This window comes from Stomoxys calcitrans, chromosome 4 (genome assembly GCF_963082655.1).
Source record: "Stomoxys calcitrans chromosome 4, idStoCalc2.1, whole genome shotgun sequence".
Classification (NCBI taxonomy): Eukaryota; Metazoa; Arthropoda; class Insecta; order Diptera; family Muscidae; genus Stomoxys; species Stomoxys calcitrans.
In genome coordinates, this window is record NC_081555.1 from 133275567 (window position 1) to 133336514 (window position 60948).

A 60948-nucleotide genomic window follows, 5' to 3' on the forward strand; every position below is an offset into this window, starting at 1 on the left:
CCAAATTGGACACATTGTAATAAATGGAAGGCATTCTTCCAGCGTGTTAGATTTACTGTCGATCTTGGGAGCAAATACAGATTCGGAAAATTTCATTGTTGCAGCCGTTTAAGATTGAGGAGAAAAGTACGATCTGATACTGCACAGAAGCTGGACATTGAAAAGCTGCAAAATTCACAAAGCCTCATGACTGTGCCCCGATCGAAACCAAATTGATCACATTAGAAGGCTCGGATTATCATTATTTTGTTGCATCAAATACTTGCACCCGCTTGAGATGGCGAGAAAGTACGATCTCACACTGCACGGAAGCTCCAAACACAACAGGTGGAACGCCATACTGCACTCGATTGACACAACTGCCTGATGAAAGTACTCCTTGTCCCAATGATATAGCGCCGCTGTGGCAAACCATTGCCCTCTCCATGGAAAATGGCGCAAAATCCGTACTGGGTTACCAGAAGCCTCCTCCTAGAAACCCTTGGTACTGAAGCCAGGAATGTGGCATACCGAGCAAGCTTGCAATCAGTAGCAATGCGTCAGAGCTTTTGGGAAAATAAGAGAGAGGAGAAACGTCTTTTCTGCAGAAAGAAAATGGAAATGGAAAGACCTAAATGTGATCGAATCCAGTTGTACAGAAGTCAGAATGAAAACCGGAAAATCTACCAAAGAATCAAACATCAAACCGATAACTTTGGTGAAGGCACTCTCCTGCAAAGACAAAAAAGAAAGAATCTGGAAACCGATACAGAAAGTGCGCATGAGATATGAAATTTCATTTTTCCCAGACAATTGCGGCGAAGAGGATACCGCAGAGAGAAAGTTTCTTCGTAAAATATATGGACCATTTTGCATTGGTGGAGAATATCGGTGCCGTATGAACCACGAACTGTATGAGATGTATGACGACGTTAGCATAGTTAGGATAGGTTAGGTTTAAATGGCAGTCTGCCATCAGACTCACTTAGACGTTTTCGTCCATTGTGATATCACAGAAACAGAAGAAGGAAGATGTCTTCTAGTTCCTACCGTTGAACCATGCAGGTCGCTTTAAAAATCCCAATAACTTGCGAATGTTCACATCCGCTAACCCCGGCAAGTTTCTGAAAGTTTGTCAGCATGTTATCCGATTGGACAGTGACCTGTCATGACGGACACAATGACTGAGTCGTCTGTTCTAGCCAATGACAGTAAGGCAGTAGACCTCTTCAAATCTAGATTAAACCACATAGTTTTGGAATGCTCACAGCCCCCTCTTTATGACCATCTATCTTTGTCACCATCTATCAGATTCCAGTATCCCTGGTATGTGTAGGGTAGTTCCCAGACCCGCAAGCTCGTCCGCCTTACAATTCCTTAGGATATCTCTGTGGCCCGGCACCCAGAACAGGTGAATTTTGAACCGTTCAGCCATCTCGTTATGTTCAGAAATACGTTCTCCAGGGATTTAATGGCTGCCTGGCTGTCTGAGAAGATATTTATGTCAATCGTCGTAATGACATTATATCTTAGCCATTTCACTACTTCCTTAATGGCAAGGATCTCTGCTTGATACACACTGCAGTGGTCGGGTAACCTTTTCGATATGACCATTTCTAGATCTTTAGAGTACACCCCAAAGCCCACCTGATCGTTTAGTTTGGAACCATCCGTATAGAAATCTATGTAACTTCTGTTACCAGGGATATCGTAGTTAAAATCGGTTCTATCAGGAATCGTGGAACAGTACTTTTTTTCTAAAAGCGGCTTAGGTAGAGTGTAATCCACACTGCCTGGAACATCGGAACCACATTGTCCGTAGCCGCCACATGACCAAGGAGAAAGCTCCCTTAACCGCACGGCAGTGGTAGCTGCAATTTGTCTTGCCACAATGTCCAAAGGCATACGATATAGGATTAAATTCCGTGCATCAGATGGTGTCGTCCTCAGTGCGGCTGTGATGCACAAACAAGCCATCCCTTGGATCCGATTAAGTATTGAGCAGTAGGTGGAATTTTGAAGCGCCGTCCACCAGACCACAACACCATATAGCATTATAGGTCTGACAACTGCAGCATATAAACTATGCATGACACGCGGTCTAAACCCCCAACTTTTGCCAATGGCTCTCTTGCAGGTGTATAGTGCAAGATTTGCCATTCTTGCCCTTTCCAAAATGCTGGATTTGAAGTTAAATTTCCTGTCCCGAAAAAACACCCAGGTATTTTGCGCTTTCCGTAAATGGAACATTCTCTCCTCCCAAGAAGACAGGTAGGCAACTTGTATCTCCTGCTGAAAAGAGCTACTTCTATCTTGCGCGTATTTATACCTAGGACACTTTCGGTAGCTTTTGCTGTTGCACTTAGAGCTTCCCGAAGTGTATCTCTTATAGTGCTGTGAAACTTTCCCCTAACCGCAATTGCCACGTCATCAGCATACGCGACCACTTTTACACCTTTTTCATTCAGAGACAATAATATATTGTTAATGGCTATATTCCAAAGTAGAGGAGACATCTTGAAACTAAGTGTCAGAGAAGGAACGCAGACGAAGGCCCTTAAAAATCTATTCTTAGTTCGGTTAAAGTGACAAATGATTTGTCATAGTCAATTAAGTTCCCAAACGGCCTTCATCAATGCTAAGTATCTGTGCAAAATTTCAAGCGGCTAGCTTTACGCGTTCGACCACTATCGTGATTTCGACATACGGACGGACTTGGCTAGATCGACTCAGAATGTCGAGAAGATCCAGAATATATATATACTTTATGGGGTCCTAGATCAATATATCGAGGTGTTTCAAACGGAATGACTAGATTGCGGTGTTCAAAATGGTACTTTCTTACAGAGTAAGCTAATGCTTTCAAAATTGGGATACAGGTTCACCTTGACAGTATATATTGGGCGTCCAGAAGATTTTTTCAAAATCGTACAAAAATATATTTTTAATTCGTGCATTTAGGTACAAAATGGTACTTTCTCTACAGAGTGATCTTACGCTCTCAAAATTGGGATACAGCTACACCTTCACGATATATTTTGGCGCGACAACAAGATTTTGTTTCAAAAATCTAAAAAAAAACATACAAAATTGTACTTTTTTTACAGATTGAACTACAGCGCTCATAATTCGGATTCATATATATCGGACAATATATATTGGACGACTTGAAGGGGACAGATTTCTGAAATTATATACGCAGTTATTACAAAACTTCATAATCTTATGAACTAGTTGTCAGAAGTCCTACACTAAAAAGGGGTAGCAAAAACGGGCTAGCGAAGCAGACCACCGGGATTCTAGTTTGATATAAAACTTTGGGGTCAAATAAACATGGGGTCAAATAAACCTACCCAAAACCCACCCAAACGGACATGTTTACCGATTGCGATAATATGGATATCAAATTAAAGGTAGTTAAGAGTAGAGTACAAATTTGGTATAACAATTTGACCCCCTATTTTTGGGGGACTTCCCCACCAACCCAAACCGCCCAAAAATTACATGTTTACCGATTGAGGCAATATGGGAAATAAACAAAACTTATATACAAATTTGGGGTCAAATCCCAGGGTGGGCCCAACCAGTCCAAAAAACCACCCCCAAAACGGACATGTAGGCCGATCGGGACAATATGGGTACTAGAGAGTAGAATACGAAACCTATGTAAAACATTGAGTCACCCCACCCCAAAAATATTCCCCAAATGGACATGTACACCGAACGGGACAATATGGGACTCAAAAGAAAGGTATTTGAGAAACGAATACGAAACTTCTTATACAAAAATTTGGACCAATTCCCAATGTAGGGGATAGGGGAATATGAGGCGAAAATCTATACCAAACATTTATACCAATATTGGGATTCTTGTGAAATGTATATGCGACTTAAATACGAATACACATTATTTTAAAATTTGGACCATTTCTACCAACTCTATTTCCCTTTAACATCTTCGAAATGTGGGTTGCATGACTCTGTCCTATCGATTCTTCCACGGTGTGTGTTCTTCGGAAAACAGTCTTCTGATTCCTGACTTGAGGTTGTTTGCCAGAAATACAAGATTTTCTAGAAGCGCACACCGGTTTGTAATTGATTGACCAGCAGATCGGACCATGCGCTAACCAGAGATTTCTTTTTTCGCTAGGACGGTTCGTATGTGGAATGGACTTCCGGCAGATTACTTTCCCGCTTCTTACGAACTCTCCCTCCCTCGTTCCTCCTACGATCCTTAACTATCCTTTCCAACGCAATGCATTGGATATATAGGGGACATCCCTTGCGTATTGGCTTCCGAATGCACTTCTGGAGCCCCTAGAAGGCGCAGTTCTGGTCTAATTTTACTGAAACTTTGCTTCGCTTATGATCTTGAACATACATGTCAAATATGGTTTGAACCGGTCCATATCCTGATATAGCTCCAATATAAACCGACCTCCCGATTTTACTTCTTGAGCCTTTAGAGAGCGCAATTCTTATCCGATTTTGCTGAAATTTTGTACTATGACATTCTTTATGACCTTCAACATTCGTGCCAAATATGATCCGAAACGGTCCCAAACCTGATATAGCTCCCATGCAAACCGATCTACAGATTATACTTCTTGAGCCTCTAGAGGGCGTAATTCTTATCCGGTTTTGGCTGAAATTTTGCTTTTTCTATTACCTCTAATATACGTGCCAAATATAGTCTGAATCGGTCTATAACCTGCTATAGCTCCCATATAAACCGATCTCCCGAATGCACTTCTTGAGCCCCTAGAGGGCGCAGTTCTTGTCTGATTAAGCTCAAATTTTGCACAACTACTTCCATTATAAGCTTCAACATACGTGCCAAATATGGTCTGAATCGGTCTATAACCTGATATAGCTCCAATAGAAGGCAATCTCCCGATTTCACTTCTTGAGCCTCTAGAGAGCGCAATTCTTATCCAAAACCTGATATAGCTCCCTCTAGAGGGTGTAATTCTCATCCAATTTGGCTGAAATTATGCACAGTGACTTTAAGTATGACCTTTAATATAAGTGCCAAATAAGATCTGAATTGATCTATCCCATCCCAAGTAAACCAATTTCCAGATTTTACTTCTTGAGCCTATAGAGAGCGCAATTCTTATCCAATTTGGCTGACATTGTGCACAGTGACTTTTACTATGACCTTTAATATACTTGCAAAATATGGTCTGATTCGGTTCAAAAAGCTGTTATAAATAGCTCCAATAGCATAGCAATACTTATCCATTTACCTTGTTTGCCTATAAAGAGATACCAGGCGAAGAACTTGACAAATGCGATTCATGGTGAAGGGTATATGAAATTCGGGGCTGCCGAACTTAGCACGCTTTTACTTGTTTATCAATTGAAATCATCACGTCCTGATGAAGAGATGCGATGTTTCTCGAAATATTGATAGAAATAAAGATTAATTAAATAAAAAGCAAAACATTAGTTGATTTTTTTCCAAATTACCTAAAGCCTAGGTTAGGTTAGGTAAGAGTGGCAGTGGCAGTCACTAAGACAATTTTTTCCATCGTGATACCACAACAGCGACAGACCAAGGCCTCTGGGGAACGAACCCACGACCCCCGCACTGGTAGTCCGATCCCGCTATCAACTCTGCTACCGGGATGCCTTACCTAAACTAAAAAAGCCCTACTAAATGTACAAAATTTATGTACTACATATCGTTTATAGTTTCACCAATGTTTATTTTTTTCATTTTTTTGGAGGGTTTTTTCTATGGATTCCCATAACAACATATTCGAATTTGTTAAATAAGATTTTGCCATGCACAGCATTTAAGCCAATGTTCAGTAGACAGAAAAATAAAACAAACACACTTACACTCACATATCCACAAAATCCAAAATTCCCAATTAAAATCCACTTTGAAATATTTACAAAATATTTATACAGCTTCATCATGATTATTTATGAATTTTAACACCCTACCAACAAAACGACAAAAGTAGAAGAATCCTGAAGAAAAAAAAACTATGAAAATCCAACCTGTGAATATACAACAACAATTGCAATAGAAAGCATAAAAATCCAAAATAAACTACCTCCTAAATACACAGAAATAAAATTGTATCACTGCAAATTTGTTAACAAAATGTCACAGTTTATGAATATGAAACACCCATAGAGCAGCAGCATAGCAAAGCAAACACACACACACCCACATACATAGTATAACCACTTTGCTCCCATGTTTCACTCCCACTCTCTAAATCAAATAAACAATCATGTTTGTAAGGACAGACAGCCTTAGACACACATGTGCCTACATACACATGTATGAATACGAACAGCATTCGTTTTAAACACATACATACGTACAGATTTTCGGTATGTACGTATACATGTGTGGTTGCCTGTATAAATGCCAGCATCCTCGCAAACATACGTTCATGTTTGTTAGCACGTATCCATAGACATACAAGTAAAACACACACTGTTACACAACTACAGGAGATACAGTGATATTCCCATGAAGCCAGAATGTTCGTACTCAAACATTTGATAGCCAAGGGTTGCCACTATGATTTATTCGCTGGAAAGAAGCTTACACCCTGCATCATATCACAGTAATGGTAAGCGATTTAGGATTTACACTCTTTTGATTGATTAAATCAAACAGTTATATGCGGATATCAATCTAAATAAGAGATATAGAGACATAGACCATATTGCAGCTCAGTTCGCTAATGGGTACATAACTGATCTGTATCAAGTTTCGGTCTATAACTTCACATTGAAAGTCTGTAGTGAGATCACGGTGTCAAAATGAACACCTAATTCAAATCGTGGCGTCAACATAAATAACAAGTAAAAGCGTACCAAGTTCGGCCGACCCGAGTCTACACAGAAAAAATAACTCTTAGATATATTGTTGTTGTTGTTATACGTTCGCTTGCAAAGAGTGCGTTTCAACAACAAATTTGTGCTTTGGGTAGTTGATATTCAAAATAAATTGTTGCAGGAAAATTAACAATTTTCGTGGTTGTTTTTCAACCAAAGTTGTTTTTTTTCACCAAAGTTATTGTTTTTCAAAATTATTTTTATCTGTGTATTATACCCTCCATCTCTTTATAGGACAACAAAGGATAATGTATAAAAATTATCGTTTATATCAGTTTATGGACGGATACGGACTATACTTAGTTTGGATGTTGGTGACCATAGAAAAAGTCGTTGTACAAAATTTGGGATCGGATAAGAATTGCGCTTTTAGGGGCTCGAGAAGTAAAATCGGGAGATCGGTTTATATGGAAGTTATATTAGGTTATAAACCGATTGTGACCATATTTGGAACGAATGTTGAAGGACTTAGGACAAGTCGTTGGGTAAAATCAGACAAGAACTGCACCCTCTACGAGTTCAAGAAATATAATCGGGAAATCGGTTTATCTGGGAGCTATATCAGCTTTTAAACCAATTTGAGCCATATTTGGCACGTATTTTAGAGGTCATTGTGCAAAATTTTGGGCAAAATCAGATAATATTTACAACATCTACAGTGTCAAGAACTAAAATCGTGTGATGGGTGCATATGAGAGCTATATCTAAATAAGGACCGATATGGCCCATTTACAATCCCAACCGACCTACCCTAATAGAAAGTATTTGTGAAACATTTCAAGCGTCTAGCTTAACTCCTTCGAAAATTAGCGTACTTATCACAGACAGACGGACGGAAAGCACGCTTACTTCCGAAAGAGTAAAGCTAGCCGCTTGAAATTTTGCACAAATACTTCTTATTAGTGTAGATCGGTTGGTATTGTAAATGGGCCATATCGGTCCATGTTTTGACATAGCTGCCATATAAACCGATCTTGGGTCTTGACTTTTTGAGCCTCTAGAGTGCACAATTCTTATCCGATTGAAATGAAATTTTGCAAGACATGTTTTGTTATGATATCCAACAATTGTGCAAAGTATGGTTCAAATCGGTCCATAACCTGATATAGCTGTCATATAAACCGATCTTGGGTCTTGACTTCTTGAGCCTCTAGAGTGCGCAATTCTTATCCGATTGGAATAAAATTTTGCACGACGTGTTTTGTTATGATATCCAATAACTGTGCCAAGTATGGTTCAAATCGGTCCATAACCTGATATAGCTGTCATATAAACCGATCTTGGGTCTTGACTTTTTGAGCCTGTCATCCAATATGACTGAAATTTTGCACATAGTGTTTTGATATCACTTCCAACAACTGTGCTAAGTATGGTTCATATCGGTTCATAACCTGGTATAGCTGCCATATAAACCGATCTTGGGTCTTGACTTCGTGAGCTTTTAGAAGGCGGAATTCTTATCCGATTTGACTGAAGTTTTGCACAATGTGTTTTAATCTTACTTAAAACAACTGTGCGAAGTATGGTCTGGATCATATTTGATTGAGATCCCGAGAACTCTTATACAAGTCACAGTTTCAGCGAAATCGGGCAACAAATCTGCTTTTTATGGGATTAAGACCCTAAATTGGAAGATCAGTCAATATGACAGCTATATCTAAATATAGTCTGATCTGGACTATATGCTGGTCGGATGGCGGCAGGTGCAATACAAGTCACTGTGTCAAATTCCAGCGAAATCGGGTAATAAATGTAGATTTTATGGGCTTAAGACCCTTAATCGGCAGATCGGTCTATATGGCAGCTATATCTTAATATAGTCCGATCTGAACCATATTTGAGTCGAATGACGGAAGGCTTAAAACAACTCTCTATTTCATATTTTATCGAAATCGGATAATAATTGTGGCTTTTATGGGCTTAAGACCCGCAATCGCCAAATCGGTCTATACAGCAGCAATATCTAAATAAAGTCCGAACTGAACCATATTTGGGTCGGATGTCCGGAGGCTTAAATCAACTCACAGTTTAAAATTTTATCGAAATCGGATAATAATTACGGCTTTCATGGGCTTAAGACCCTCAATCGCCAAATCGGTCTATATAGCAACAATATCTAAATAAAGTCCGAACTGAACCATATTTGAGTCGGATGTCCGGAGGCTGCAAACAACTGACTGTTTAAAATTTTATCGAAATCGGATAATAATTACGGCTTTCATGAGCTTAAGACCCTCAATCGGCATATCGGTCTATATCTATCTATCCTATCCGATTTTGGTATAAAAATCCAACAACTAACGACAACTTTTCCAAATCCTAGCACGGGATAGCAGTGGGTACCACACAAGCTGGAACTTTGAGGCCCGATCTGTATGGTGTTCATCGCTGTCACGAGAAGCTTAGCTGCGAGCTACCGGGTGCGTCCACTGGTTACGGATAGTGGAATGCTCCATACGGAGTAGCTGCAACGGCAGTCGCGGACAACCAGCGGTATCAACCGGAGAATCTCAGTTAGAAGCCGGGTGGCACCGGCTCTTTCATGAAGATATAGAGTCCCTATGATGTTCGATATGATAAGGCGAGATATTGACGCCTTTAAACGCCATGTCCCCGCGACAATCGGTCCTTTGGACAGGAACGAGCTTGCCGAGGATTTCTAAATACAGAATTGCTACCTAGGTCCTAATAACAGTGTTAAGTGTGGTTAAAATCGGGTCATAATATGATACAGCTGCCATATAAGCGAATCTCGGATCTTTACTTCTTGAGCCTCTAATAAGCGCAATTATTATCCGATTTGACCTAAATTTGGCATGAAGTCTTTTGTTTCGCCTTCCAACAACTATGCCAAGTATGACCTATGTCAGTTCATAACCAGATATAGCTCCCATATGAAATTATCTCCCGATTTTATATCTTCCGCCTATAGAGGGCGCACTTTTTATCCGATTTTGTTGAAATATTGTACAACATCTTCTCCTATGACCGTCAAAGTGCGTGCCAAGTATTGTCTGAATCATTCTATAATCTGGTATAGCTCCCATATAAACCGTTCTCCGGATATTACTTCTTGAACCCCTATAGGGTGCATAACCTGATATGGCTTCAATAGCATGTCAATTTTTATCCATTATTCTTTGTTTGCCTAGAAAGTGGTATTGGGCAAATAACTACTATCCATATTGAAGGTTATATAAGATTCAGCCCGGCCGAACGTAGCTCGCTTTTACTTGTTGATGATCACCAAGTTCAAAAATTGACTTCTTACCTCTGAAACTGACTTTTGGGCCCATCGTGCACCTACCGAAATCGGCAATAAGATCCCTTCTCTCATAGTTATAAGAGAAATTCTTTATATTATGTAATGCTAACGGGCAAATTTGCAATTTTTGTAAGGTTTTTTTTTTTTTGCTTTGGCAACCCTATTTAACACATATCTCTATATATCCTTACACATTCATACAAGTAAGCACTTTACGTTATATATTCTATACACATAGATACATATATGTTTGCAATACAGCCCGTCCAAGTCTCAGTAAAAAACTTTTTTTTTATGAAAACATTCGTTCATTACTTGTTTACATATTTGTACTCTGCACTAGCTCTAAATCTATGAATTTTAAGGTAATTTGTGCAAAAAAAAAATTAAACTTTTGCCCCTTAATTTTCAGGGAAGAGGGAACTCATTGATTGACAAATAGCCGCAAATTAAAAGAATCTTAAAAGACTAATGAGAAAGCAATAAATATTAAAACTATTGAAGTATGAATTAAAAAAAAACGAAACTCTACGCCTTGCGTCAAATTATTGACGTTTTTACACCCACCACCATGGGATAGAGGGTGTATTCATTTAGTCATTCCGTTGGCAACACATCGAAATATCCATTTCCGACCCTACAAAGTATATATATCGGATCATCGTAAAATTTTAAGGCTATTTAACGATGTCCATGTGTCTGTCCGTCCGTCTGTTGAAATCACGCTACAGTCTATACCTTCATATAGCCCCCATATAGCTTGATGTAGCCCCCTTGTAGACCGATCTGCCGATTTATGGTCTTAGGCCCATAAAAGCCAAATTTATTATCCGATTCTGCTGAAATTTGGGACAATGAGTTGTGTTAGGCCCTTCGACATTCTTCTTCAATTTGACCCAGATCAGTCCATATTTGGATATAGCTGCCATAAAGACAGATCTCTCCATTTAAGGTTTTGGACCCATAAAAGGTGCATTTACTATCCGATTTCACCGAAATTTGGGACAATGAGTTGTGTTAGGCTCCTTGACATATTTCTGCAATTTGGCCCAGATCAGTTCAGATTTAGATATAGCTGTAATATAGACTGATCTCATGATTTAAGGTTTTGGACCCATAAAAGGCGCATTTATTGTCCGATGTCGCCGAAATTTGGTACAATGAGTTAAGTTGGGCCCCTCGATATCTTTCTGCAATATGGTCCAGATCAGTTCAGATTTAGACCGATCTTTCGATTTAAGGTTTTGGGCCCATAAAAGGCGCAATTATTGTCCGATGTTGCTGAAATTTCGGACAGTGAGTTGTGTTAGGCCCTTCGACATCCCTCTTCAATTTGGCCTAGATCGGTTCAGATTTCGATAAAGCTGCCATATTGATCGATCTCTCGATTTTAGGTTTTGGGCCCATTAAAGACGCATTTATTGTCCTATTTTGCCTAAAATTTAGGACAGTGAGTTGTGTTAGACCTTTCAATATTCTTCTCCAATTTGGCTCAGATCGGTCCAGATTTGGATATAGCTGCCATTCAGACCGACCTCTCGATTTAGGGTTTTGGGCCCATAAAAGACGCATTTATTATCCCATTTCGCCTAAATTTGGGACAGTGAGTTGTGTTAGACCTTTCAATATTCTTCTCCAATTTGGCTTAGATCGGTCCGGATTTGAATAAAGCTGCCATATACACCGATCTCTCGATTTTAGGTTTTGGGCCCATTAAAGACGCATTTATTGTCCTGATGTTGCTGAAATTTGGAACAGTGAGTTGCGTTAGGTTCTTCGAAATCCTTCTTCAATTTGGCCCAGATCGGTTCAGATTTGGATATAGGTGCCATATAGACCGATCTCTCGATTTAAGGTTTTAGGCCTATAAAAGGCGCATTTATTGTCCGATTTAGCCGAAATTTGGGACAGTGAGTCGAGTTAGGCCCTTCGACATCCTTCTTTATTTTGACCCAGATCGGTCCAAATTTGGATGTAGCTGCTATATGGACCGATCTCTCGATTTAAGGTTTTGGGCCCAAAATGGGGGTATACTAATTTAGTCATTCCGTTTGTAACACCTCGAAATATTCTTCTAAGGCCCAAACACATTCTTGATCGTCTCGTCATTCTGAATCGATCTAGCCATGCCCGTCCGTCCGTCTATCGAAACCATGATAGAGGCCGAACGCGTAAAGCTAGCCGCTTGAAATTTTGAAAGATACATAGTATCGGTATAGATCGTTGAGGATTGCAAATGGGCCATATTGATGCAGATTTAGATATAGCTCTCATATAAACCGATCGCCCGATTTGACTTCCTGAGCCTTTACAAGCCGCAATTTTTGTCCGATTTAGCTGAAATTTGGCATGTAGTGTTCCGTTATGACTTCCAGAAACTGTGCCAAGTACGGTTTAAATCGGTCTATAACCTGATATAGCTCCCATATAAACCGATCTCCCGATGTGACTTCTTGAGCCACTTTAAACCGCACTTTTTGTGCAATTTGGCTGAAATTTTGCACTTAGTTTTCTTTTATGACTTCCAACAACTTTGCTAAGTACGGTCCAAATCGGTCTATAACCTGGTATAGCTCTCATATAAACCGATCGCCCGATTTGTCTTCCGGAGCCATTACAAGCAACATTTTTTTGTCCGATCTGGCTGAAATTTTGCATGTAGTGTTCTGTTACGGCTTCCAACAATTGTGTCAAGTACTTCCTAAATCGGTATGTAACCTGATATAAGTCCCATATAAACCGATCTCCCGATCTGACTTCTTGAGCCCCTGGAAGCTGCAATTTTTGTCCGATTTAGCTGAAATTTTACACTTGGTGTTCTTTTATGACTTCCAACAACTGTACTAAGTACGGTCCAAATCGGTCTATAACCTGATATAGCTGCCATGTAAACCGATCTCCCGATTTGACTTCTTCAGCCCCTGGAAGCCGCAATTTTTGTCCGATTTGGCTGAAATTTGGCTTTGATTTGTGATTTGTTATGACTTCCAATAACTGCGTTAAGTACGGTCTAAATCGATTTATAACCTGATATAGCTCCCATATAAACCGATCTCCCGATTTGACTACTTGAGCTCCAGGAAGCCGTATTTTTTGTTCGATTTGGCCGATCGCCCGATTTGACTTCTTGAGCCCCTGGAAGCCGCAATTTTTGCCCAATTTGGCTGAAATTTTGCACTTGGTGTTCTTCTATGACTTCTAACAACTGTGTCAAGTGCGGTCCAAATCGGTCTATAACCTGGTATAGCTCTCATATAAACCGATCGCCCGATTTGTCTTCCTGACCATTTACAAGCCGCAAGTTTTTGCCCGATCTGGCTAAAATTTTGCATGTAGTGTTCTGTTATGGTTTCCAACAATTGTGCCAAGTACTTCCTAAATCGGTCTATAACCTGATATAGCTGCCATGTAAACCGATCTCCCGATTTGACTTCTTCTGCCCCTGGAAGCCGCAATTTTGTCCGATTTGGCTGAAATTTGGCTTTGATTTGTGATTTGTTATGACTTCCAATAACTGCATTAAGTACGGTCTAAATCGGTTTATAACCTGGTATAGCTCCCATATAAACCGATCTCCCGCTTTGACTACTTGAGCTCCTGGAAGCCGTATTTTTTGTTCGATTTGGCCGATCGCCCGATTTGACTTCTTGAGCCCCTGGAAGCCGCAATTTTTGCCCAATTTGGCTGAAATATTGCATATGGTGTTCTGTTATGACTCCCAATTACTGTGGTAAGTACGGTCCAAATCGGTCAAGAACATGACATAGCTCCCATATAAACCGATGGCCCGATTTGACTTCTTAAGCCCTTACAAGTCGTGATTTTTATCCGATTTGGCTGAAATTGTATGTTATGACTCTCTTGTGTATAACCAGATATAGCTCCCATATTTTAGCAGAATCCATGGTGGTGGGTTCCCAAGATTCCGCCCTGCTGAACTAAGCGCGCTTTTACTTGTTAGATCTTCTAGGCGAAAATCGCGCAACCCTTTTAGAGCAATATTTAATAAATATTCCAAAACACTTACTTGTTACTCCTCCAAGCGAGTAATACGCAACTCTTCTAGAAGAGTATTTTAGAAATCTTCCAAAACACTTATTTGTGACTCTCCCACACGATTCTTGTGCGACTCTAAGATCTTCCAAGACTCTTCTGGCTTACTCTTTAACAACTCATATGGAAGATTCGCGTAACACTCTTCCAGAAGATTCGTATTGATGACACAACTCCTCACGACGGGGGAATCGTCTATGACTCTTAGACGAGCTCGTCCGCGATCGTAACCTTCTTCTAGAAGATTCGCGGCGGATTGTTTGAGATTCGAACCGGCCAAACTCAGCACGCTGTTACCTGTTACTTTTGGGGTCTTATTTCATTATGTAATAACTCATTTGCCGTTTGGGGCTTTATTGCATTTAAGGCCTTTTTTCATACCACCTAATGGTGTGGCACCAACTACAACATAACATGACTTAGATTTCCACAAATATTTTGATACTTCTGCTTAAACAGATTACACTACTCTTTTTATCACTGGGTGTGTGAGTGTTTGCTTATGTGCCTGCTGATGTCTGTGTGTTTGTGAGGAAATTGAATTGAAAATTGTAATAAGAAGAAAACAAATTACAATAGACACAGAGATATTGTGTTAAACATGAGAAAGTTACTGGCTTGACTCTCTGTGAACTCGTTCGCTTTCAACTCCATTACACATTGGCTGATGATGTGCATGCAGTTGTTGTTGTTGTTGTTGTCGTTGTTGTTCATTCGTTCGTTCGTTGCTTTGATTGTTTGCTCATTTTGTTAAAATCTAGAAAATAAAACTTAAAAACCAGAAAGAAAACCAAATGGTAAACCATCCCAAAAACAACAAAATCAGACAACTGTAGCTAAGTGATAGAATCAAATTTTACTTTTTGATGCAGAGACATGGAGAGGATTTTAAAAGCTCAATAATGGATTTGAAATGGATTTGCTAATACATATAGATATGGGGCGTTTTCTTAATTAGATGGTGACTTAGTTAGGTGTTTAAACACACTTTAGGGTGCAATCCATGACCTCCCTCCTCCTCCTCCTCCTCGTTCTCTTTAAACAATGTTTGGGGTAAAAAAAGGTTGACTTTCAAATACCAATTAAATGTTCATCACATGGCCATATTGTGGAAAAATATTTGTTTTTCTATAAACGTCACGTACACAGTCAGATTGTGTTAGTGGCAAAAAGTCTACAACTTTCGGTGGTGTAGCAGAGTTGCTAGCAGTTTTGACTTGCTCGTTTGATTGTAATTTGCAAAGTGGAGTGTTGTGGAGCCCTAATGTTGGAGGATGATGAAACGCAGACAGAACGATTACAAGTGAGAAGAAATATGATATTCCATGTAATTCACAACCTAACCTTATGTTGGGCAATAAAGTCGTTGGTTACAGTTGGAAATAAAGTTACTTCAGGATATGCAGGCTTGACATGTTAGTTATTTAGTAATGTTGCTATTGCAAAATTGCGTTTTCTAAAGCCAAAACTAGAAAATAATTTGTTATTTGTCTTTTAACATTGCAGGTTCGCATTCTATTTCCCTAACCTGACCTAGCCAATGTATTGGGTTGCCCAAATTTTGCAAATTGGTTGCCCAAATTTTGCAAATTTGCAAATTTTTGCGGATTTTTTAGAAGAAAGTAAATGCATTTTTAATAAAACTTAGAATGAACTTTAATTAAATATACTTTTTTTACACTTTTTTTTCTAAAGCAAGCTAAAAGTAACAGCTGATAACTGACAGAAGAAAGAATGCAATTACAGAGTCACAAGCTGTGAAAAAATTTGTCAACGCCGACTATATGAAAAATCCGCAATTACTTTTTGGGCAACCCAATATATGGTAGATTTTGTTATCAATCTTTTATAAAGCTTACCAGTTTTGTATTGAATATATAGTGAAATGATGATGTGACTTACCTAAAAATAGAAGAAAAAATATTTTGTATATAATAATTCTTTGTTTTATACACAGAAAAAAATATCAGGAAATTTTTTTCAATTAATAATGTTTTCAATTGAAATATTAATAGAATCAATCATTTTTATAATTGAATCTGAACTTTTCTCATACTGATCGAAAATTTTCAATTAAAAAATTAATTGATTCAATTATATTTTCAATAGAATATGAACTTTTTTTTTCCATTACAAGTTACGAATCTGGCGTACAAAATCAAGTCAAAATATATATCGGGTCACCCCACCTCGAAATTTTGACAGAGTAGGTAGGTAGGTCTGGAAGGAAACATAGGCTTTATAATTTTTCGATATGGGAAGGGGAGCGCACCCTCCCCCTTACCCCAAAAACACCACCTAAAATCAAAAGTGAACCGATCGGAACAATATGGGTATCAAATGAAAGGTATTGGAGAGTAGAATCCGAACAGTGTATTAAAATTTGGGTCTAAATACCTTACAGGCCGCCCCAACCCCAAAACTCCCCCAAATAGGCATATTGGATATTCATGTCAATATCGCACTCCAAGGAAAGGTATTCGGGAGTAGAGTACGAATATGGCAAAAAAAAATTAAGTCCATGAAATGGGACGTGTCCCTACGCCCAAAAATTCCCAAAATGGGAATATAAGCCGACCATGCTTATATGGGACTCAAATTAAAGCAAATTGGAAGTAGATTAGGAAAATTACATTAAAATGTGTGCGCCACACCTCCTTAAACCCCCTCAAATAAATTATTTCACCTATCATGAAAATATGGGGCTCAAATGAAAAATATTTGAGAGTAAACAAGTAAAAGAGTGCTAAGTTCGGCCGGGCCGAATCTTATATACCCTCCACCATGGAGCGCATTTGTCAGTTCTTTTCCCGGCATCTCTTCTTAGGCAAAAAATGATATAAGAAAAGAAAGAAAAAAAATCTGCTATTAGAGCGATATCAAGATATGATCCGGTTTAGACCACAATTAAATTATATGTTGGAGACCTGTATAAAATGTCAGCCAATTCGAATAAGAATTGCGCCCTTTGGGGGCTCAAAAAGTAAAATAGAGAGATCGATTTATATGGGAGCTGTATCGGGCTATAGACTGATTCAGACCATAATAAACACGTATGATGGTCATGAGAGGATCCGTCATACAAAATTTCAGGCAAATCGGATAAGAATTGCGCTCTCTAGAGGCCCAAGAAGTCAAGACCCTAGATCGGTTTGTATGGCAGCTACATCAGGTTATGGACCGATTTCAACCATACTTGGCACAGTTGTTGCATATCATAACAAAACACGTCGTGCAAAATTTCATTCCAATCGGATAAGAATTGCGCACGCTAGAGGCTCAGGAAGTCAAGACCCAAGATCGGTTTATATGGCAGGTATATCAGGTTATGAACCGATGTAAACAATACTTGGCACAGTTGTTGGATATCATAACAAAACACGTCGTGCAAAATTTCATTCCAATCGGATAAGAATTGCGCACTCTAGAGGCTCAAGAAGTCAAGACCCCAGATCGGTTTATATGGCAGCTATCTCAGGTTATGGACCGATTTGAACCATACTTGGCACAATTGTTGGATGTCGTAACGAAACACGTCGTGCAAAATTTCATTCCAATCGGATAAGAATTTCGCACTCTAGAGGCTCAAGAAGTCAAGACCCAAGATCGGTTTATATGGCAGCTATATCAAAACATAGACCGATATGGCCCATTTACAATACCAACCGACCTACACTAATAAAAAGTATTTGTGCAAAATTTCAAGCAGCTAGCTTTACTCCTTCGGAAGTTAGCGTGCTTTCGACAAACAGACGGACGGACGGACAGACGGACGGACATGGCTAGATCGACATAAAATTTCACGACGATCAAGAATATATATACTTTATAGGGTCTCAGACGAATATTTCGAGTAGTTACAATCAGAATGACGAAATTAGTATACCCCCCATCTTATGGTGGAGGGTATAAAAAGGAATCCAGTTTTGGGACCAAGTGTTTGTGGGTAAGCCCAAAGCACCCCTTAAACTGAATTTATTTCACGAGCATATCAATATGGGCCTTAAAGGAAAAGCTTTTTGGGAGTAAAGAATGAATTTGTTACTTACTTTTAGGGCAAAGTGGAGGAGTGGCAGCCCCAAAACGACCTCCAACGCGCACTTATTTATTGACCATGGAAATTTTGGGCTTAAATCAAAGATATTTGGGAGTAGAGCACGAATTTGAAAATGCGAAATAAACGAGGTACCATGCCACCCCCAAAAAGCACTCCCCGTCAAATGAATATATTGAGTTGCCCAAAAAGTAATTGCGGATTTTTCATATAGTCGGCGTTGACAAATTTTTTCACAGCTTGTGACTCTGTAATTGCATTCTTTCTTCTGTCAGTTATCAGCTGTTTCTTTTAGCTTACTTTAGAAAAAAAGTGTAAAAAAAAGTATATTTGATTAAAGTTCATTCTAAGTTTTATTAAAAATGCATTTACTTTCTTTTAAAAAATCCGCAATTACTTTTTGGGCAACCCAATATATAAACCAAACACGTCAATGAAACAGGACTTATTTACCGACTTTGGTACACGCCAAATCGGGCATATTTACCGACTGCAATAAAGGAGTAAAAGAAGGGTGTGACCTCTGCGCTTCAATGTCAAGAATTTGATATGCACATTCGGGGCGAAATGTCCCCATTTTAAAACTCTACCAAAACTGGGCTTATACAATATATCGTTGTGCTGGTCCAGATCGGTGCAACTTTAGATATAGGTCCCATACAAACGTACTCCCTATTTTTGGTATTCTTGCTCTGGAACCCACATTTTTACTAAAATTTTTCTAAAATTTGGCAAGCAAAATTTTCTAGGCATAGCAAAAGTGTATTCTAACCCATGGACGAATCGATCAATATTTTGATAGAGCTCCCACATAAGGGTACATTGCAAAAATAGAGAATTTTACACCGTGTTTGGTGAAATCTAGATTGAATTTGGAGTAGATGGAATTCGAGTTGGGAAATATTTTATATTTCCTTGCCATACCTTATTTTTTGGGTAAATATCATTTCACAGTTATAAAAGGCTCCATAAAGCTATAGGAAAATTTTTCTAAAAAATCATAAAATTCAGAAAAATGCATGAAATCTTTATCGGTAGTACGGTCCGGTGAATCGGTAGTACGGTCCATATAAATGAATGTTTGAAAATTATTTCATGCAAATGTTGACCGTGACTGTGCTTCAAATGGACCACCCGCTTAGTCCAATTTTGGCATACTCTTTCCAACATTTCGGCCGATATCTCACGAATAAAGGCTTCAATGTTGTCTTCCAATAGGCCTGTCTGTATAGACAAGAGCTTTAACATAGCCCCACAAAAAATAATCCAAAGGCGTTAAATCGCACGATCTTGGCAGTCAATTGATCGCTCCCAAACGTGAAATAAAATGTTCACCGATCTTGCCTCTCAATAAGTCCATTGGTACTCGTGCTGTGTGGCATGTGGTACCGTCTTGTTGGAACCACATGTCATGCTAGTCAAGCTCTTGCATTTTGGGCAAAAAAAGTTGAATATCATCTCGCATCATCTTTGAAGAAGTACTGTCCAAAGATGGCACCAGCCCATAAACCGCACCAAACTGTCATTTTTCTGGATGCATTAGTAGCTCTTGCAATGCTTCTGGCTGACCTTTACTCCAAAATGGACAATTCTGCTTATTTACGTACCCATGGAGCCGAAAGTGAGCTTCGTCCATAAAATGGATGAAGCTCGCGCTGAACTTTCTTAACATAGCACTAATTTTGATAATAAAACTCAATACGTCCACTGTTACGCGTGCTGTGTGGCATGTGACACCATCTTGTTGAAACCACATGCCATGCTAGTCAAGCTCTTGCATTTTGGGCAAAAAAAGTTGAATATCATCTCGCATCATCCTTGAAGAAGTACGGTCCAATGATGCCACCAGCCCATAAACCGCGCCAACTGTGGCTTTTTCTGGATGCATTAGTAGCTCTTGCAATGCTTCTGGCTGATCTTAACTCCAAAATGGACAATACTGCTTATTTACGTACACATTAAGGCAAAAATGAGCTTCGTCCATAAAATAGAAGAAGCTCGCGCTGAACTTTCTTAACATAGCACGCATTTTGATAATAAAATTCAATAATTAGCAAGCGCTGTTCGTTTGTAAGACAATTCATGGTTAAGTTATAGACCAAACCGAAGATGTTTGACCGTGCAACAAAACACGAAACGTGCGTGAGCTATTTAAAAAAGTTTTGCCCAAAAGATAATAATAGCTAAAAATCACCCTTTAGAAGGATTTTGTAAATTTTCCGATTTTGAGCCGAAGTGAGTTGATTTCAATCAAATCGGATAATAATTGCGCCTTGCAGAGGCTTACGAAGTCGATATCCAAGATCGATTAATCTTGAAGCTATATCAGGTTATGACCGATTTGGTTCATACTAAGCACAGTTGCTGGAAGTCATAACAAAACACCTCATACCAAATTTAAGCCAAATGGGATAAGTTTAGATCCGTCTAGGGTATGGGTTTATTTTGTGGCGGGTCAGCTCCCTTAATGCTTGACCCCATATTTTGTATTCTTCTCCGAAATCTCATTCCTTTAAGTTCCATACAGTCGCAATCGGACCACTTTTCACTTTAGAAGGTGCTTTTGAGGTTGGAAGTAGGGTGCGAATTCCTATTGATATCAAAATGCCTATTATTCCTTTCTGACCATCCCACAAGATCTGTGAAAATTTCTAAGAAATCGGTTTAGCCGTATACAAATGTCAACATTTTACAATTTTACTTTTATTTACAACTTGAAGATACTGAAAAAGTACAAAAAATTTAAAAATTTATTTAGCCCTTGTGTCTGTATAACAGGAAATAAAAAGCCACAATGTTGTTGTTAAGGATTTAAACTGCAAAAAACAAAACTTTGTAATATAAAGGGGACAGGCAGCCAGAAGCTACCTTATTAACAAAAACATGTTTACAAGCTTTTTTAAATTTATAAAGAATTCATGTGTGTGTGTGTATTTGTAATAAGAGTTTCAACACATCAAAACCTCAAATGAAATTTCCTTATTGCCAAAAAATAAATAAATTTACTAAAACAATCTTCAATACTGTAGAGATTTTCAAAAAAACGTTGATTAACCTTCCCCTTGGATATACACAACCTATTCTGGGTAGGTAAGTGAAAAGGAAAATAGATAGGTAAGGCGTAAGAAATATGGCTATGTCTTATGATAAAAAATAAATAAGAAGAAACAAATCGAAATTAACATGGTGATAATTTTTTTTTTAATTTCACTTTTTTCTGCCTTTTATAAGTGTATGTTTGTATGTGCATATGTTTAAACAAATTCTCGCTCTACATTTTTTCATGTTGCCCGTTGAAGGTATGGCAAATCAAATCGTTTAAAATAAAAAAAAAAAACCAAAAACACAACAATGTGAATGCTTTTCCTCTTGTTGTTGTTTTGAATTATTTATAAATATTTGAGTTGATTAATAACACAGAAAAATAAACATCTTCTCTCCTTCTCTTGGCTAAGCCAAAGGCAAGCAACAACGACGCTGAGGAGGGAACAAACGCATACGTATGAACGTTCACACACACAGATACTTCTGGCCATACGCCGTTGCGGCGGCAATAAAAACAACAACATCAACTGCCAACAACCGCACATGGAGGAACGCGAGCCAAGCATTAATTTGAAAAGAAATAATAAAAATGAAAATAGCAAAGCAAAAAAAAAATAAAGAAACGATAATGAATAACCACTGAGTTTAAAATGTGTAGTACAACAAACAGAAAGAGAGTTTTGTTAGGTTTAAAAGATTAAGAGCACCTTAAATGAGCCGTTTTTCTTATAATAATCAACAAAAAACTAAAGAGATTATGGGCTCCCCCACCAAGTTTACTCTTAAATATCTCTTAAATGTGAAATAACAAAACAGCAAAGATGCTTTAGCGAATAACAAAGAGACTGACTTGGTGGGGGGATAACAAAGAGAGGATGTTACTTAAACTGTTGTTGTTTGATTTTGTCAGCTTCTTCTTCTCAACCATTTCGTATGAAGTAAAGTTTGTAAAATATGCTTGCCTGCCTGACTGCCTGACTGCTAGTCTGTAGCATAAGAGATGTTAGTATGTGTGTATTTTTACAACATTGAAGTGGTCTCTCTCGCTCTATTTGACTCACTTCTCTTTAAATCTCTTTCATAAATGAGGTGTATAGTGTTGTTCTTGCCCAAAGTGCTACTAGTAAAACAAAAATAAGCAAACAAAGCAAGCAATAGTAGTAGCGGCAGCAGCAGCATGCTCATCGACAGAGCAGAGTCTCACTTTTATTTCGGTTTTTTTACATTGTCAAGTCTTTTGTTTGAGAGTGAGAGCAACAAAATGCATGCACTCAGGCAATATGGATGAAGAAGGCCTGCGAGCCGTCGTTGTCGGCCTGGCTGTTGTATGATGTGTATTCAGTCGGTTTGCTACAATCAAACGAACCGAACATTTTCTTTTGAAACGGTGATACTCTGGTTCAGTTCAATGCGAACGTGAGAACGGTGTGGACGTGCCAAAAATACTACGCGGAACATCGTAATAATAAATAACAAACAGAAAAGAAAGAAAATTGTATATGAACTGTAGTACTAAAGACAAGCCAACCCACAAGAAGCAAAAGTCAGCCAGCCAACTAAAGAAAAAATATATCAACAACAACACATTTATATATGATACAATACAACAATGCAAAAAAATTAATTTCATTAATTAATTATGATATTTTAATTTCTGTAACAAAGCAAATAAAGAAAAAAAAAAACAAATTAGTGCAATTATTATGAAATGAAAATTATTATTTCTTTTTTTGAAACAAAACAAAAACTCACAATATAATTGCCAATTGAAAAAAAAAACTAAAATTTACAAAATAAAAACTTTCCCCAAAAACTAAGTTAAAGCTTATAGAAATTTCAAAAGTCCTGGATTATTTTGAATATTTCTGCTTTACAAAACAAAAAATATAAATCTGGTTCCTTTCCCAAGCATATTTGAAAAATCTCTAAACTTTTTAAAAGTTTTATGCCATTCTCAGAAAAAAATTGTGTTTTTTTTTTAATCTCAGAAATTATAATTATTGTGAAAACAATTAAATCAAACTTCTGTTGAACTGTGATTTTCTGCAAAACACACAAAAATCTCAGCAATAATTGTTAAGCAAAACAAAAGAAAAGAAAAAACATCACTTTGTGTGTTGAAAAATTATTTTTTTTTTATAAGAAATTGTGGTTTACCTTGCATTAACAACAATCACTTAATAACAAAAGCAACAAAAACAAGCATTATTATCATCACACCAACAACCACAAAAACTTTGTGGAAGAGAAGAAAAGAAAAATCTCAAAACAAAAGCAAAAAACCAACAACATAAGCATAAAAATTGCGTTTGTGACTTTGCAAAAATTTGTTTAAAAAAAAATCGCTCACAAACAAACATACAACCAATCTCATACAAAGTGGAAAAACCAGTTAATAATTTTAGTGCTCTTAAAAGTGTAGGACAAACATTTGGGGATAACCCTTAGCAAAAACAAAACAAAAAAAAACCCCTTTATTGAACTTAAAAATTCCTCGATTTCATCTCGTAGATACCCTAACATCAAAGGCTATCGATAACAGCAGCAACAAAAACAACCAATACAACGGTTAACAGCGTCAAGGTATTTCCCCTATTGAGTGAGTGACGTTACAAATTAAAAATCATCACGAACCAAAAAGTCCCAGCACCATCATCACAACAACAATATTAATACGAGTAAGCATACAAGAACAGTGTCGTCGTCGTCGTCATTACTGTTGGCATTAAAACGAAATTATAACAACAAGAACAACAGCAGTAGTGTGTGGCGAAAAAAAAAGAAACGCAAACTCAACACACTTTACAAACAATTATCAATCATTAAGCAAAAGAGAGCCTACTACAAAGTGAGTGAGTGAATGAGTGTGAGAGTGCCAGAAGAGTGACAACCACTTGGCAGCAACCTACCAAATAACCCAACAAGCAAGAGAGCAATCTCAAAATCAACTCTTGAAAAGTAAGAAGAAAAAACAAAACAACAGACCCATAGACAGGCAGAGAGAGAAAGTGTGGTGATAAACCAAGCCATCTAGCAAGCGACCCCAAACAAGAGTAAAATTTATAACGGTTTCCCAAAGCACACACACCTTACCTCACACCAAACGCCAGCAGCAAGCAGCAGCAGCCCATCAACGTTTGGGGGTACAAACAAAAGAAAGGCAAAAAAAAAACAATACAAACCCCAAAGTCTTTTTTTACAAGTGCAAACGGCCGGAACAACAAAGACACTTAACTTAGACCCCACACAAAACAAAAAAAAACCCAACACCCCACCCCCTCCCACCAACAACAACAACAACAACCAACAAAGTAACAAAAACACCAAAATGACCTTGCCCAGCATAACGCCCAACAATCAATGTGACGATGATTCCGATATGTTTGGACCACCACGTACCTCACCACCCATTGGCTATCATCATCATCGATCGCGTGTGCCCATGATTTCGCCCAAGCTGCGTCAGCGCGAGGAACGCAAACGCATACTGCAGCTGTGTGCCCACAAATTGGAACGCATTAAGGACTCGGAAACCAATTTGAGACGCAGTGTATGCATTAACAACACCTATTGTCGTCTAACCGATGAATTGAGACGTGAAAAACAATCCCGCTATTTGGCCAACTTACCAAGGTAAGTGTGTGTAAATCGAGTTTGGTTGCAAGTTGGTTTTGTTTTTCCATCAAAAAACTGGAAAATTTTAATGAAAAAGAAAATTTTCTCAAAGCAAAAAAAACAACAACAACAGCAACAACAATGCAAAGAGAAAAACGCAATGAAATAAACGTCATTATCAATGGCATTGATTAACATTGCCATAATTAAAAAAATACAACCGTGCACAAGGCGCACACAGATTCTCACACGCATATCCAAGAGTGATGAGTGTTTGTTTCTGTGTGTATGCTTCGTAAAGTGTAGTTTCCTCATCTGTCTGATGCTCTGTGGCCGTAGCTGCTACTCTTTGTGAAAATCATTGTCCGCGTACTCAGTGAAAACACATAGCCAGCGATAAAGGCAACAAGAAGAAGCACCCCAAACTCAAAAAACTAGGAAGAAGTAGCTTTGAAGTTTTTTGTTTTAACAAAATTTATAATTTTTCTGCTTTTCTGTCAAGTTTGGTGTTTTTTTTTTTTAAATGACTTTTTGAGGTTAGGTAATGACTGCCAACTATTTGTCTAAGCAGTAGAGTTGGATTTGAAGCTAGCGTTGACGTTTTTATATATATATTTTTTATTTTCTATTTCATCATTCATGCAGTGTTGTATTTTAGCGAAGGTTAGAAAACCAGCAACAACAACAACAAATCAAATGAGCAAATTGAAAAAAAATGTCATAGATTATGTATGTCTTCTTCTTCTTCTATTGGCAATTACACAATTGAAAATTGAAGTGAATCTGAATGGAAACAAAGTAAATTGAAAAAACAAAAAATAGAAAATTTACAAAAAAAAAACAAAAAATTAATATAATGTAAAAACTTAAAAAAAACATACTAAAAATTAAACCAAAAATAAAATTAAAACATAAAAAATTTAATATTATTTAATAATATTAAAAAAATAAATATAAAGTATAAAAAATTTTATAAAGTAAAAAATTAAATTTAAACTTTAACTAAACAATAAAAAAAAGAGAAACAAGATCGTAATGAAAAATAAAACAGTAATATAAAGCAAAAAAATATTGAAAAATGGAAACAAAGTAAAAAAATCAAAAAAATTACAATAAACGAATTAAAATATAAATAAGAAAGAAAAATAAAACAACAAAGCAATAAAAAATTAAGACAAAATCAAATAAAGCACTACAACCATTATATAAAAATTAATCTTAACTATAAAAAAATAGAAATATATCGAAATGAAAAATAAAACAAAAATATATAGAAAAATGAAAACATAGTAAAAAAAATCAAATAAAAAATAAATTACAATAAAACAAATTAAAATAAAAATATATAAAAATAAATAAGAACGACAAATAAAAACAAAAAAAAAATAATTTTGTTATAAACAGGAAATAAAAAATATATTTGTTGGACAAAAAGTTTTGTTTAGAAAACATAAACCCCTATTTGTTACTAGATTTTTCTTCATGCTTTAGCGAAAGTGTTGAAAAAAGTATTTTTAAATGGGAGACTGGCAAAGAAGATTTATTTTAAACATGCGAATTTTTAAAATGTTTCCTTATATATGAGCCAAAAAAAATTTTTATATTTAATAAATAAATATTTATAAAAATATATACTCAAATTAAAAACATAAAAAAACGATATTTTTACATTCAGAAAAAAATTGATGGCCACAAAGAAACGAAAATGGTATTGTAAAAAATGCATAATTATGTGAATTGAATTAAAATAAAATATTTTTCAGCTAAAGAACAGAAAAACAGATAAAAAAAATGTTAACAATAAATGTTTAACTAGTTTTGCTTGTGCAATTTAATGCTTTAAAAATACGTCTAAATGCAATATATAAAAATAAATTGGAATTTTGTGCAATAATTTTCCTTGTAATATACCAATTTTTTTGTCTTTTTCAAAATTGTGTAATAATAATTAAAAAAAAATATGCAATCATAATAAAATAATTGTCATTGTAATATAGCATTTTTTTTCTTTTCAAAAATATGTGATAATAAATTAAAAAAAAAAACAGAAAAATAAAATATTTTTATTCCAAAGATTAAAACCTTGGCATAGAGCATTTTAAAATTTATCAATCAAAATTTTTAGAATTTCATTAAAAAAATTTGTTTTTAGTTAAGTTTGCCTATTACGACTGGTCAATGAATAAAATTTGTTATTTTTCCTTTTTAACTGAAATTATTTTCCCCCTTAAAATGAGATAAATTGAATGATAAATCTTAAAGTGTGAATGTTCCTAAGGCAGTGGAAGCAACAGATAAGTAGACCATTAAGTCAATTAAAAAAACCAATTAAAACTTTTCATTTTTTAGAAAATTTGTCAAAAAAAAAACAAAATTTCCTTAAAAACTTAAACTTTTTCCTACATACATACCTATCTACTTTTATTTTTCAATTTCAAATTTATTGCTTTTCGAAAAAGATCTTCAAGACGTGATTATTTTCTTAAAACGATTTTTTCTGTTTTTCTTTTGTTTTGTCAACTTGCTCTTATTTAACGCCACAAAAACAACAAACTTATTTAAAATGTGCTGCCAGTGACGCTTTTGGTATTAAACAATAGCGCAAAAAGAAAAGAAAAAGAAAAACAAAACTGAAATGCTGGGAGGCACACAACATCTGAATTTGTTAATAAGTCTAAGTATGGTGTGTATTTGCTTTGTTTATGGCGCAAGCACAAAACACACATTTGTTTATATAGAGGTGATGTACCTACAAACCTACGTATTTATGAATTATTAAGAATAATTTAATAATTTGTTTTTTTTTTTTTTTTTTGTTTTTCATTCTGTCGTTTCATTTCAATTTGCCAAGCCATGAGAGAGCACTAGCACGGCTACTTTACCCAAGCAAATACAAACAAAGTGATAATTCTTTCTGGGAATAATAGGAATTCGAATTAAATCATAAAGAAGTTTTTTTTTTTCTTTCACAACGGAGGGGTGAGCTTTTGGTTTTGGAAAGTTCATTGGAATGAGCTAAGGGTAAAAATGTATGCAAATTGTTAGTTCCAATGAAAAAAAAAAAACAATATGGCTATGGCGTTTGTGTGTGCTGCCATTACTTAGAAAATACACAATGCCGATTATTGATAATAATGAAGTTTGATTTACAAGGAAACTTGTGCGATTAAATTAATTGAGCTTGATATGCATAGCTATACATAAACGTCAGGGTTTTACATTAAAATAACAGCAAAAGAATGCCAAGGTTTTCCCTATAATTATATGTAGTTATTTTTCATATAAGAAATTCATTTCCTTAAGCATAATAAAATAAAGTGCTAAAGGTTATTCTTTTCGCATATATTGAGTAATTGCCTAAACTTAAGGAAAAATCTCTTCTACACAGCTTTGAACTTGTCTGGCGTTTAGAGGAAGAGTGTAGAAGAAGAAAAAAATAAACAAATACTAGGCGACAGCAAATTGTAATAAATTCAGGCCAAGCTCATGCCAAAACAAAGCACATAAAACACACACACACACACCCAAAATATCATCACTATCATTGTCGTATGAATATGTTTGCCAACAGTTTAAATATACCAAAAAACAACAAGCCATCAAACAAAATGCAGTCATAGCGCACAACAAAACTCACAACACAATACTACTACTGTGTGTAGTACGTGTGAGTCTGTTGAGCACAACACGAATCATACAGCAGCAGTGGTAGTAGCAACAACAATAACATATCGTCATCATACCATGCAATGAGAGGACCCATGAAAGTAACAACACAGCTATACGCAAATACACACACACTCACACACAATTCACAAACGCAAGAAGAGAATCCCTCAATCGTCCAAGCAACCAACCATCCAGCTAGCCAATAACATATACCATAGAAAACCCACAGACAGATGGATGGTGTATGGACGGACAGACACACAGACAGACATATGAACAAAAGAAGAAAAAAACTAAAATTTTCGTTGGACAGACACAAGCAGTCATACAAAGGCCACCAAGCAACCAGCCAGCCAGCCATCGAACCAAACATCCATCCATATCCCCCATGCAAACACATGCCGACATAGAGAGTTGGTTTTCATAAACTTACAAACATTAAAAAAGGCTTAAAAGAGGAGCTTTGTCCCTCTAAACGAATGAACAATGTATAGTAGTGGTATCAGTGGTGGCAGTGTTGTACACATGAGCAACGGTAATTTTTCAAACGAAAAATTACAAGCAGCAACATAATATCTCAAGGGAGCAAAAAAAAGGAAATTGGCTCAGAAATATGAACGCAAACAGAGATACCCGTGCCATTTTTGGCACATAAAAAGGGTGAGCATAACATAATTAGGGGGAGTTAATTTATGTGTTAATGGTTATAAACCGCAGAATATTAAGTAGAACAAATTATTAAGGGTTTCGCTGAATAGGGTAGGAAATTCAAAATTTTAACTTAAAAGCTTGCAACTCCTTAATGAAGCTGAAAAAAGTGTAGAAAGAAAAAGATGTGATTGTAAAATTTTTTAAAATGCGTAAGCATAGGTAGACAATAAATAATACTAATAATAAGGATATAATATGATTTTATCTACTCAAAAGCTTAAAAAATAGGTATATTAAGGAAAAGCTATGTTTAAAACATAGATAGATATTAATATACCTCTTTAGAAGGGAATAGATATGATTGCACTATAGGTAGATATTAAAAAAAGATAGTTTGAGAGTTGGTTTTATCTTTTTGTAAATTAAATATTGGGTTGCCCAAAAAGTAATTGCGGATTTTTTAAAAGAAAGTAAATGCATTTTCAATAAAACTTAGAATGAACTTTAATCAAACATACTTTTTTTACACTTTTTTCTAAAGCAAGTTAAAAGTAACAGCTGATAACTGACAGAAGAAAGAATGCAATTACAGAGTCACAAGCTGTGAACAATTTGTCAACGCCGACTATATGAAAAATCCGCAATTACTTTTTGGGCAACCCAATATATAACTTAAAAGCTTGTAACTCCTTAATAAAGTTGACAAATATGTATATTTAGGAAAAGCTATGATTGAAACATACATGGATTTTAACAAAAGAAAGGTTAGAATTGGGTTTTATCTTCTTGCAATACCAAATTCAATTTAAAAGCTTGTAACTCCTTAATGAGACTGAAAAAATATGTGTATTAAGGAAAATATTGAACTGTTACAACATAGCATAGATAATTCTTAACAAAAGTTATATGTTTCTTGAAATAAAGTCCCTGAAAATATTCTATCTACTATGACTGTTCAACTAGCTTTAAACCTTGTTCCTCATGATAGTTGATCAGTTCAAAGCTAAAAATAGGAAGAACAAAAACTACAAGCCATTCGAAAATAGCATGCCTACAATAGGGACAGACGGAAATCTGTGACTTATGTTTAAGTAACAAACTGAAACGTTGAAATGATCACGTTCCTCTTGCAACACACAAGTAAGCAAAGCCGACAATGCTGCCGCAGCAACGAATCCAAACAAGCAACAAATCATTTAAACGTCGACGGCGATGGCTATAACGACTGCATACATACATACCCAAGGCAATGTTACTCAGTCAGTGAGTTAAGCAGTCATTGAAGCAGCAGCAGTAGTAATTTCACAAACAACATTGTCATCATCACCATCCGTATACGTGTATATCATTGTGCCATTGGAGAATGATGGCAGCCACAGACGCAGCAGCAGCAATAACCTCCAAAAAATACTTTGATACACAAACATGTTATGCTATTGTCGTACAATTATGAATATGAGAATGATTGAGATATTGGGAATTAATACACTTAACGTTAATATTTGGGATACTTCAGAAAAGATCTATAATTAGCTATATTTAAAAATCTCCCTTAAAAAACAATTAAGCAAACTTCCTAATATCTAGTTCGTTATGCCTACTTGTAGAAACAAAAAATTAGCAATTTTTTGGTTCTACAAACACAAAAATTACCAAATTTTAATTTATTTTCTTAGGGTTTTTTCTGTTTCCATGGAAAAGAAAATAATTAAAATTTCCTTTTTGCCATATGAAGTGTATCCCATTAGAAAAACAATATAACAACTAGGTAGTACATTTTCATTGTATTTTCTTCTCTAAACTACAACCTCAAATGTCAACCATAAATTATTTCATTGCAAGAACCAATCACAGAAATAAAATGTTCTTTAATCTTACAAATCCTTAGAACTTTCTTAGCAATAATCCCCCAGTTGAGTGTCGTTGTTCATTGGACATTCACTATAACTAAACAAAGTAGTCAGACCCCCACTGACAATAGCAACAAACATTAGCCAAATACACAATCTACACATAAAAACAAACAATCTAACAGATGAACAGAAAGAAAAGGACCAAAGGCACGAATAACTTACAAATAAAATAAAAACTCAACAAAATCAGCTTCAACTTTTTGCTATAGAAAAAAAATTACTAGAAAAAAAAATTGCAAGTACAAAAAACTTTAAATAACCATGCACATGAAAAAACCAAACGCACACACAACTACCTATGTGCATACAAACATACATATCTACCAACCTTGCTTCCTTGCAACCAGCATTTGCTGAACATACATAGGCACAAAACTCACAGCCAAAGAAAAACTTAAATTCAGACTTTAATCAGCAACAGTCTGGCTGACTGGCTGGCTGGCAGAGCAAACAGTTTTCAATGTAACCCAAACGAACACAAGCCAAAAAAAAGAAGCAAAAACAAACCCCACCAACAAAAAGGCAGACTTCTTTGCCTTCCCCAAAGACCCCTCTGGCCCCATTCGCCTGCCACCCCATCGTTCCTTATCGTCGTAGTTGTAGTCTTCTTTCCACAAAACAACCAAAAAGCACACATCGTCGAACTCCACTTGTACAAGTGGCAGCAGCAGTTATAGTTGGTTTTGTTTGGGCTCCCCTTGTACTACCTCCTGCCTCTTTGCAAACCCTTACTCACTCCCCTTTTCAACATTCGTGTTGTCATCGAGTCCAAGTGCAAGCAATCTGCAATCCACACGAAAAAAAACACACAAGTAAGCACACAAACACACACACACACACTATTCAACTGAACTACTGAAAATTTGTCTGTAGACGACGATGTGGACGGTGGCGGCGGCAATGACGCCGTTAAAAATAAAAAGAGAGCAAAAAACGACAGCCAATAAAACTTGACAGTGTATCGGTGAGTGTGTGCGTCTGCATCTTCGTTTTGACTACAGCAACAATGTACTTAAAAGTTTTAAATGAAAAATTATAAAATTTTCCAATCCGTTGTTATTTCGTTTCTTCCGCCTTCACTAATGGGTCGCGCCAGCCTTCTCACTGTTTGTGGAAATTACGACGTACATATATTTTTTGCTGAATATATAAAAGACTTTGATGGACTATTGAACTTAAATTTTAATTAGTTTAATTAATAAGTAGCAGATTATTGACTTAGGTCCAAGGGCATAATAGATTGGCCATTTAACTATCATAAAAATAACCCAAGGCTTAAAATTTCTTCTCCCTGCTCAAATTTGTCAATTTACCGGTTTTACCATATCTTACAAATTTTCCGTTCTTCTACAAATGTATTGTTTTTTTTTTCATTTATGCTTAAAATTTTTATATTTGATGTAATTGTTTCGTTTGCTACGTGCAAATAAACAACTTTTTTTTTGTTTTTTTTTCCTTTTCTCTGTTTACCTTATCTTTACACTTGTAAGCAACTTGAAAAGTCTGCGAATAAAACGTACACGTTTCTGGTGCTTAATGGGTGGCTTGTGGAATAAGGTGTTGTTGTCATACACACTAACAAAGGCAAACGGCAGCAATATCTGTTTGTAAGTTTAGGTCTTTATGATTGTGCTTTTCCGTTAAGGCTTGCTTGTTGCTATACTCGTGTCTTACTTATTATGTTGAATTCGGTGATACGACTCTCTTGTTCTCCCTCTCTCTCCTTAACTCTGTAATGTCTTGGCTTAATAAAATCGAAGTGCTCTGAGGTGTGTTTGAGAGTGAGGGGGGTGGGTGGTTATGGTTCATTTTAACTGTTGGCTGAGTAAAGCTCAAGCTCACAACCAACCTGAACATCAATCAATTAAGTTGTCAAGTGGTACATTAAGCTGTATGGTATATTTATTGACACCTTTGGGACATACCAAATGACCGCTATGTGTGAGGTGGGAACTTCTATGAATAGTTGCAATCTAAATTTTATCTTTGATACCTAATCTTCAACTATTGGGAATCCAAACACCATTATAAATCCATATTATTAGTTCGAGATAGATACATTTCTTCACCTTTTATTCAATTTGTCATATTAACCCTACTTAACATCATAATGATAGCTCACTTTCAAATATTTACAAACAATAGGAAACGATAGCACAGGTTTTATATTTCCACACTTTTAAAGAATGGCCCCAATAACAAGCATGCTGTGCACAAGAACTCTAAGCAAATACGAGAGACCACCTAAAATTTGGATACAAATACGACCCCCCGCGCCACATACACTACTTTACACTTCATGCCGCTTTAACATAACAACGTTGTGCGACGAAGAGCATAACTTATACACACCACATCCACATAATGTGATTACAACAAAAGCGTCAATTAAAACAATTTGGGTTACTCTCATCTCTTGCAGTATCTCTCTCTCTTTCTCTCTCTCTCTTTTATTTCAAAGTCTTTATAGTAGTGGTGAGTGGTGAGAGAGCTCCATTGTTAGTTAAATATTAGCGAGAAGAACAACTAACTGTTGTAGTGTAAGCATTGCTTACTCGGATGTCGAACTGAAGACATCCATTCGCTACTCACGGTTGAATAGTAGTAGCAGTAGAAGTTCGTTTGTTTGTCGCATGCCGATTTTCGTATCCTCATAGCCTGAATGTTAACCGCCTTTCAAGCCCCTCTTATTCTATAAACTCTAAAGCTTCACTTGCAATCATACTCCACCAACCTTGATTGGTAACATAATGGTTTTTACTTGGCTTTAAGTATGACAGTCATATAGACAAAATGTCAGTCAATGCGGTTAACGTTGTTCTTGTTGTCGCTGCGTTGCAGTTTTTTTTTGTTGTTGTTGTTATTTTGGCATATTTCGCATAAAATTTACAATCAACAACAAGACTGCGTCGGTAATTTCAGTACATAAAACAAAAAACAAACGAGTAAATGTGTGGTGCTTGTGTATGAAACGTTTTTTCATCGCACACAAGCATAGTAAACGCACTGTAAAATGATGAAAGAGTTTTTTGTCTTTATAATGCTATATGTAAGCGCTTTAAATATGCAAATAACTGGCGCTTTCGCGTGGATATTTTGTATTATGGCACATGCACCGTGTATGTGTGTAGATGCTATGGATATGTGTGTTTTGTTGTTTTTCTTCATCGCCTAGTGTTTTGTTGTTGAATTATCGTTTGTATGGGAAAATAATCTCCACTCATAATCTTCGTGGGTGTGTGTGTGTTTGTGTGAGAGTTGCCAGTTTTCTGGTTTGCTGTCATTATTATGATGTTTTGTTCTAAATGAACGGGCGTTTGGGAGGGAGGGTCGCGCGCATTGATGGTGGTAGAAGTTTTCACAAACATATGAGAAAATTTAATGATGATCATTGTTTTAATGGGAATTTCTTTCTTATTGGGGTGAATACAATGGCTATTTGGGTTTTTTATTATTTTATTATAAGATAATAAATAGCGTTTAACGGTTAATTAATAAAGATATAAATAGTTGGCCTAGTTGAAAATAAGTTAAAAACAAATGAAAAAATATTGAAATATAAAATAATAATAAAATAAAATATAAATATATATGAAATAATAATACAAAATATTGAAATAAATTGCAATAAAAAAATAAATAATAAAATTTAAAATTAAATTATTTTAAAAAATTTCCCATCAGATACATAAAAAATTAATCCCAATCCTTAATGTTTCAAGACTACATTCTTCATGTCATTCTCTTTGCCCAAAGGCTGCATACAAAATTTCATTATTATTATGCTTATTTATTAAAACAAATATTTTTAGCTTGCAACATAAAAATCCCCCCTAAAATTGTGATACATGCTAAAGGAAATATGTACAATACTTTAGCTCTTAGTTTATACCATGCCTCTATGGTTTCTCCGGAAAAGTTTATGTGCAAAACCATTCGATCCAACAATTCAATCCACGCACAACCACGTCACATCCGCATTTACACTTAAAACCCACGCGTGCATATGTCCTTTTTATGGCATAGCTATGGCTGGTAGACAAAATTATCTCAGTTTGGGTGTATGTGCAGGAGTTTGCAAAAATATCTATGTGTGTGTGTGTGTGGGAGGGGGGCTTCAATTTAAACAATACTAAACCCACATATTGGCCTTTTACTACACTTTGGCATTTATGTTCAAAATGAATGTTTCAGCTTTGTGGCACGATGACGACGACAGTCGGCTAAATTCGCTCAACAAGGAGGAGAAAAAACAGCAAAGGCAAATGCCAACAAAAACAACGTCTAAGCCCCTAACCATTATTATTACCTACAACAACCACGCAGCATATTCACGATTACTACGTAGTGTTTACGTATTTGTGCGATTCTGCCATTTCCTTCCCCACACACTCAAACGTAAACACACACTTTAGCAAACATCGCCCTCGCATTTCCTGCGATAACACAGACACCTAGTACACGCACACACACACACACACATAAACATGCACTGCTGATGCTCACTCGTGCCCACATTTGTTTGCAAGGCATATCCGTGTTGTACATATACAATGAAACACACATACAACATACCTTGGAACGCCATAAAGTATGCTCTAATAAAGTAATATAAATTGAAAAGGTCAAAAAGATTAAATACATTCTCCAGCTTTAATTTAACTTTATTTCTTTATAATTGTTAAGGTATTCGTTAAAAGTTCATTTGATTTTTCCTTTTTGTAAGCATGTAATGGTCACATTTAAATATTCATTAAATGGATTTGTGGATTTTAATATTAGTCTTGCTGTTATAAGCTTATAAAAAAACGTCACACCACTTATTGCCCTACCCATGTACACAGGTGTCAATTGGCCTGCTGTTTTCAAGTAAACAACGCATTTATAAATAATGAGTGTAAACCATAAAAAATTCCCATAGTAAGACCATGTAATAACACCAACAACAAAAATTAATGAAATTAACCAAACAAAGATAATTTCAACTGAAGCCACAATGTACATATGCACATATCTGCCACATACGCATTAAAATCACAAAACACAATATTAAAATTAACCCAACTCATCATTAAGTCACTCACTTTTAAGCTGCAAACTCAAGCAAACAGAAAACCAAATGTGTCCACACTTGTAGGCTTAATGCTTCGGGCTCTTCTCTTGTCTTTACTCTCTTTGTTTCTCTCTAAAGTTTAGTTTACCTCTCATTTAAACATTTTGATGAGATACATTCTCATGGGATTTATTTGTGTCCAGCTTTTGACTGCTACAATGATTTCATTTTTTTTATTTGCACACGCCAATGCGAGTATCTCTTCACCTTAATAACTACCGTAAGCCCCCTTATTGATATTAGAGAGACTGACTACTGTTTCATTGACCGACCACAAAGGTGGAGAGAAAATATGGTAACTCTATGTTGCCCTCTTATGCTTTGTGTGTGCAATATACCCAAATGCCAACATAAAAACATTAACAAAACGAATTGAATGAAATGGAATGGCAACAATGGTGATGGCGGCAGCGGCGGCGTCAGCAACAGAAAATATGTTAATAATTGACCTCAAATTACATTTAACTCAACATTGTGTTTGTGTGCGCTTGTGAGCAGACTAAAAAGTTGCCAAGACAAATTTATACAGCACATAAAGAGGGGAATTGACTGGGTAAAAAAAAGCTGACACACAAACCGAAATAAGAAAACTTTTAAACTTCTTAAGGTAATGTTGATTTATTATTAAATTTGGGATAGGGTTAAAGCTGTAATGGAAATATTTGAGCTGACAGATTTGTATTTTAAATTGGAGGCCACCGCGTCGCAGTGTTAAGCATGTCCGCCAAACGCCTGAGTTCAAATCCCGGAGTGAAAATCAGAACATTTTCTGCGGACATGTTGTACAGCGTACTTTTATTAAAAAGTCTCTAAAGTTTATGGACAATTGTTGAAAATTAAATTTTGGTTAAATGTTATGTATTGCATATAACTTAACTCGCTTGCAAATCCTTAGAAATACTTATTACACTTTTTTAAAGTCATTTGTTGAAAGTTGAATTTTGCTTAAATGTTATGCATTGCATAAGTGTATAACTTAAAACGCTTGTAAATCCTTAGATATGCTTGTTACTTTCAGCCTGTGTCTTGATTTATCATTATATAATGCTGCTGAAAAACTAGAAAATAATTTCTATAATATTGCTTATGCAAGCAGAATTGTGTTGAACCTAAATGAGTTTTAACAACAAAATTATGAAAAATAAATAATATAAAAAGAAGGCCACTTGATTAAACAAACTTTATGCGCTCTCTGTTTGTCAGAGATGTTAAGTTTAGCGTTTAATGAATTTTACTTTTGAGTTTAGGCCTAGAGAATGAGTTCATGTAGGCAGGCAACTCAATGCCAAAATTACTTCCAAATGTTCTTGATTTTTAGGCATTTTTGTGTTTTATTATTTTTTATACATACTTATTTATTTTCCTTTTTCCCTTTGACAAGATAACAGTTTCTACTACGTTATGGGATCTAAAAACCTTAGAAAGCATTAAATTAAACGTTTTTTACGCTGGTTGTTGCCGTTGATTTTTGTCTGTCTGCCTGCCTGCCTGACGCCTTCTTCTGCTTCACTAATAAAGTCCCTTGGCTTCGGTTATAAAATCTAACGTAGAGTACTCAACTCTGGACTTGTTTAACGTGCCCAAAAACATCAAACATGTCATGCATACACAGGGAAGCCTAACAATTTTTGTGTTTTCCTATGATTTTCAAACAACGAAGAAGATATTTTCCCCATTCTACATCTACTACGTAGCCAAGCAGCCAACACGCCGTATTGTAGGAGGACAGAGTTATTATCCAATGCTCTATCATTGAATAACGTAGTAGAAATATGCACTCTATACTTTTTACATAAAATACAAACGAATTTCCCCTACAGTTTCCTTCCTCATCGTTTTCTTTTATAGTTGTTGGTTGGTTGTTTGCCTTCGATGAGTTTGTAAAGACCACGGGCATTTGTGTGGGTGAGGGAAATATTTTTGTTGGCTTGTGTTGCTTTGCAAAAAATCGCAATGAGCAAACGGTATGACGACGTAAAGTGAATCTGTTTGAAAAATATCTATGGCTGTATATTTGTATTTTGCTGAATGAATCTTTCCCCCAACCTCTGCCTTAAATCGTGGAAAACACAAAGAAGACCAACAGCCAAGCACTAGCAGCTGGGGGTTGGGAAAAAAAGAAGAAGCAAGCTCACTCGCACAAGTTGTCAAGTGACAGAGAGTGTATGGGAGGAATAAGAAGAAGTATAAGTACGCCGTTTGCTGACTTGTTTTGCTTTGCTTTGTTATAGGGGGGGTCTTCAATGGAAAATATTTGTGGGGGAAAATCGTTTAAAGCTTTTTTAGATTTAGTTTGCGGTTGACTAGATTTGTGTGTTTCGAGTGTCATAATAGAAGAAACACATATTCGTCATGAAAACCAACTACGAAATATTGAAAATGAAACTGTAACAGATCAGGGGAAGAAAGTGTATTTGCATGTTTTTGTCATGCTATGCTGTGTTGTGGTGTTGTCATAATCATTATTCATAACAAAAAATATATGTGGCTAATTGTGTTTATGAGTAAAAGCTATGTGAAGCTTATTTGGTTACCTACCTGTCATTACCAGGCTGTTTGTGGTGTAGATCTAAAAATAAAAAGAAAAATTCAAATAAATTGAAAAATATTTAACAAAAATAAGGGAAAGTTTAAGTTTATTCTGTTACAAAATCTTTAAAATATATTTAACTCCAATTAACTACCACTCTGGCAACTATTTACAATTACCGTTAAACTACTTGAGCCAGCAGTTCAACATGAAGGTGACATTAATTGGGAATGACATTTCAAAATTTTGATTTTTTTCAGATTTTTTCGTTTTTTCTTATTGTTGTATGATAGAATCAGTGAATTTCACATTGTCATACTTTTCATTGTTTTTTGTTTCCTTTTTTTTTGTCTTCTTACACTCTAAAATGTTTGCAATAAAAATCTTATAATTCCACCATGAAGGCCATTGACTTAAGGGGGGGGCTTATTGTTTATTTACATTTCATTGACAAAACGAAATAAAAACAAATCTTGAATATCTTGACATCTTAAAGTTCATTAACCAGTATTATTATTATTATGGTTATATAATGTACTTGGTTTGAATTGTTTTTTCCTTTTATTCTCAAAAGTTCACTGATTTGACAATTTTTATTTGTTTTTGTAATTATACATACATGCATGTATGAGCACAATTATTTTTTGTTTTTTTTTTTTTTTTGTGTGGCTAAAACAAAATGCCAAAAAAATAATAATGGCAACATTAGCAATATGTGTGGGGTGTGTGGAAAATTAAACAAGTCAAGGTTCTACTTAGCACGCGTTTACCTATTTTAGTTGCGTATTTAAAAATAAATTAAATAAATGAAGAAAACACAACACTAAAAATGAAATAGACAGCGGACACCACCAAAACAAGACAACGGGGCAAAGAAAAAAAACAAAATCGCGGTTATCATTCATTCGCACTGTGGCGAATAAACTTGTACACATACAATCAAATGTGATGTTGTGTTAGGGTTGACAGTATAGAAAATTTTCTAATATGTATAAACCAAAGGAAGAAAAATTGATGGTTTGATTAGTTATAGACGGGGTTTCCTATTTAAAAACTTATCAAATAATATCAAGAAGTAGCAAAATTAGCAAAATATTCATGGGCTAAACAAAAAATCTCTAATTTTATAGTCAATTGTTGAAAATTAAATTTTGTTTAAATTCTGTTTATTCTATTATGCAATTTTTGTTCGGCTTGAGGTCTTTTCTATTCAATTAAATTCACTGGATTTCGGGTGTTTTTAATTAAAATTTACTTTCATTGTTTCAATGTTATGCATTGCATACGTGTACAACATAAAATGCTTGTATATCGTTAGAAATACTAAAAATAATTTAAGTTGCTGAAAACTTAAAAAAAAATAATTATTATAATTCTTGTTCCACCAGAATTGTGTTGAAATTATTTATTATTGATTTCCTTGTAGTCTTTTCCCTCCAAACTTTTTTTTAGAATATTTGCGAAAGTTTTATTATTTAATAAAATATTTATTTTCAACTTCTTGGCCTCATTAATTGAGCTCATAACTCGTTATAAGACACTTTATTTCAAAATTGCCATCCCTACCCTCTTAAAGTGTGAGAGAGACAAAACAAAATTGTTCTTTCATTTCTAAAATAAGCATAATCAAGAGAGATTTTGTTTAAAGATTACTCTTCTACTTTCTACCTTAAATTTTTATTAAATTGCTGTCTAAAATTTTCCTTCTACTAGCTCACTGACCATTCCACACCTCAGTTGGCATCCCTACTCTCTTAAATGATGAGGGGAAAAATGACGCCTGTGTGTGTGTGTGTGCAAACTCATAACAAGTTTTTTTTGGTCCATATTGAAATAACAACGCATCAAACCAACCAACCAAGCAGAGCCAACCTATTAAATTATCTCAACCCAAACGTTAACAATGATTAAAAGTTAATTTTTTTATCACTTTGTCTGTGTCTTTTTTCTGCGGTTTCACTTAGTGTTGTTGCCTCGTTTTGGGTATATACAAGTCAATAAACGACATTGAATTTTGATTGTTTGATTATAAACAAAGTGTGAAAGAGAGAGAAGGAGTATGTTGGATGAACGGATGGCATGAATATGGGTTGGTTGGGAGTATATGTATTTAATTTTTCAAACAAGGGATAGGGGAATCAATGATAAGAATAAGATGAGTTGGACAGGCAAACGCAACGAATTTTCATTTAAAAATGTCTTAATGGCCTAGGATAAAGACAATCATAGACATCAAATTTTCATATTGCTCAAGCATTTGCTTATTTTCATTTAATATCCATTTAGTTAGAAGCTTCTTTTGTTATTTTGTTTTTTGCTTGCATTGTCACCAAGTAAGGTGGGCGTCTGACATGTCATTGACTCAAACCGGATATAAATTTGAGAAAAACACAGAGCCAACATACACTTGCATATCAGAAATGCTCAGCTCTCAACAAATTGAGTTTCAATGTCACATTACTATAGCTGCTTGTTAAATGATTGTTTTCGAACACCTGACACCGTTACATTTACTCTCTACCATTGCCTTCTGTCTCTCTCTCTCTCTCTCTCTCACTATATATATTTTGTTTTGCTCTTCTGCTTACTCATAGAGATATTGTGTTATTGCCATTAAATAAATAGGTTAAACAAATTGTGTCTTCGTTTATAGTCCTTCTATTTAAGAAGGTCGTCTTGACAAAAAGAAAACAAAAAACCAACAGCAACAACAAAAACAATTAAACATTGAAAATAATAATAACAAATGTAGTTCAAGGTTAAAATTTGTTTTTGATTTTTTGGTTTTGAGGATAATCCAAACATAGAAAACGTTTTCTCAAGGAAGTTATGACTATTATTTGGTTTAGAATAAAAAAAAATATTTCAAATGCTAAAACACCGTCCTCCTATAATAATTTCCTAACTGTCTGTTACACGCAAACCACACACACACAGATGAAGCAACAAAGAAATGTGTGTAAAAAAAAAAAACAATAATATTTTCAATTTGTTGATTACAACGCACTTGTACTCATGCCATCATTTACAAACATCAGCATACACCCGCGGCCGCAACCGCAGTTTAAGATTGTCGGTCTGTTTGTCTGTCTGCTTGATCTTCTCTGCTACTAGCGTGGCTCTTATGAAAGTTGTCTGTGCTTATGTCGGTTAAAGCTTTTGTTGTGTTTTGCTACTACCGCTGTCTTCTTCTTCCTTGCACTGTCAATAACAACTACCCCCTCACTATGATGATAGTGAGGGAAGACTTACGATGCGAGGCTTAGTTTCATATTCGAATCATAGCACACACATGCACTGACATGTTTGTTGGAGCGCTTTTGTCATTGGTTTTTGTATTCTCTCTGCATTTTCAAAGAGAGCCAAGAAGAGAGGATTTGCAAAAAATTATGGTATGTGGTCAGAGCAGAGGCTTAACTAACTAACGGTCGTTCATGTTTACCTATGCCAAGTGAAAATTTGCTGTTAAAGCTTTACGGCTGCCGTTTCTGTGTGTTGTGTGAAACAAGCCTTCTACGTTGGTTGTCGTTGTTATTGTTTTCATTACCAAACAACAAATAGCGTTTTAAAACACATATAATATTGTTGTGAGTGTTGTAGCACATAAATACAACAACAATTACTTTCGCTTTCATGAAAAAAAATAAGAAACCAAAGAAAAAAACAAAGCAACAAAAAAAAAAATACACTGCGAAATTAAAAAATAAAAAAAATTTTTTCAGTTGATGTTGAAATTTTAGAAATCCAAGCCGAAAACAGTGGAAGAAGCAACAGACACGAACGACATTGACTCGCAAACAAGTCGAAAATACACACACACACGCATATGTATTTTGAAGTCATTTTGTCAATAAAATACGGCAAGAAATTCATAGAGAAGGGTCGTTCGATATTGGGAAAATAAAGAATTCTGTTTCTTTTTTGTTTTTGAGTTAAAAAAACACGCACAAATATTTATGTTACAAAAACATGTTTTATTATTTATTTCCGGTTTAATATCTGCCTATCGAATCAACTCTTTACACTTGTCGAAACCAAAAAAAAAAAAATTAAGCACATATATTAAAATGTAAGTAGGTAGTTTTTTTTGTGAAAATCTAAAATTAAAATGCCGTTTGAATAAAATACGGTTTTTTGGTTTAAAATTACTTTTGTCTCTTTTTACTAGGAGGGTATTTTCGTGAATGGGAATGCTCTAAAGCTACCATTTTATATAATGGGCAATAATATTAATTTTTCTGAATGTTAGGTTAGATTGGATGAGGATGCATATTAGAAAACTCAAGAACATTTGTTTTAATTAAAAATTTTTGTATTTTTTATTAACTTTTTGTTTTTTTTTATTATTCCTTATAATTTTTTTAAATTTTTTATTATATTCTAAATTTTTTTATTTTTTAATTTTTCAATGTTTTTCAATTATTTTTTAAACTTAAAAAATATTTTTTTTCAATCTTTTAATTTTTTATGTTTTTATTTATTTTAATTTTTTTTATTTATTTTTATTTAAGGTACAATTTTACGGCGCGTGTAGTAACATCCACTTTTCTGAATGTTAGGTTAGGTTGGATGAGGGTGAATGTATGAAAACTCAAGAAAATTTGTTTTAATTACAATTTTTTTTTATTTTTTTATTGTTAACTCCTTAGTTTTTTCATTATTTCTTATTATTTCTTTTATGTAAAAACTTTTTTTATTTTTCTAATTTTTATTCTTTTTAATATTTAAATTTTTTATTTTTTTTTTTTAATTTATTTATAATTTTTTATTTCGAAATCGAACAGGGGAATCGAGGGTTAGTTAGGCCTTAATGGGTTAGTGTAGAAAGTTTACAATATGGCAACATTTTTTATATAAGTAATCCTCAAATGGATCAGACAACGTGTATTGTCATAAGAGAAGTCTTCTGGCAGTAAGGGTATTTTCGATGGAAAAGTTATAATATGGGAACACTGTTTGAATCATTTTCGCTGACACTTATTTAAGCCTTGTTGAAAATCTTTTCATATTTCATCATTATAAAAATTAAACCATATCGATATTCATGTTCACTTCCGGCATTGCTATTGTGTTTCCCCCAGCCTGCTCTTTCAGTTTGTCTTTGTCTTCTCTGCAATCTCAAAATAATTAACCATAGTTTAGATAAAATTAAAGATACCATTCCTATAGTCTCCTCTCCTCGCTTACATGCTCCAACATAATGACATGTTCTTTTTTTGTCGTTTTTTTATTTTTCTGTTGCTATCCACAACAATTGACCAGCCTTGGTGGTCATTATCATTACCGTTATGCTTTGCCTAGCATTTCTTATAAACTAAGGCATCTGTCTTATCAAAACAACAAAAACAAAAGGCGATTTTTACACACATACACACGCATACCACGGCATCTTGGCAGAAAACTAGCTACTCTGAAGCCTATTTGACTTACTTACTATAACTACTGGTTCATTGTCTACTTTTGCTGCTACTGCTGCTGCCGGCAACTTGAGGCGTATTGCTGTTTGTGCCTTAGTGACTTTTTCCTCCATTACACTTAGTACATTACATTGCATTATTAACCTGTCTTAATTTTTCTAACGTTTTTCGTTAAAATACATAAAGAAAACTGTATAATTTTCTACACAATCTCAAATGATTTCTCCTCTACCCCTTTGCTACTTCTGCTACTACTAGCCACAGGTGGTGGGTTGGGGTCGTTTTCTATGCCATCCTCTTTTTTTCGTAAGTGCGCCATTCAAGCGTTCAATGATTTCATGTGTTTGAAGCAAAAACAAAAAAAAATAAATAAAACAACAACGCCTAGACTTTCTTTATCCATTGTAAAAATTTCAAGAAATATTTTTAATCCCCAAGGCTTGTAAAAAAAATAACAAAAGAAAATAAAACTTAATTGGGCTGTTTGTTTTTTTGTAAATCAAAGGGGAAGAATTTTAAGGCCATTCCAAACATATCTAAACAATTATTACAAAAAAAAACTTTATTGGAGTTTTTAATTAAACTATTTTGGATTTTATTCTTTTTACATATATTCCTCAAAAAAAATATTTCATTCAAATACAACACTACTTTTTCACCGAAGAGTCCAAAAATAGCGATGAAAAGAACCGTTATACCCGCAAAGTAATGTTAGTAATTAGTGGTATACACGTAACGCTACCCATATGGCAACATTAAATTTATGACAGTAAATAGTGTTGCCAATAATGATAGGAATTCAATATAACTGAAATGTGTAGCCTAACCCATGGATCAATAATAAAGAGTCAAAGAGGATTGAAATTACATAGAAATTTTTGCCCTCTCAATATGTGATAATAAATGGCTTATAGGTAATAGTTTTATTTTTCTTCAAAGCCAGCAGCTCTACCGAAAAAATTAAAAAAATCCAATTTACAGTAAAAAGGAAAGAATTAAAAGAAAGAAAGATACACACTTTGGAAGCTACGACTGCCGAAACTCTATAGTATAGTATCCTTCACGGAAAAGCAAACAATGCATGTTTAGAAAATGCAAACGACACAAACTGCATGCCATTGAGAGCAGATCGCTGCTTGCAGCTTGTTCTTAGATTATCTATATTCACAAGCGCCACCAACCAGTCTTTATGCGAAGTTCAAATTCTTATCTATGTAAAGAGCACTTAACAAAGATAATTTAGTAAAACATAATATAATTACTTGAAATATGGCAACACTACTTTTTCATTGATAAGTTCAAAAACATCCACCACAATGATTAGTAAAGAAATGTTAGCAATTAGTGGCGTGAACGTAACGCTTTCAACATGATAAAGACATTTCATTTTAATACTGTCGAGTTTCTACGTCTGATAACTTCTGGCCGCAAGTGATAACCTTATTATTGAGCGAAAAGTGATGCCAACAATTAGTGACGTGAACGTAACGTTGCAAATATTTATTGACCAACTAAAATTTACTAAATTTATATGAAAGCTAGTTCTTTAGTTTGTTGTAAAACTCGTTTTCTTTACTTTATCTATTGATTGCCTCCTAAGGCGATTATCATTTTCTTATAAAATATAAATGTCTCTTTCTTTGTGTTTTTCTTGGAGTTTACCACAAGTTGTTACCTTTTGCTAATTTTTTTTCTATTTTTTGTCTTTTTTTCTAGAACTGAAAACAAACCCGAATCGGCCCGCGACAATATCTTCAATCCCTACAATAGCTGCAGTCTGGATCAGCCATTGAGTAAAGCACAGCAGCAACAAAATGAAAACTCTCAACTTCAACAAAATTCCATGCAAAAAACTGAAAATTCATTCAACTCGTCATCGTCTTCGTCTTCAGCCAACGCCATTGCATCTCCCTTAGCCTGTAGTCAACAAAATAACAACCACAATTCCATGTCCTCCTCATCATCATTACACCATCATCACCACCATCATCACAATGGCCACAATTCGGATACTTTAGGCAGCTGTCATCTCAGTGAAATGAATGGCAGCAGCAATCCATTGAACTCGCATTATTCACCATCAATTGCCAATAATGCCAATCACAACAACAGCGCCAACTCCAATTCCAATACCACCGTACCCATGCGCAAGCGTTGCTCGTCCTCCAATAACATTGATAAAGATCTTGAAATACTCGATCGTGAATTGAGTGCCATCAATTCACCTATGCCCATGATTGATCCGGAAATTACCCAAGGTGCTGAACAATTAGAGAAGGCCTTGTCGTCGCGCAAACGTCAACGCAGTGAAGACGAAAGTGATCGCTTGGTGCGTGAGGCTTTGACACAATTCTATATACCGCCACAACGTTTAATATCGGCAATCGATGATTGCCCCTTGGATATGGTCAATGTGGGTAGCCTCTCACCCAAAAGGCCAAAAATGTCTGGGGGGCCCAATGATTTGGATTTGGAATTCGATATGAATCAAAATCAAAAGGATTTCGAAGTTATAATGGATGCTTTACGCTTGGGCTCACCAAGTCCCACGCCCAGTGTGGGTAGTGATAGTTGTGGCCAGGCGGCCATGATGAGCGAATCGGCTAATGTTTTTCATAATTTGGTGGTAACCTCGTTGGAAACATGAAAATTCCAGTAAAAACAAAGGCGATGAAAAAAAAAACAGCGAATACTACTAGTTATAAACGAAAAGAAAAAGAAGAAGCGAAAGCCAGAGAGCGAGAGAGAAAAGGCGTCAGGAGAAAGCAAATCAAATTTGCTGCCAACCTTTTTCCTTTTTACTATGCTTGTATGGATAGTTAATTTTCTCCCTTGCAAACACTTTGGAAAATTACATAAAGAATTCTTTAAACATTTTTTGTAAAAAAAAGCAAAAATTTAAACACAAAAATGTGAGAGATTTTTTTTGCATAATTTTTTTCCTAGAACCATAATTTCCACCTACCAACCAACCAACCAAACCCAAAACATTTGTACATTCTCTTTGTTTGTATTACAACACTTAAAGATTACAAAAAAAAACGAAAAAAATACCTACCCCTTAAACATATTTAGTAAAAAAAACTCTAAAAATATTATTATTAGCCTAAGAGATTTGTAGTAAAAATCAAGTTTAAAAATTATATACTTAAACGCTTCAATTTTTATATAGCAAAAACAAAAATCAACACTTTATTACATAAAAAAACACAAACCGCGCTTCATATACTATGTATGTATGTATATTGTACAGACAATTGTACTTGTATAAGTTTCTATAAATTAGTTTAAATGCCAACAAACACACACACACATATATGTATATATATATATACATATAAAGCCTACATTTAAGATTTGCTAAAGAAAGATAAAAACCCACACAACAAAAATTTTTACTAATAATCAAAGAATTTATAGTCAAAACACAACAACTATAAAATGGGAAAAACCAACTAAGAAATGAAAATTAAACTTTTTCTAAAGGATAATCCTAAAAACCCGCGTTTAAAAAAAAATACTCTCAAGAAACTGTTAGAAACAACTCTGTTTTTTCTTTAAGTTCCAATAAGCAGCTTTGTAAGACAAAACAAACAAACAAAACACCTCCAAGAAAAAACACAACTAATTTAAACAGTTTCCTAGTCACCTTAAACTCACCTTTAAACAGCAACACAAACACAACAACAATAGTTATTGTTTTCTTTAACCTAACTTCGCAAGAAAAACTATGTAAAAAACAAACGCTAGCTAAAACCATAAAATAGAAGGTTTCACTTTTTCTAAAGCAATTGTCAACACTGATTTATTGCATCATAGCAACAGCAGGCGTGTTGCCAGTGTCAATGGCTAACTCTTGCATACACACAAATACCGCAAGCACAGTGTTGTATGTTCTACTCTTGTTTTGTGACACCTGTAACCGTTAGGCCTCTCTCGCATTCACTGATATTCTAAATGAGTAGTATAGAGCAGAGAGGTGGCTTAAGCTCTCTCTTTCTCTTGCATATACTGATATCTTGAATGTGTGCGATACAAAGCAGAGAGACAAATACGGCAACTCTTTCTGTTCTACTCCACACCTACAACCATTTGCCTATAAGGCTGTTTTTGTTGTATTTGTTCGAGGATAAAGATCAAAAAATAAATAAAAGATATCGAAATTTTTTTCGTTTGTAGATAATCAATGAAAATAAGAGCAAAAACATTTCTGGCAATTTGATAAACAGTATTTCACAAAAAGAAAATCTCAATACCATACAAAAAGAAAACATTTTTGGTTTTGTTTTTTGTTTTGAAAAAAGTGCAATTAGTATTTGGAGTAAAATTCAAGTAAATGTAACAATTAAAAGCCTCAACAAACATACAATTTTTTTGTTGCAAATTAAAGAAAAATAATATAGAACAACAAAAGTAAAACAAAAACATATTAAGAAGAAATTACACAACAACAACAACATGAAAACCGACAACAACAACAACCACAACAACAACAAAGAGTAAAAAAATAAAATTTTTTGGAACATTTGTAGTAATTTATTAAGAATTTAGAAATTGTTTATTTTCAAAATATGGCTGTGATAGTAATTTAAGTTCATAATTTTAAGCATACAAAAACAAAACAGAAACAACAACAACAAACAAACAACTCATATTAAAAGAAATCCCCAAAAATCCCACAAAATTTTGGACACAAAAACAACAAATAGACAACAACAAAAACAGCTGAAACACAACCACAACAACTAAAAAACATTATTAACAAAAAGAAAGTAGTAGTATAAAATTTACATTATATATAAAAAATAAATAAAATCGACAAAAACAAAAAACCAAGTACATTATAACATTTACATACATACATTAATATGCTTTAAAATGACAAAACAACAAAACAAAATTGCAAAAAAAAAATGAAAAAAATATTATAAAATTTTTTTATTTCTTTATTTGCCTCAGGATTTTTTTCTTTTAGGTTTGGCTTAGAAAAATCTTTACGGACTATTGTTCCAAAATTTTTGCATTCTTTCTTTTTGTTTCTTTTTTTAAATGTTACAAACTTGAAAAAATTAAATTTGTTTTGTTTTTTTTAGTTTAATTTTGTTGCTGCCTTATATCAAGAAAAGAAAAATTTATTTCGAAAAAACTCACAATTGTTGAAAACTTTTACAGAAATCCAAAAAAAAAGAATTTCTTTTCGCTTTTTATCTTTTGTTAATATATTTTTAATAATTTTAAATTACAAAAAAAAAACACAAAATTGAAAAAATTACTTTATTGAAAAAAAGGCAAGGAGAAAAGCAAAACACCCCACATTTGTATATTAAAAACAAAAAAAAAAAGAAAAAATATATAAAAAAACACACAAACATACTAACATCAATTCTTATGTATATTTGTAGTACTATTATTTTTTTGTTTTGTTCATTTCTTTTTTTTTTGAATAGAAAAAAAAAACACAAACAAAAAAAAAGAGAAAAAAAAAAACCTAAAAACTGAAACACACTTTATTTTTCCACAATTTACTATAATGAAAAATATATAGTTATTTTTTGATTATATAGTATAACAATCATGGCAAAACAAACAAACTGCATAATGTTTAAATAATTTTTATCATTATTATTATTATTATTAATTAATTATAATTATACAAAAATACAAAAACAACCAACCAACAACAAATAATATTTACAAATACAACCAGAAGGAAAAATTCTGCAGAAAAACCAAAAAAATTAATAAAAGTATTAAAAAATTATTACAAAAAAAAACCAATCGACTTTTTTATTGCAAAACAGGTTTAGGAGGGCGAGTGGGGTGGGAGGGCGAGAAAACTACCAAATAAAATAGCATTAAGTTCGAATCGGCCATGCTTTGGATACCCACAACCAAGAATATAAAATGGCACAGAAAAGTCTACATGGTTAGGTTAGGTTTAAGTAGCAGTCTACCATTAGACTCGCTTAGACGTTTTCGCCCATTGTGATTAGTGTCACAGTTGCATAGGGGGAGAAAATCGAAAAAAAAATAGTAAAAAATATTCCTTGTCAGATCAGGTGAAGCTATCTCTTTGAAATTGAGGTGCTAACGAGATGTAAAAAAAACGCTAGCTAAACCATAAAATTAAAGGTTTCACTTTTTCTAAACCAATTGTCAACACTGATTTCATGCATCATAACAACAGCAGCAGTGTTGCCAATGTCAATGGTTAACTCTTGCATTCACAAAAATACCGCAAACACAGTTTTGTATGTTCTACTCTTGTTTTGTGACACCTGTGACAGTTAAGCCTCTCTCGCATTCAATGATATTTTAAATGAGTGGTATGGAGCAGAGAGCTGGAAAATTTGTGCATAATTTCAAGGTCCTAAGGGGTTCAAGCGCCTCTTGGCAGGACCCAAAAATTGGTCACCACGGCATTTCGAAAAATTGTTCTGACTGCCAAATCTTTATGTGTTCCGATTTTCCAAATTCTTTTCTTGCTGAATAGTATTCCCTACAAAAAAAGTCGGCTCCACTGGTTTTGGGGATATACGAATTTTAATTTTTGTTTTTTGTTGAAATTTTGGCCGATGTTGGCTTTGTATTTTGAAATTTACCAAGACATTTATGGTTCGATTTTCATTTTTATGCACGATTTGGATTCGTGATATTTACAACGATTTTGCCGCAAAATGTGTCCACATTATGATTATTCAGTTAAAAGTTATACAGCGACCCTACAAAGTATATATATTTCGGATCGTTGTAAAATTCAATGACGATTCAATGATGCCCGTCTGTTAAAATCACTCTACAGCCTTCAAAAATTGAGATATTGATCTGAAATTTGGCAAAAATGCGTCTTTTTGGTGCACGCAGATTAAGTTCTTAGACGGGCCAAATCGGACCATATTTGGATATAGCTGCTATATGGACCGATAAAGGGTCGGAAGCCCTTAAAAGATGCACTTATTACCCGATTTCGCTGAAATTTTAACCAGTGAGTTATGCTAGGTCTCCTGACTTTCGACCCAAATATGGTTCAGATCGGACTATATTTAGAAATAGACGCCATATAAACCGATCTGTCGGTTAAGAGTCTAATGCCCATAAAATCAGCATTTATTACCCGATTTCGCTGAAATTTGAAATAGTGAGTTGCTTTAAGCCTCCCGACTTCCGATTCAAATATGGTTCAGATCGGTCTATATTTGGATATAGCTGCCATAAAGACCGATCTGCCGATTAAGGGTCTAGGGCCCTTAAAAGCCGAATTTATTACCGGATTTGGATTGGATTTGCTGAAATTTGGCGTGCAATGTTTTGTTATGACTTCCAATAACGGTGTCAAGTACGGTCCAAATCTGGTTTTAACCTGATATAGATCCCATATAAACCGATCTCCCCATTTGACTTCTTCAGCAACTGGAAGCCTTAATTTTTGTCCGATTAGACTGATATTTTTAATGCGACGTTTTGTTACGTTTTCCAACAAATGCGGCCAAAATCAGTCTATAACCGGATATAGCTCCCATGTAAACCGTTCTCTCGATCATCCTTGTTCGGTTCCTATAAGCTTTAATTTTTGCAGGTTTGACAGAAGTTTAGTATGTAGAATAAAATTATGCCCTTCAACTAAATTTATTTTGTATAAATTTTTAACAGAATCCATGGTGGTGGGTTCCCAAGATTCGGAGTGGCCGAACTTAGCACGCTTTAACTTGTTTATAATAGGATTTTTTCATATTTTTTCATCCGATTTCGATGAAATTTGGCACAGTGCGTTCTGGTAGACCCCACCCACTGCTGTGGGATGTGGACCAGCTCAGACCATATCTAGATATAGCTGCCATATAGACGGAATGCCCCATGTTTCATTCGATTTTGATGAAATTTGGCACAGTTAGTTTTGGTAGACCTTTTCACCTTTTTGTTCATTGTTGTCCTTATCGGACCATATTTGGAAATAGCTGAACGATTTCTGGTAGACCCCTACCCACTCCTGTGAGATGTGGTCAAGATTGGACAATATCTAGATAAAGCTGCTATATAGACCGACCGCCCCATCTCCCGATATAAGGTATTAAAGCCATAAAAGATCCATTTATTACCCGATTTCGAAAAAATTTGACACAGTGAGCTCTGGTCTATCGAATCTTACTGCTGAAATTTCGTTGCTATCGGATGAAAAATTACCCTTATATAAATTCAACACTATATCAGGAGATCGGTCTATATGGCAGCTGTATCCACATGTGAAGATGTCTAACAAAACTTCGAGAGATCTGCGATAGTAGAGGGCGGTTTTTGTGTAGCCGTTTCGATATGACCAATTTTAGAGTACACCCCAAAGCCCACCTGGTCTTTTAGTTTGTAACCATCCGTATTGAAGTCTAAGTATTGGGTTGCCCAAAAAGTAATTGCGGATTTTTCATATAGTGGGCGTTGACAAATTTTTTCACAGCTTGTGACTCTGTAATTGCATTCTTTCTTCTGTCAGTTATCAGCTGTCACTTTTAGCTTGCTTTAGAAAAAAAAGTGTAAAAAAGTATTTTTGATTAAAGTTCATTCTAAGTTTTATTAAAAATGCATTTACTTTCTTTTAAAAAATCCGCAATTACTTTTTGGCAACCCAATAACTTTTGTTACCGGTATATCGTAGTTCCAATCGGTTATGTCGGGAATAGTGGCACAGTACTTATTATCAAAAAGCGGCTCAGGTAGGGTGTAATCCACACTGCAAGGAACATCGGATATTGTATCTAGGATAACACGGTGTCCGTAGCCGCCACATGATCAATGAGAAAGCTCTCTTAACCTCACGGCAGTGATCACTGCAATTTGGGTAGCCACAATGTCCAGAGGCATAAGATGTAGCATTAAATTCAGTACATCATCTGTGATGACATCCTTTGGATCCGGTTAAGAATTGAGCAGTAGATAGACTTTTGAAGCACCAGACCACAATGCCATATAGCATTATAGGTCTAACAACTGCAGAGTATACCCAATGCATGACACGCGGTTTAAACCCCCAACTTTTGCCAATGGCTCTTTTGCAGGTGTATAAGGCAAGAGTTGCCTTTGCCTACTTCTGTCGTGCACGGATTTATACCTAGACCACTTTCGGTAGCCTGCTGTTGCACGTAGAGCTTCCTGAAGTATGTCTCTTACAGTGCTGGGAAACTTTCTCCTAACCGCAATGGCAATGTCATCAGCCATCACCGTTTTTACACCTTTTTCTTCCAAAGACAATTATATACTGTTAATGGCTATATTCCAAAGTAGAGGAGACAGTACAGCTCCTTGAGGTGTTCCTCTGCTGACCCATCCTTTTAGATCCACAGATCCCAAACCTGGCGTAATGCATCTTTTGGTAAGTAAGTAGAGTGTATCTCTCAAGTAGAGTTTATCTTCCTAAGCCAGGGAACAAATCTATCAGACACAGCTTGTTATTCAACCGGTGATACAACATCAGGGCCTGGCGACTTAAAAGAGTCGAGACTTCTTATCGCCCAAAGCATTTTCGGCTCAGGCACAATTTCCCTAATAGCCTCCGACGAATGCCTTTCTCAGCTCGCCTTATATTTTCTTGAAGTGTTTTCTGCAGTCCAAACAGCACTGGGGTCCACCATGGCGGTCGCTGTTTGACCCCGGGCTTGGCACTAGGACATGCTGACACAAGCGAGTCATTCAGGGCCTTCGTGATCCGCTTGACCACTATGTCTATATCCTCCGTAGTTTACACTTCCTTTACTGGTCTAGAAGGGATAGAGTTTTTGCAGAAATTTATTCCCATCTGCCTTTCTTCTGTTTAGCCGAGGGACCACTTCTGCAGTATTTTCTCCAAGGCTGAAACTAATGTAAAGTTAATCACAGAAGCTGTTGTCATCCAATACTTCCCAGTAGCATATTCTTTCACTTATATCTTCCGATGCAAAGGTAATATCTAGCACCTCCTGCCTGGTCCTGGTAATAAAGGTCGGTTTATCGCCTTTATTACAAATCGTCAGATTGCAACTTACAATATATTCAATAAGCAGCTCACCCCTTTCGTTGACATCCGAACTTCCCCATATCTGGTGATATTCATTAGAATCACTTGCTACAATAAGGCTACTCTTCCCTACAGAAGCAGCTTCAACGAACAACTTAAGGTTTGAAAGCGGCATCGCTGAATCGTGTGCCATATAAAGGGAAGCCAGCCAGTAATGAGATTTGTTTATTTCAAAGCTGGCTACTACAAAATCTTCAGTGTTAAGCGACGGTAGAAGAAAAACATTCAGACCACTCCCCGTACCCTTGAGAAGTTAAAATCCCGGAATTCTCAGTCACGAACCATTCCTCCACACACCCATGGTTTCTGGATAAGAACTATGTCAAATGCCCCTTCCATCAGCAGGACCTTTAATACCGCCGACGCAGCCTTACAATGGTGGAGATTTATCTGTAGAAACCGAACCATAGTCAGGATTCAGAACTTCTACCAATGTTGTGTAAGCCTCGTCTTCTGATTCCACCAGGAGTTCATCCTCACAAGATTCGTTAGAATTTGTCGTGATAAGCTTCCGTACGCATCCAGGGGCAGGTAAGAAAGCTGTGGAACCACTCCTCTTCAGGACACTGGACACTTGCGGTGTGGACGATTTCTCCTTAGATGCTTCACTAACTGCTGCTATCGAAGTACTGTAGAGATATTACTGTGCTATCTTTATTCTACCCGAAATTGTGAACTTTAAGCGTACGAATCTCAAGTTTTGAGCACTGGCCGAAGACTCTCCATTTGATTTTTAAGAGCATTTAATATATGCTATTTCATGCAGTTTGGATGAATTTTGGTCCAGTGGGTTTCAATGTTCCCTTCTAAATTAGTGCTCTTGCACGTTTTGCGCATTTGTGAGGCTCTTCAGCCATGTGTAAACTTCTCTCCGAAGAGGTGCCGCTCAGTGACATGCCGCTCGAACTCACCTATTAAAGGAAGAGTGTTATCAATTGAGCTAAATCTTTAATCGATCAGCTCCCATTGAGAAAAATCTCCACGCTGTTTCTATATGCCATGTTCGAGGTAAATTTTGCAAGTTTTATTTTTTTTATTTTGTCGTTAATTTGGTCGGGTTGATTTTAATACATTTCCTATAGCCTGGAAATAACTACCTTTTAATCTAAAGCATAAGCCTTAATGGTGTTTAGTCAAAAAAAGGTCTATGAACTACAAATTTAAATAAACAACCCAACTAGACAGATGTTTTTAATTGGTTTTTTGTAATGGCTAATAGTGAGTGGAGTATCGTAATCAAATAAATATGAATGTGTATTCAACAATTTGGTTATTTGGTAATGAATGACATCTGTTGGTGTGAAGGAATAATACAAATTCCAAAACATTTGGTTAAATAATAAAATAGCTTACAAACGACAATGTCCAAGTGCAAGGTTGATTTTTCAACAAACAAACATCACAGAGCACAGCAGTCAGTATCATTCAAGAGTATTTACATATGTTAGAGCTTGTATTAAAACGTATGTTTCATGATATGTTTGTTTATGTATATAAGGGAAGATTGAAATTGATGATTACACAAAACAATTACATTGAGTTTAAAAGTTTTGTTGTGGCCTTTATTTGTGTATAAAATCACAAACAGCCAACTGGTGTTGAAGCCTCATGCATCTTAATTGGCAGTTGAACGAATTAGGCTAGAATACCGAGTTACATTAGAAATAGTTTTTGGCGGTGGTTATACCCTCGCTACAATTGTGGGGCCCGTTATTTATAATTGACTAGCTGACCCGTTTATAGTTGACTAGCTGAAGGTTTCATTGGAATATTTATTATTTTAGTGAAATACCATGCTACAAAAATAGTATATCGCTTGATTAACAGTTTAACAATATAAGTGCCTTTATCTGAATCCCATATGATCTTTATTGGTCTACGAATTTAAGTTTGGATGTAAGGTGTACTCCTTTCTTAAAATACTTTATTTCAGCCCGATATTCTCATGATATCTGATTTAGGGGTGTTTTCGGGGATGAGTTGGTCCCCCAGACACTTGGCCCTGAAAAAATATCAGCATCGTGCTCTTCTCTCAAATACCATTTATTTAAACCCCATATTGCCATTGGTTTAGGGGAGTTTACACGACGAGGCGTCCTCCGAACACATGGCCCCAAAATAGCTTATCAAATTCGTTTTCTAATCTCAAATACCTTTCATTTGAGCCACATATTGGCATGATTGAAAAATGTTTACCCTTTAGGGTGTTTTGGGGAAGGGGTGATGCCCCAAATACATGATCCTACATTTGGATATCAAATTTGTATTATACCCCCAAATACCTTTACTTGAGACTCATATTGCGATGGTCAGTAAAAAAATGCTGTTTGTGGGGTATTTTGGAAAAGGGGTAGACCCCAGAAAATTGGTCCTGAAAGTGGGTATCAATTCTTGCTCTATCCCCCAATACCTTTCATTTAAGCTCTACATTCATATGGTCGGTAAAAATGCCCGATTTAGGGGTTTTTTGGGGATTGGGGTGGTCACCCAAACTCTAAGCCCGGAAAATATATCAGCCACGTGCTCTTTTCTCATATATCTATATACCATTTATTAGAACCCCATATTGCCATTGGCCTTAAAATTGGATATAAAATTCGATTCCTAATCTCATTTAAACTCTTTAATGCAAAAGTCAGCAAATATGTCCGGTTTGGGGTATTGGCCCTTAAAACTATATATATTTAGTTCGACTCTCTTTAAGACCCAGATTGTCTTGGTGAGAAAATACGTCCTATTTGGGGGTTGTTATGGAGGTGGAACGTTGTTTCCTAATCTCATTTAAACTCTTTAATGCAAAAGTCAGCAAATATGTTCGGTTTGAGGTATTGGCCCTAAAAACTATAAATATTTAGTTCCACTCTCTTTAAGACCCAAATTGTCTTGGTGAGCAAATACGTCCTATTGGGGGTTGTTATGCTGGTGGGACGTTCCCTAGACAATTGGTCTCTAATGTTGATATCAGATACGTGGTCTACTCCCAAATACCTTTAATTTGAGCCCCATATTTCCATAATCGGCAAACATGACCAGGCTGTGACGGGTGTTTTGGGGGATGGGCGGCCACTCAGTGAGTTGGCCTTGAAAATATATATATCGGATTGGTGTTCTACTCTAAAAACCCTCTTATTTGAGCCTCATATTGCAATGGTCAGCAAATACTTCCTATTTTGGTGGTGTTATGGGTGTGGGGTGGCCCCATAGACACTTTTCCCGAACATTGATATCAGATTCGTGCTTTACTTCCAAAGACCTTTCATTTGAGCCCCATATTGCTATGGCCGTAAATTTGTCTTCATTTTGGGGAGAAGCGGTCCTCCAAACACTTGGTCCCACATCTGGATATTAGATTCGTATTCTACACTTAAATACCTTTTATTTAAGCCATGGTCAATAAATAAACCCTGTTTTGGGGAAGGGGTGGACCCCTAGAAACTTTGTCCCAAATTTGTTTATCAGAATCGTATTTTACTCGCAAATATCTTTCATTTGAGTCTCATATTGCCATGGTCGGTAAATATGTCCGAGATAGGGGTGTGCTGTGGGTTGGGGTAGTCCCCCAAAAACTTGGTCCGACAATTGAATATCAGATACGTTTTCTTATCTTAAATACCTTTCATTTGAGTCCCATGTTGTCGTGATTGGTGTATATATATATTTGGTAGGTTTTGGGGTGGGGCACACCCCCTCCTTGGGTACCCTATCCGAAATTTGGATACTAAATATTTGTTTGTAGGTTACTATAAGAGAGCAAACAAAATTTCGCTTAAATCGCACCACCCATCTCCGAGATCTGGCGTTTCTGAAAATTAGGATAAGGGGGAGGTCCGCTCCCCCTTCAGATATCAAAAAATGTAATAACCTTTTTTCAACACGGGATTATAATGCACCATCAGTCAAAAAATCACTATAATCGGTTCAGCCGTTTTTGAATCTATAAGGAACACATAAACAAACATACAAACACTAATTCCACAGTTCCATACCCTTCAGTGAAAAATCCCGCTTAAGCGAAACTTTATGGAAAAACCCATTCATTTTTTGGTGTTATTCAATGCAATTGAATTAAAATCTCTTAACTGAAAATACCGCTAAACTCAAAAGGTTGTTACATCCTAAATTCTGGCTTTATATGAAACTGAAATACCATAAGAAAACAAATTTTTACTATGGGAAATTATCTAGAACTGGAAAAATTCAATTGTTTCTGTCATTTAGAGAGTTCTACTGATCATTGCTCTTTTTCAACTCCGTTTGTTTCGAACATTCCAATATTTTGATTTCGAGAGGAGAGTCTCAGTGACGAGTCAGGTGCCACTGGCTCTTAATTAAGTACTGAGTGTCAATGATACTCGAAATGACAAGGCGAGTTATTGGCGCCTTCAAATAACCAATGGCCAACATCGGTGTCTGTTCCCTGGTTAGAGGCGGCTGTTGGCGAGCGTCCGATCTTGAAGGAAGCGGCTCGCGACAACGAGGGATACATATGCGATCCCACAAAACCCATGCGGTTGAGGCTCTGGGCCAGTAACCCGCCCCCAGAAAACTATAAGAATCGCTATGAGAAACAAAGGAATAGTAAAAACGGAATGGATCGAAAAAAAAGGACCATGATTTGCGGATCTGCACCTGGAATGTCCGCTTTCTCTTAGAGAAGGTGCTGCATACGCCCTGGCGGAGGTATTGGAGAAGGACAAGGCAAATAATACCGCCTTACAAGAATAGCGATGGACTGGGAATGGCGTCACAACAACGCCAAAAGGTGACGAACATGTGTGATCCCACAGAGCCCATGCGGTTGGGGCGCTGGGCCAGTAACGCGCCCAGGAAAACTATAAGAACCACTATGAGAAACAAAGGAATAGCAAAAACGGAATAGAACGAAAAAAGGACCATGATTTGGGGATCTGCACCTGGAATGTCCGCACTCTCTATAGAGAAGGTGCGGTATACGCGCTGGCGGAGGTATTGGAGAAGGACAAGGCAAATAGTACCGGAAGTGCGATGGACTGGGAATGGCGTCACAACAACACCAAAAGGTGACGAACTATACTATAGCTGCCATAACAAGAGGCATGAATTTGGCGGTGGATTTGTGGTTTTTGGAAGTGAAATTATAGTCCCTCAAGAATAGCTACGATAGTGGTATCCATAAGGCGCTTGATGCCTGCATCTGTTTCCAGTGGAGTGGCAGATGTAGGGCCCGGGAGTAGGCTTAGAATGGACTGCAAGGGCTCAACAGCTGGGGTGGTGGTATCAGACCGTAGCATGTTGTATGCTACTGAAACCTCGACTGACGGAGAGGCAGCTCCAGGCTCCAATAGTCGAAAGGCGACTGGTCAGCAGGGGCTTTTAACGAAGACACTTGGGCCGAGTCTTAAGACTATTCTATCTTCGCATGCCTATAATTTGCCTAGGCCATCGGCTTTCCCCGGCGAACCAACACGCTGTTTAACAGGTTGAAATAATAGAAGGCGCCTTGCTCTAAGGTTTATTAAGAGGCTTGGTGCGAATGATTCTAACACTCTCACTAATAGGGAGAGAGACTCCCAAAATTGGGCTCGTGGATTCGCTGATCAGGCTACCGCAAAGACTACACGTCCAGATTCGGAAACTGCACCGCAGTCAGCCAAAAGGCTGCGGTCACCTAGGGGGCATCCCATGCCTAAAAGAACTTGGGCGAACAATAGTAAGATGGGTCCAAGAACCTTTGCTAATGTCGCTAGAGACAGTTTGGTGATGGCAGTTGTCGACAAGGGAGAAGAACGGGACTTCATACCTAGGAACAATTGGAGTGTGATAGTCAATGGACTGTCATTAGTATACGCCGATGTTCTTGCGGAGTTTCCTGGGTCTCCTTTAGTTTGTAACGATGAAGGCTGGTATCGGGGCCGATACAGACTAATTACCTTCGGGGAAATGTGTCGTAGTGCGCTAAAAAAGATTGGTGAGATCTGACCAGATGCACCACTAGATTTAGTCAAGAGGGAACATATTCCTTCTCAACCAATGGCGCATGCTTTGATACCAAGGATTCGCTCAGATCCCGAATATATACTTGGCAGACTAAGGGAATGTAATCCCAATTTTTCAACCACCGACTAAAAGATTGGTAGATTGGATGATGCTGATGATGACCGGATCGGCGCGGCAAAAAACATGGTAGTTAGTAGCACCAGATTTCGACATAAAAATATCCACAAAGCCACATAGCTGTTACCCGATCAAAACACAAGGAACCAAATTGATCATGTTGTGATAGATGGAATGCATTCATCCAGCGTGTTAGATGTACGATCGATTCGTAAAGCGAATATAGATTCGGATCATTACCTTGTTGGTTCGCACCCGTTTGAGCATGGCGAGAAAAGGACGATCTGACACTGAACGAAAACTGGACATTGAAAAGCTACAAACACAACGGACGGCAACGACACTCCACACAACTGACCCAACTGCTTAATAAAAGCACTCCTTGTTCCGATGATATAACGGCGCAGTGGCAGACCATTGCCCACTCCATGGAAAATGCCGCGAAATGGGTAACGGAAGCCTCCCCTAAGAAACCTATGGTACGACCAAGAGTGTCGAGATACTATTGAAGCCAAGAATGTGGCATATAGAGCAACACTGCAATCAGTAGCAAAGCGCCAGATGAAGGAGAGGTATCGGCAGAAAAGGAGAGACAAGAAACGTCTATTACGCAGAAAGAAAAAGGAAATGGAAAGACGTGAG

General features: G+C 35.9%; 1 protein-coding gene across 2 annotated transcripts; it reads left to right on the top strand.

The window, feature by feature from the left end:
• Window positions 1-22578: 22578 nt before the first annotated feature.
• On the top strand, window positions 22579-49520 carry LOC106085664 (uncharacterized protein DDB_G0288805). Of its 2 annotated transcripts, none has more exons than XM_013249990.2 (2): window positions 22579-24896; window positions 45888-49520. In XM_013249990.2, exons 1-2 carry the CDS (start codon window positions 24592-24594, stop codon window positions 46816-46818), a joined length of 1236 nt encoding a protein of 411 aa, XP_013105444.2. In that variant the 5' UTR covers window positions 22579-24591; the 3' UTR covers window positions 46819-49520. The 2 variants fall into 2 exon arrangements, with proteins under 2 accessions (XP_013105444.2, XP_013105445.2); XM_013249991.2 differs by lacking the exon at window positions 22579-24896 and adding an exon at window positions 42378-42823.
• The last annotated feature ends 11428 nt before the right edge of the window (window positions 49521-60948 follow it).

Bases quoted from the DNA above. Each gene is read 5' to 3' on its own strand.
- LOC106085664 (XM_013249990.2), top strand. From the start codon at position 24,592: ATGACCTTGCCCAGCATAACGCCCAACAATCAATGTGACGATGATTCC. The intron at 24,897-45,887 runs GTAAGTGTGTGT...CTTTTTTTCTAG, and splicing joins TATTTGGCCAACTTACCAAG to AACTGAAAACAAACCCGAAT.